This window comes from Pelodiscus sinensis, chromosome 32, assembly GCF_049634645.1.
Source record: "Pelodiscus sinensis isolate JC-2024 chromosome 32, ASM4963464v1, whole genome shotgun sequence".
Taxonomy (NCBI): Eukaryota; Metazoa; Chordata; order Testudines; family Trionychidae; genus Pelodiscus; species Pelodiscus sinensis.
Genome location: NC_134742.1, coordinates 7833478 through 7904167, shown reverse-complemented (window position 1 = coordinate 7904167; position 70690 = coordinate 7833478). Strand labels below are relative to the sequence as shown.

At 49.5% G+C, this 70690-nt stretch overlaps 1 protein-coding gene and 1 long non-coding RNA gene across 4 annotated transcripts in view; both read right to left on the bottom strand.

Moving 5' to 3' along the window:
• LOC142823273 (uncharacterized) overlaps positions 1-1130 on the bottom strand; it is a 4198-nt gene extending 3068 nt beyond the window's left edge. Inside the window, exon 1 of the long non-coding RNA XR_012898545.1 lies at positions 982-1130. This is a non-coding gene — a long non-coding RNA (uncharacterized LOC142823273). The remainder of the gene's footprint in view (positions 1-981) is intronic.
• Positions 1131-12433: 11303 nt separating this feature from the next.
• LOC102452171 (C-type lectin domain family 2 member D-like) lies at positions 12434-63670 on the bottom strand. 3 transcript variants are annotated; one of them, XM_075914106.1, is made up of 6 exons: positions 63305-63608; positions 20498-20690; positions 19088-19195; positions 14456-14634; positions 13427-13530; positions 12434-13222 (listed from the first exon to the last, which is right to left on the bottom strand). In XM_075914106.1, the coding sequence occupies exons 1-6, from the start codon at positions 63404-63406 to the stop codon at positions 13072-13074; spliced, it is 837 nt and encodes a 278-aa protein (XP_075770221.1). In that variant the 5' UTR covers positions 63407-63608; the 3' UTR covers positions 12434-13071. The 3 variants fall into 3 exon arrangements, with proteins under 3 accessions (XP_075770221.1, XP_075770223.1, XP_075770222.1); XM_075914107.1 differs by having other exon boundaries at positions 13169-13222; positions 13427-13508; positions 63305-63670; XM_075914108.1 differs by lacking the exons at positions 20498-20690; positions 63305-63608 and adding an exon at positions 24861-25294.
• Positions 63671-70690: the final 7020 nt, after the last annotated feature.

The window sequence follows — 70690 nt, the reverse complement described above, 5'->3', positions numbered from 1 at the left end:
TCACCTATATCTCAGATATTGAAGCCTTCAAATACTTTGAAGACCCCAAGATGCAAATAATCCTCCAGCTGTGATCTGTACCCCATGCTACAGAGGAAGGCGAAAAACCTCCAGGGCCTCTGCCAATCTACCCTGGAGGAAAATTCCTTCCCGACCCCAAATATGGCGATCAGCTAAACCCTGAGCATGTGGGCAAGACTCATCAGCCAGACACCCAGAAAGTTCTCTGTAGTAACTCCTATCATCCCTCCATTGACCTATTTCCCACTGATAATGAAACTCCTATTTAGCTTGTGGTCCACTCTGACCCCTAGATCCCTTTCTGCAGGACTCTTTCCTAGAGAGTCACTTCCCATTCTGTGTGTGTGACGTGGATTGTCCCTTCCGAAGTGGAGCACTTTGCATTTGTCTTTATTAAGCTTCATCCTATTTACCTCAGACCATTTTTCCAGTTTGTCCAGATCACTTTGAATCCTGACCCTTCCTCCAAAGCACTTGCCACCCCGCCCAGCTTCGTATCATCTGCAAACTTAATAAGCGCCCTCTCTATGCCAATATCTAAATCACTGATGGAGATTGAAGAGAACCGTCCCAGAACAGACCCCTGCAGAGCCCCACGTGTTAGGCCCTTCCAGCATGGCTGGGAGCCATTAATAATGACTCACTGAGAACAGTTTTAAAGAGAACAAAAGGCCGCGAGTCTCCCCTGTCAGTAACCACCCACTCGACCAATCCGCAGCGAGACTGGAAGCTCGGAGGCAGCGGGGGGAGGGGAGAGGGCTCAACAGATGTCCGAAAGGACGGGCCAGGTCACCTCCAGCTCCCAGCGCTCTGCCAGCTCAGCTCTGAGTGAGGCCTCCGACTGCCCCAACACCCACCCACCCTGCTTGGTGGAGCAGGGAAAGGGGGGAAGATGCAGAAGAAGGCGAGACAGAGGGAGGGGAGGGGGCAAAGGGGAACCAGACTGAGCAGGCTCCAAACCTCTCTGAGGCTCCGACCGTCTCTCCGGGTCCGACACTGCCGGCCGCAGGGAAGTAGAAAACGCCGACGAGGCTCCTCCTGCCCCCGCCCCTCGGTCCCAATTCTCCATCCTGGCCCCGCAGAGACCCTGGGAAGGGGCCACGCTGCTGCCAAACTGCGGGAATCTCTGAGCTTGCCCCGGCCTTGCACCTCTGTCCTGATTGGCTGTTGTCAGGGTCTCTCTGTGAGGTCATCACTGTCCCCCAATAGGCTGAGGTTCTGCCACAGGCCTTTGTGATGTCACTGCCACAGCCACTCCTCCCCTGCAAGGCTGGTGTCCTGGCCCTGGCCAGCCCCTCTGGATGTTTGAGGGGTTCCCCTGGGCCCCACTGAATGGCAGCTGGGTCTGGGGCCGAGCCAGCTGGGCAGTAACGCCCCCGGGGCTGCTCCCTCGGCCCCACCCAGCTTGTCCGTCCTTAGCAGAGTGTCAGGCCAGACAAGCCCATTCGTGGGTCAATAAAAGTTGCCCCTCCCCCAACACCTGAGACATTAGGCCACTGTAACATGTTGTGGGGGGGAGGGGAGGAAAGGATTGTTAATGGGACTGGTCTAAGCCCTGGCATGGACACTGTAAAGGACCCTTCTCCTCCTAGACTTTAATGTCGATCCTGAGCTGGAATCAGCTAGAAACTCTTTCACACAGGTGGGACCGACTCCCTGATACTTTTTTCCTTCCCCCACATTAACGTCAGTTGATACATTGGCAAAGCGCCTCTAGCTTGTCTCATCTGCAGCGCTCAACCTACTTTCCAGAGGAGAGAAGGTTCATTATCCTCATTGAGGAGATGGGGAAACTGAGGCATGGAAAGGGGCGGTGTCCTGCCCAAAGTCACCCCTCTTTAAAGTGGTAGACCCAGGCCTGTTGAGTCCCAATCCAGGATTGGACATGCACCCCTCAATCGGGAAGGGCCATATTAGTGACCCTCTGAGCATGGGTTCTTCAGGATCTAGAGGCTGGTGACTTAGATTAAAGGGCCCTGGAGGAAATGGAAAACATTCAGAGCCAGGGACCAGGGATGGCAAAGCCCAGGCAATGGGTCCATAGGAGGAACAACTAAGAGCATCAGGCTGCCCAGCTTAGGGACGAGGCAGCTACCAAGGGATCTGAGGGGCGTCCAGCAAAGAATGAAAGGTGCAGAAACACGTGGCTAGAGAAGTGGGATTGACCTGTTCCCACAATACAAACCAACAGCACAGAGGGAGCAGGGGTGTCAGCGGATGAAGCTAGTTATGCTTATAAGAAGCACACGGGATCTTTTTCAGGGGAGAAGGCAACACACTGTGTTAATTGAGAATACAGTAGAGAAGCAGTGAGCATCTACTTTATAAACACAGACACATACACTCTGGCCACATCTACACTACAAGTTTTCTCTGCAAAAAATATACTAATAAAGGACTCATTTGCATGAGCCACAATCTCATTTGCATATTTTTCTGCAGATCTTGGTGTTCCTCATAAAAAAATGTATTGATGTTTCTCCGTCTTAAAAACTTTCAGAAACACTGATTTAGACCTACGGCACAAATGTGTTCTTCAAAAGCGTGGGTCCATATGGCCAAAGGGTATCAAAACAACCATCTGATTTTTCAACAGAGAGCATCCACACTGATTGGACACTCTCTCAGGGTATGTCTACACTACAGCACTAATTCGAACTAACTTAATTCGAATTAGTTACCGTAATTCAAACTAAGCTAATTCGAACTAGTGCATCTAGACCTAAAAACTGGTTCAAATTAGCATTTTGCTAATTCGAACTAGCATGTCCACATTGAGTGGACTCTGAACCGAGGTTAAGGATGGCCGGAAGCAGTGCTGGTGTGGGAGAAAAATCAAATAACTCCAATTGTGTCTAAGGGGGGACTGTGCAGGAAATCAAAACTCTCTAAAAGAAAACTGCTGTAAGTGTTAAGTTTTCCAGGCCTCTCTCCCTGTAACAGAGAGAAATCAAATTAACTCTAATCAAGACCCTTACAATGCCTATCTCAAGTTCATGGATACTCCTAGTCTGTCACAATTTGTCATGTAAACCCTTATCTTTGCCACAGTTTGCCTTGTAGACTCCTCCACTCAAGTTTTCATATGGCTTTGTACTGTAAAACTTACTTCTAGCACTCCTGGTGTGAACAGAAACAACTCAGAGTACTTCTGCTGAGACTTTGATATGTTAAAGAAAACAATCAACAACTAAACTGTCTGAGCATACTGTATAAAGGATCCCTGAACCTGTCTCTCAATGCTGGCTGCTGCTGTTCACTCTGGGAGCTGTCAACCTGCATGCATGCATAATAAAGTTTTCCTTCTAGGTTTCTCTCCTGCCTCACTGCTTTGACCTCCCGCCTCCGACCCTTCTGGGGGCTCTGTACCCCAGGGGAGCGAGATTTCCCCCACAATTTGGTGTCAGGGGTGGGATGGCTTGGAACTCCAGTTGGAAAGGTTGATGATGGGGAATGGGAACGGACTACAGCGCGCATCTGGAGGGTAAGGGATCCATTTAAAATCCCCCAGTCCGCCTCCCTGTTCTCGTCACCAGCTGGACCGTCTGGCAGTAAGAGTCATCTTTTGCTCCAAAATTTTTGTTAAGAGGCTTGAGGGAGATTTAAAACAAAAACACTGGGTATAGCCAAACAGGGTTTGGATTTTGTTGTTGTTGTTGTTGTTGTTGTTGTTGCTGACTGATTGGTGGCGAGTCCAAGCACATGGTTTTGAGTGAGTGAAGTCCGGAATGGGACCGCAGCCATACCGGTGCTGTCAGTATCACTGAACAGCTGCTGAAAGCAAGGGCGGTTTCCCCCGGCACATAAGGAGTGTGAGTGAAGCTGACAGTTTGTGTGGACTCCCACACTATCCTTGGAGAGGGTAGTGTTGCTCGACGCCTATGCTATCCTTGGAGAGGGTAGTACTGTTGGGCTCCTGTGCTGTCCTTGGATAGGACAGTGCTAACATGGATGAGATTGTTCCCTCAAGTCTGTCTCCGACTGAGGGGAAAGGTTTCTCACAGCCTGGGACTCCCTTGTCTCAGATGATCAGTCAGCTAGGTATTGCCTGTAGGTTTGAAACTAAGGAGACTTAAGAAATTATTGAGCATTTGGAATGGCTATACTCAGGGGAATTCCCAGAATAAATGGCAACTAGAGCTTTGACTTACAAAAGCTTGCTTATCTTAGAGTTTTCCTCGAGGAAAAACATCCTAACCAGATGGAATATTGGTGCCTCTGGGAGGATGTGGCAGTAAGAAAAAAAAAAGAATCAGAGCATTATGGCTAGCCAAAAAGATTCTATTAAAAAGCTGCAGCAAGAATTGGCTACTCTAAAGAAACAGCTTGATTCCCCAGATGTGCCATCTGCACCTCCACCCTGCTTTGGACCCTTGTCAGCTGAACATTCTTTCCTGTTACCTCCCGTTCTCCTGTAAAGCTTATGGGACCTGACTTGTGTAAATTGGGTGCAAACCTTCTCTGTAGAGAGGAAGGAATATTTGTTGACCTTCCCCCCCATCAGACTCCAAATTTGATGGTGTTACTACTCTCAGAGGAATCTGATGAGACCTCAGGACATACACCCCTCCTGGACCTCTCAGATGTCCCAGAGACATTGTGGGCAGCCCATGTGAATGAAGTGGGGTTGCTAGCCTCTGCAACACCAGTGCAAATAACATACAGACACAACAAGCCTTTCCCAAGGGTAGCCCTATATCTATTGTCTAGGGAGGCACAAGAGGGCATTAAGCCTGTAATCTCTTCCCTCCTTGAACAAGGGATACTTGTTTATACAACTTCACCATGTAATACACGTATACTACCTGTGAAAAAGCAAATCTATAGATTTGTAGAAGACCTAAGAGCCATTAATAAGTTTGTAATCCCTAGATTTCCAGTAGTACCTAACCCTGTTACTATTCTTTCCTCTATTCCACCCACTTCTAACTGGTTTTCTGTAATAGATTTATGTTCTGCCTTCTTTTCTATTCCAGTGCATAAGAATTCCCAATTTCTCTTTTTGCCTTTTCCTTTCAGGGTCATCAATTAACCTGGACATGTTTTCCCCAAAGTTATTGTGAAAGCCCCACTCTGTTTTCTCAGTTTTTAAAAAAGATGACCTTGATTCTATCTCTTTTCCCTGCAGCTCTGTGTTGGTTCAGTATGTTGATAATGTGTTAATTGCTAGCAAAACTGAGAAAGGGTGTAAAACTGATACTTTGTATGTGTTAAAGTGTCATGCTGAAAAGGCTCACAAGGCCTCCAAAGCCAAATTGCAATTTGTAAAACAAAGAGTTCAGTACTTGGGACATTTACTTTCAGGAGATGGCCGCCAGTTAACACCTGAGTGAATCTCACAAGTTCTTTCCATTCCTCACCCTTTCACCAAAGTCAGGTACACAAATTTCTGGGTACTGCAGGATATTGCAGCTGAAGGGTATGCATGGAGAGGCATGCTGTGGCTCACCACCCTAGCAACAGCCTGGGGGAGGCCAAGAGGAGGGGGGGTGACTCGGCATGTGGAGTGGAGAGGTGCAGGCATGTGACAAACAAAGCCATATATGGAAAGGTTGAATCTGATTGGTTAAGAAGTTTGTGTTATGTAACCTGTAACCATGTGCTATAAAACAGCAAGGGGAGGGGCTCCTTGCTCGAGGGGCTCTGGCTGATTTTAGTACCAGGGGCTCTCCCTTTGTGCACATTGAATAAAGTATTGAATTGAATTGAATCGAATAGAATTGAATTGAATTGAAGACCCTTGATTCTGCCCAGCACCTGAGTCTCTGGGAACTGCAAAATCCCAACAGTTTCTTGGTGCAGCGAGCAGGGTGAGAAATATCCTTCAGGATCAAGATCTACAATCAAGTTAGAGGGTGATTTTGTTCATTTTTCATTTGGTTGTGTGTCCCTGACCTGACTGGTGACTCTCACACCTTTTGTAGTAAGTGAAACTGGGTGTTGGAGAATTTAAGGGGTTTGTTGCAGTTTTGTAACATTTTGGTTGCAGTCTTAAGACACTGTACTTAGTGTGGGGGCGGGTTAAGCTGTAAGTTCCTCTGACTAAGTGTTGTTGAAGTGGGAAATCAAAGAGGCCATAAGGACCAACAGTTAATGTAGGGGCAGGTATAGCCATAAGTACCTCTAGTTAATGTGTTGGCTGGCCCAGATCTCCTAATTGGAAATTGTTATTAGTTTGTAAACAGTATTGTATTTAAAGATTTTGAGATTGGAGGCTATTTAGGTTTAAAAAAAAGGGAAAGATGAAGGGATTTAGTGATCCACAATATGAAGAGTGTTTAATTAGTGCTTTTATCACTATTGTAGCAGTAAGTTTATTAGTTTTCTTGTTGAGATATCTTGGCTGTGTGACTGAAAGAAAGAAGGATGACCAACCCCCATTACAAGTGGGCAATACTGATTTTGTGCATAAACCACAATATTTATCAAAGGACAAATTGGCTGGCATGTGTTTAATTGTTGATTATGAACAGCTGGTTAGAAAGTGCAATATGCTAAAAGGAAGGATAGGAGAGTTAGAAGCAGAGGTAGAAAAACTGCAAACAGAAGCAAAAAACTATAAAGAAACAGCCTTGCAGGAGAGATCTTGTCCCTCAGCACCTTTGGACCCTACATGTGGAATGTGGGGATATCAGTCTGGTTTTATGGCTCCAGTGAGAGTGCACACTGTCCCTAATCCTAATCAAGGGGAAGGGGACCCTGCTACTGTGAGTCGCCTAGAGCACACTCCTATGAGTCCATCTGACTTGCGGAGCATGTTAAAAGAATTGCCATCTTTGCAGCTTAATAACCCAAACCTACCCTTCTGGGAAAAGGTGCAGGAGTGGATGGTCGTGGGAGGCCTGCATGCTTTTGATGTTTTCACCATGGTAAAAGCAAAATGTCCTGTGCACCCTGACAGTCAATTTTGGTTTGCATTTACTGTTAAAGGGAAGCAATATACTTTTACTTGCCTAAGCCAGGGTTTTCATAACTCACCTACTTTGTTTCATAGAGCATTAGCTGATGTGCTGGCAAAGCTGCCAGACATGGCTTCTTGTGTTGTACAGTATGTTGATGATCTTCTTATCTCCTCACCAGATCGCCAAACGCACATGAAAGACTTAGAAGTGATCCTGCAGCACTTGGCAGACAGTGGGGTAAAATGTAATGCTAGAAAGGCTCAGATTGCAAAGGAGCAAGTATCATATCTGGGGTACCTAATATCCAAAGGGTACAAGCGTTTAACTGTTGACCGCACTGAGGCTATTAATGCATGCCCACGACCAACTACGGTCAGGGAAGTTAGGAAAGTGTTGGGGCTATTCAATTTCTGCCGAACTCAAATCCCCAATTATTCAAGGATTGTCCAGCCTCTTAATAATCTCCTGAAGGGTGCTGGTGGACCACATGAGGCAATTGAATGGACACTTGACTGTGAACAGGCATTTACCACATTGAAACAAATGCTAAGTACTGCCCCAGGGTTGGGACTTCCTAATCCATTAATGCCTTTTACATTGTACACGCATGTCAGTGAGGGACATATGGCAGCAGTGTTAACGCAAAAACATGGGGATAAACAGCGCCCAGTAGCATACTACTCTTCTAAACTAGATGCTGTCGCTCAAGCAATGCCACCATGCCTTCAGGCAGTGGAAGGAGCTTCTATGGCCCTAAATCAGGCCACACCACTTATTGGTTCACAGGATGTAAATATTGTTGTACCTCACGCTGTCCTTGCTATTTTATCAGGGAAGAAATCCTCAGCAGTCCATGTGGCAAGATGGACTCGATGGGAAATGAGCTTGCTAATGCCTTCGGTACATCTGCAAAGAGCGTCATCGTTAAACCCTGCTACCCTCATGCCTACCCCAGATGAGGGACACCCACATCATTGTTGCCTTGAGGAAGAGCCCATGGACGTTCCATTGGTAAAATAAACTGAAATACCTGGTGCCCCTTGCCTATATGTGGATGGTTCTTCCTTCTATGTGGATGGCAAGCGACACACAGGATGGGCCGTGTGTACTCAAGATGGACAGCTGGTGGCACACGGCAGTTTGCCTGGGGCATCTGCACAAGTAGCAGAACTGCAGGCATTAGTTGCAGCATGTGAAGCTGCGAAAGGTCATACTGTAAACATATATACTGATTCTAGATATGCATTTGGGGTTGTACATGATTATGTTAACTTGTGGGTAAATCGGGGATTCCTGACAAGTACAGGATCCCCAATACAAAATGGGGGAATAGTGGAGAAACTTCATGAAGCCATGCAGAAACCTACTGAATTAGCAGTGATAAAAGTGAGGGCCCACACAAAAGGGACAGACCCTCATAGTAAGGGGAACCGAAGGGCAGACGAACTAGCTAAACGAGCAGCAGTGGAAGGTAAAGAGATGCAATTGATTGCTGCAACACAGCCTCTCATAAAAACCCCAAACTTTTTTGAATTACAGGACATCCAACACTCTGCACCAAGGGTAGAAAAGTGGTTATGGATGGATAATGGGGGAAAACTGTGTGATGATAACACTTGGAGAGGCCCAGGAAACACATTAGTGTTACCAAATGTGCTGATGGGAACTATGATACAAATATATCACATGTTGGGACATGATGGAGCACGGAGGGTGATCCACCGGATGTCGGACACCTGGTGGCATCCTCAGCTTAATGCAAATGTGCATGATTATGTGAGGAGGTGTGTAACATGTGCTCAATGTAATTCTGCTCCCACAGTAAAAATGAAAATGCAACATCAGCCAAGACCAACACAGCCCTTCACACAGTTACAAATAGATTTCATTGGACCTCTGTCAAGGTGCAGAGGGAAAGAATATGTTCTGGTGATCATGGATCACTTTACTAAGTGGGTAGAAGCTTTCCCAGTGGCCAAGGCCACTGCATCTGATGTAGCTAAAATATTGATGACCGAAATAATTCCCCGATGGGGATTTCCATGCTTCATTGATAGCGACCAAGGTATCCACTTTACAGGGAAGGTGATGAAAACAGTATGCATGTCACTGGGGATCAAACAGAAATTCCACTGTCCCTACCATCCCCAGAGTTCGGGATTAGTAGAAAGAGCTAACCGAACCATTAAAAACAAACTAACCAAACAGATGTTTTCTGCTACAGGGAAAGACTGGGTCACCAATTTACCAGTGGTTCTCATGTCTATGAGATCCAGTCCTACTAATCCACATTCCTTATCTCCTTTTGAAATGCTGACAGGGCGGGCGATGAGGATGCCAGGAAATCTGTGCATTGGAGCGGGGGAATTGTATGTCATGGGTGACCAGCTTGCTGAATATTGCAAATTGTTATCTCAGTGTGTCTCAAAGGACCCCCAAACTGAACCAGACCCAAAGGCTAGCGAAGAAGACACATGTGAGGTGCAGCCCGGTGATCAGGTACTGGTGAAAGCCTATAGAAAACGAACCTTTGAACCAGCCTGGATTGGACCTCACATGGTTTTCCTGGTAACTCCTTCAGCAGCCCGGGTCACTGGAATTCCAGTTTGGGTGCACCTGTCATGAGTAAAAGTATACAAGGGTGACACTCAACATAGGGCACAATAATCTCTGTTTACCCTATGGACGCCTTGAGGGCCATTCTCAGTATTGTTAAGTGTTTTATTGATGTAGTCACCTGGGGAGGAGCCACTGGATCAGTTGTAAATGCCATTACTCAAGCTATCAAATCTCATAATAGGGACTGGGTTGAAAACTTGTTAGTAGCAGGGATGACAGTTTATTGTGGTGAGAATAGGGCTCATGTCTAATTAATTAGATATCATCTTAACTCAGCAACATAGTTGGTTAGTTCCTCACTGTTGTACTCAGCCATCTATTAAAAACTACTAAAATGTCTGAGCAAGCATTGGTCTGGAATGGTGTTATCATACTGGCATGGTGTTAACATGAAAGTTGTAGCCCTGATAGGAGACTTGCTCATGTCACAGGTGCCCTGTTGAGTGAGAGCCGCAGTTCTCAAAGACTGAATGTCTTCACCTTGCATGATGGCAGGGGAGTGGTCTCTATTGATAATGGGCATTTTGGAATGATCATTCCATCTTTGGAGAGGTGTTAATTCCTGTGGGTTGGTCTCCTGGATTGGAGGCTCAGCCCTTCCACCCACTCCCATTCTCATGTCATAGACACCTGTGTAGCTGAGTATGTAATAATGGCTGGAGATAACTATATAGCTTTCCCATGGGACCAATGTTCCATCCTGGGAGGATGGGTTTTGTATATAAGAAACATGGAGTCAGGACAAGCCCTATCTCAAATGTTGGGACCTGACTTAATGGTGCATGTAATGTTTAATTTAATGGATGATATAACAGTGAAGAAAGACTCCACTACCTGGTGTGGATTTGGGTATTTAGCTTTGGAAAGTAAGCCTGGCTTGAACATCTCGTACTTCCTATTGTGGAAGATATTATGAAAGAAGTGGTAAGGCAATTACAGTGATTCCGTGGATAGAAGAGTTTGCTATTGTGGGAACAGAGATTCCCTGGGGATGGATTTCAGTTGTGTTTTCGCAATGGATATGGGGACTTACTTTTAGTGTACATACCATTATGTATTAAAGGTTGAATGTATTGTTTAATTCTGTTACCAAAACTGCAGTTAATTAAGTGTTGATAAGGTCAATTATAGCTCCTAATAAATACAAGGAAGTGGTGTTAGTGGGGTCTAAGAATTGTTCTTAGCCCCAAAACCAAATGGGGGAGCTGAAGGGTATGCATGGAGAGGCATGCTGTGGCTCACCACCCTAGCAACAGCCTGGGGGAGGCCAAGGGGAGGGGGGTGAGCTCGGCATGTGGACTGGAGAGGTGCAGGCATGTGACAAAGCCATATATGGAAAGGTTGAATCTGATTGGTTAAGAAGTTTGTGTTATGTAACCTGTAACCATGTGCTATAAAACAGCAAGGGGAGGGGCTCCTTGCTCGAGGGGCTCTGGCTGATTTTAGTACCAGGGGCTCTCCCTTTGTGCACATTGAATAAAGTATTGAATCGAATTGAATCGAATTGAATTGAAGACCCTTGATTCTGCCCAGCACCTGAGTCTCTGGGAACCACAAAATCCCAACACAAGGAATACTTCAATTTCTCTACTAAATTACGATCTCCTACATATTTTAAAGAGTTTGTTTGTGCAAAATAAAGTCATACTTCCCAATTACCTGCAGATACCAAATTTTGCATAAACAATCCTGCCAATTAAAAGGACTATTTTGTACACCGGAATATGCTGGGTGAAAGATATAAATCAGTGTTTCTCAAAGTGATCTGTGGACCACACTGAGAAAGGTGCTACCAGACTGTTCCGGTTTGTTTACTTAGGGTATGTCTACATTACAAAGTTAATTCGAACTAACGGACGTTAGTTCGAATTAACTTTGATAGTTGCTACAGTAGTGCTCCGCTAGTTCAAACTTAATTTGAACTAGCGGATTGTTTAGTTCGAACTTACTAGTTCGAATTAAGGGGTGTGTAGCCCCTTAATTCGAACTAGTGGGAGGCTAGCCCTTCCCAGCTTGCCCTGCTGGCCACTCTGGCCAACACCAGGCAAACTCTACTGCCCCCCTCCCAGCCCCGGAGCCCTTAAAGGGCCACGGGCTGGCTCCACTGTTTGTGCCAGTTGCAAGCCTGCCAGCACCCTGCCAGCAGACTCTGCACCTGACACCCCATGAGCCAGCCACCCGATGCCCCCCAGTCCTCCCCCTCTTCCCGGGACCAGCCTGACGGCTCCCAGGAGCCTGCCCAGGGCCGCAAGAGCCGGGCGCCCGCCTGGTCTAGTGCGGAGATCGTGGACCTCATCGAGGTTTGGGGGGAAGCCTCCAATGTCCACGATCTCCGCACTAGCCACAGGAACCTGGCCGCCAGAGGCCACCACCGCAGCAGAGAGCAGGTCCACTGCAAGATAAAGGACCTGCGGCAGTCCTACTCCCGGGCCTGCCTGCCAGGGGCCGACCCGGAGGCCTGCCCCCACTTTCTGGCTCTGGACTGCATCCTGGGGGCTCATGCCATCCCTGCCCCCAGGGTGGTGATTGACCCCGGGGCAGAGGGACCGCTCCCTCCTGACACGGAGAAGGAGGACGAGGACGCTGAGAGCCAGGAGCCTGCCGGCAGCCTGCCCAGGACTCAGGACCCCTGAGCTGATCGCCTGTGTTGTCCGAGGCCGGGGAGGCCTCCACATGTGAGTACCATCATGCTCCTGTCCTGCCTCAGTCTGTCCTGCTGAGCCGGGCCCTCTGGCCTCCTCTAGCACTGGCAAAGAAATGGGTCACATCCCTCAGCAGCATAATACAGATGCTGAGATCAGCTCTGCTCTTGGAAAGGCTCAGCCAGCGGGACTTTCCATAGCACCTTGGAAATGTGCAACATTAGTGGTTAAGAAGGGATGAAAAGGGCGTGCAGGATCACACACGGTTTTTAATAGCAGTAAACAAGTCTAGTCCATGGAACTAACAAGTGTTAAATGTTTATAACCAGGGCTCGACAAATACACTCGCCCACTCGGGTTTAAAGCAACTGGCTGATTAATGATTTGTGTCTCATTACCCAGTTGGGTTATAGCATGCATATTCTAAACTGTAAATTGCTCTTCCTGTGACATTCCCTTGATTTCTGGTAACACTGGGTTATCTACCCGGTTCACTTCCTCTTGTAACACACGATCTTTATGTTTTTTGAATCCTTCCTTCCCAAAATTGCCTACATGCCTGGCAGGCAGGAGGGCTGTGGTTGCAGCATGGCAGCTTAGCTTCTTGGATGCTGGGGAAGACTAGAGACACAGCATAGCAGCCTGGATTCCCTAGCCATCAGGGAGGGCTGGGGTCTCAGCATGGCGGTCCGGCTTCTTAGCCGCCAGGGAGGGCTGAAGCCCGGGCCACAGCACGGCAGCCCCAGCCCTCCAGGTGGCCAGGAAGGATCGGGCTGGGGGTGGGTGGGTTTTGGCTCCAGGGGTGGGACTGGGGTTTGCTTTCTCCAGCTGGGCCTTCATCTGCCACTGGGAGGTCATGGAGGAGACCGGAACAGATTCCTTTGGGCTCATGATTTCCCTCCCACGACACACTCCTCTCCCTGGGTAGGGGCATCAGGTTTGCTGCAGAGCCATTTCCTCGGCGTGCTGCAGCTGGAGCTGCTGACAATGAGGTCGTCATTCAGGTAGGCACAGTCGGCTGCAGATTGTATTTCAAACCTGCAAGCCAGAGGCAGTCGGAGCGAGAGTCAGTGTGTTAGGCACAGACCAGGGGAGACACCCCAGGAGAGGGAGGGGAGCTACCGCACTCACAGCCCCTCAGGATCCGCCCCCTCCCTGCACAGCCCCAGGCTGGAGGGGAGGTGAAAGCAGCCAGTGGGGCATTTCCATCAACTCCCACGCAATGCAGAGAAACAGACTCACCGATGGTCGAACTCGGTGCCATTGACCCATCTCCAGACCCCGCCTGCGTCCTTCCGGAGGCCGATCCAGTGGTCCAGTCTGCCTGGGTAGGGCAGCAGGGAGCGCTTAGAAACCCAACAAAACCAGCTGTTAGCCCAACTCTGCTGCTCCCCCCCTCTGGCAGCAAGGGATTTCCAGAGGCCTCTTTCACTGTTACTGGGTGAAGGGATCAGATCAGTATTAACCCTTCAGCCGACCAGGTCCTGGGGCTGTGGGACCTACTGGGTGAAGCAGGGATTGAGCAACAAGGTCACTGTCGGCCCAGTGGCCCCTTCTCAGGGCGCAGCAGGGCAGGGAGGAGAGGGAGCTGCAGGAGGGGGCAGACAGACCCCTGCCACCAGCAGTGGAGGGCAGCGAGCACAGGGCAGGGTGAATTGTCCCCACCCCAACCATGGGGAAACTCAGGGGCTTTGCAGAGCTGGGGAGCAAAGGTAAAAGTAACACATTTCATTCAAGCGACAGGGCCCAGGAGATTACCAGGCGTGAGGGGAGGACTGGGACTGGCAACAGGGGATGCTCCACCCCTGTATTCACTGCGGTGCTAGAAAACAGCATGACCTGGCTCCAGTCCACTGCGCTCCCCACAGCCCAGCTCCCAGGCATGTACCTCAGGGGAGTGGAGCGGTCTGGGATGGGGATGGCCCAGAACACGGGCGTTACAGGCTGCAATCAGGGCCCCAGGCTGAGGAGGCCCCGGGCTCCAGTCCCTAAAGCCCCTTTCTTCATCGGGCCTTACTGCTGGGCCTGCAGCCGGCTCAGTCCTGCACAGGGAGAGTCTCAAACTGGGGCGCTGAGCAGCTGGAGGGTGGGGAAGGCTGGAGCCCCAGGACCACCCAGGGTTTGGCTGGCAGAACCGCACTGACTCTGGCCCGCAGCATGGGAGGAACCCGGCTCCCCCCTGCCCTAGAGGCGCTGGGCCCAACCTGACTCCAGCCCAGCCTGCGGTGCCGGCGATTGCCAGGCTTGGCACAAAGCGTCCGTGTGGCTCACCAGCTGCTGCAGACTCTCAATCGCGGCCAGGGAGGCAGCATATGAAGAGCAGTTCTTCTGGCTGTTGGTCCAGTTCTCTTCGGCATTCGAAAAATAGTAGAATTTCCCCTGGATTCTGATCCAGTTCTCCGGGCACCCAGAAGTAGGGGGGCAGGGAGGAGGCTGTTTAGATCTTTCCACTTGGAAAATGAGAGAAAGAGAAAGAGAAAGAAAAAGAGAAAGAGAAAGAGAGAGTTCCCAAGAAAGAGAGAGAGATCATTCCCATCTCACAGTGGAGAACAAGCAGGCACAGGAGCACAGGGACTCTGAGAACAGATCAGACCCGTGGGTTACACGGCTGCTCTCTGAGAGCTGTCAGCACCTGCTGCTTCATAGCAAATGGCAACACACACACATCAGGATAGGCAGTGAGGGGACAGCCTGCCCCAGGGCACTCTGCCTCCCTCCATGTAGGCCTCAAAGCAGAAAGGTTCACACAGAGGGGTGACTGGGGCGGAGGCACATGAGCAGAGGGGGCACAGACCACGTGACCCTCACCCAGCCCAAGGAAGACCCAAATCCCCTGCACCTCAGACCCTGCCTCTCCCTCCACTTGCTCCGCCCTCTGCCCCCTCTTCCCCAACCTTTCCCCACTCCTTCCCTGCCCTTGCTCCGCCCTCTCCCTCTTCCCCTCAGCCGATGTGCCCAGGGGACTACCTGCCAAGGTTCTGGTGCCGGCAGTGGCGGTATGGCCTGTTCTGTTGCCAGAGTCGCATCACTCTGCATCCCGCCCGTGAGTGCAGGGGCTGTTCCACTCTGAGGGATGCCCCAGGAGAGCAGAGAGAGCTGGGGCTGTGTTGCTCCACTTCCCCTGCCACTGCTAGTGAGTGTGGTGTGTTGGGGGCTGATCCTTTTTGCTGTTCTCAGGTAGCCTCCCCCCGCTACCTCTCCCTGATGCCTAGGGACTTTGTCCCACCAGCTACTGGCTGGCCCCTTGTCCCTCCTGCCCATGGCATAGGGTTGCATTCATTCCAAATGCAACAGAAGATTAAGAGTGGTGCAGTAATGCAGTTCCACGGAGCGGCCACTAGGGGGAATCAGACCCCAACAAGCGGACGTGACCTGCTGGGCTTGCTGCTGCTGCTGGATTTGCTGCTGCTGGATTTGCTTCCTAAGACCATTTACACCTTAAATCAACTAGAATTCTTTGAGGGGGACAATAAGCGTCTGGACAAGGGGGACTGGACTCGTCTCTGGCTGAAGGGAGGCCAAGCTGCCTCACTAGGGGTGTGTCTACAAAAGTGGATTCTGTCGATAGACGGTGTTATTGCATCTACACTGTCGTTTGCGTCTACACTAGAACTGGCTGTAGTCTAGATGCTCTTTGTCGACAGAAGCTTTGTTGACAGTCTCTGTCAACAAAGCCTCTGTCGACAAAAGCCTGTAGTCTAGATGTACCCTAGATGACGGCCAGACCATTTCGGGGGCCTAGGGAACCCGGCTCCTGGGCTGGCCTACCCGTGGGTAAAGGCAGGGTCTCTGGCCTATAGCCCAGCTGAGCTGCAGTCCAAATGTCCAGATCCTAGGCCAAAGCAAACCCCAAAAGCAGTTCAGGGGCTCGGGCATGAAGTCAGGCTTTGAAAAGCCGCACCCTTAATCAGGGTGGAGCAACAAACAAATAGTTCCAACAGGCAGGCCTGTCTGCAGGCTGGGGGGGGGCAAGGTCGGGTCTCTTTGTTTGGAAGAAAGCCAACAAGCACAGGGGGATTATCCCGTCAGGGGAAATCTGCCCCCCAAAGGGAAGAGTGGCAGGGGGGATGTAGGCCCACCCGCTTCACTGCGTCCCAGCCCAGGGCCCTAACAGTGGCAGTACGGGATGCCACTGGTTCAGCGGGGATCCTGACCACAACACGCCGACCAGTTGACCTCCACTTCCTCAGCCGACCCAATGCTGGCTGTCCCTGGGCCACTTCCCACTTCCTCAGCCTCTGGTTCTCAGGATCCACCGGGGACAGTGGGGCTGGCTGTGTGTCTATGGGTTCCGGGTCAGGGTTCATCAGTGGTCCCGGCAGCGCAGGCCAATCTCCTGGGTCTGCCAGCGGTTGGGACCACCCAGGCCAGTCTTTGGGGCATGTCAGGAACTGGTGTGCCCCTTACCAGTCAGCAGCAGCCCAAGAGGCCCAACCCAGTCTCCTGGGCCCGACAGGGGACCTGACAGCTGCTGCCTGTCCTCCCTTCTCGGTTGAGGCAGCCGGGCCTTTCTTCTAGGGAGCTCGGCCAGATCATCTGGCTGGCTCACTCAACTGTTCCAACTGAGCTCATCCTTTTATACTCCCAGCCCTACCCTTCTGCTTCCTGTGGGTGGGGCTGGGTTGCTCTGGCCAAGACCAGTGGGGGGGTCTTAGAGAGAGTTTCCTTTTCAGGGTCAACAGGATCCCCACACAGACTCACTATAGGGATCCAGGGGATATAATGCATTTAGATCTCCAGAAAGCCTTTGACAAGGTCCCTCACCTTAAGCAAACTAAACTGTCATGTGGAAGGTCCTCTCGTGGACTGGTAAAAGTTAAAAGACAGGAAACAAAGAGTAGATATAAACGGTCAGTTTTCAGAATGGAGAGAGGTAACTAGTGAGGTCCCCCAAGGGTCTGTCCTGGAACCAGTCCTAGTCAACAGATTCATAAATTATCTGAAGAGAGAGGAAAACTGTGAGGTGGCAAAATTTGTAGAGTTTCTTTACTTTGCAAACCTTTACCTTTATTTTCAGGTAGTAACTGAACAAGAAATCCAGAATCTCTCCCCATTTTCTTGGTTTTGGCTACCCCTTGTATCAGTCATAACTTGGTTTATCAGAAGACTTTGAACCTGATAAAGCATTGAGATACCTTAAGGGGTTACATGTCGAATACCAAAAGACAAAGCAACACTAGTTACCTCTGTCTGGCAAAAAGCATCTTGTCACTTTTGCAACTTTGAATGAATTGGCTTTATTCAAAACCAAACCAAACCAAATCATCTGAAGCCTACAAAACAGAGTTTTACAAACCTACAAAACAGAAGTGTTTAAGGAGGTCTTAAAAATCTCACAGAGATGCATACACGCATGCATTCTCCTTTATTTAATCTCCTTTACACTATTTTAATTATTTTTACACAGCTGTGCATAGATCGTGCACATTTTATACATTTGGGTGGTCAAGTCTCAATAGAAACCCCTTCTGCTCTTTTAGCAAATTTAACTAACGTGTCCATAGTCAAATATTAAATCAGATTGTCTCATTGCCCGGATTATTTACAGAAGTTCCTTTGGAAAAGGGCCCATTTTTCAAAAGGCTGCAAAGAAACCAAGAATTCTTTTCCTATCACGCTTTTCTTTTTTTTAGCATTTTTACAACATTCTGCTGTTTCCATTCCCTCCAGGCTCTGCAGAGTTAACATCTCGCTCTTTTTCCTTAATATACTTGCTCATCTCCAAAAGGAAAAGTTCTTTCGTTCAGATGTTACCACTCCACATTTTATTCCAGGGATTTGAATTTCCAATGCCTGGATTTACTGCTTTCCTTTACTCCTGCCACTGTGCTCTCAGGACTCTGAACCTGTTTTCCAATCTCGCTTGCTTTCCTGCCTTCTTGTCTGGGCCTGATCCTGCTTTCTGTGCTGAACGGCCCCTTTCCACGGACACAGGCTTTGTCCCACTACCAATTTACAGGAGGGTGGGCTCCGCAGCTACCTCCCACGCCTCCTGGTCCTTTAATATTTTAAATGTCTAATGTTTATCAACTTCTCATCCTAGTTTAACCAATTAGTTGTTAAGACTTACTAATAGTTCTTAATCTTGCTAACAATATTTTCAGCACACAGTATGCAATACAAAAACTGCAAACCTGTACCATGGGCCAGGAAGAGGATCCTCAACCTGTCTTGATTCTTATCCTTGAAAGAATTTCACGGGATATCTTTCCAGGGCGAGAAGGCAAAACACCACATTTATTGCCATCGTAACATTATTCTGGTATATGCATATTCATACACACAGGCACACATATGCCCACACCCCATCTTGGCTGTTGCTTAAAGTTCCACTGCAAAACTTCTCTTAGTACAAACTTTTAATCCTTCATCATGTTTTCTTTATAGTAGAGTCTGTATTCTAATTACTCCTAAGAGCAGCAGCGTGATCACGCTGAATCACAAGGATCCTTCTAATCTGTTTCTATGTTAATGTCAGATACAGACACATGCAGTGTCCGCCTGATGCATCTTTAGCACAGGCCTAGAAGACTGTTTCTCCCTGCTAACCAGAGAAGAGTGGCCGGCAGAGTTAAAGCTGCTTAACATTTATTCTCACACTACCCATTAAGTACATCAGACAGTATAAAACTCTCTTGTCTACAAGAACCCAGGAACAGCTGGGGGAAGGCATAGCTCAGTGGTTTGAGCATTAGCCTGCTAAATCCAGAGTTGTGAGTTCAGCCCTTCAGAGGGCCATTTAGGGACCTACGGCAAAAATCTGTTAAAGGACAGTACTTAATCCTTCTGTGAAGGTAGGGGCCTGGACTAAATAACTTTTCAAGGTCCCTGCCAGCTCTAGGGGATAGGCATCACAAAGGTGGAAAGTCCCAGAGACTGACTCTTCAGGGGGTGGGAACTTACCTACCAGAGCTGCTGCTAAAGCAATTATGATGACCACCGCAGCCCCGATTACAGCTGCAGCTCCAAGGACACCTGGATGTTTCCATGGCACAGTTTGAGCCCCATTGTCTGGAAGATAAAACCAGAACAGTTACCATTGTGCTCTGATCTGACCCACACATTCTGATTTCTATAATTCTTCTGTCCCTTCATAGCCTGCTCCGGTGCCTCATGACCCTGGGGTAGGTGTGACGGGAGGGGGCAGCTGTCTCCTCTGGCACCTGGTGCCGCTGGTGCCCCTGGCTGTGCTGTGCAGTGCAATACCCACCTGTGGAATGGCCCAGACACTAGGCCCAGCCTGGGCAGATAACAAGGCTCTTCCAGGAAATACTCTTGCACCAAAGCACATGCCAGTGTAGATGCTCTCTTGCACAAATACTTTAACGCAAAAACTCTTGCGTTAAAACTATTTGTGTAAAATCCTGCCAATGTAGATGTATCCTGAGGTTTGTCTACACTGCCGACTTTTGCCAGCAGAGAGAATGCAAATGAAGTGCTGATTAGCATTTCGTCACATTTCATTTGCATAATCTATTCAAGCCATTTTTGCAGAAAAACAAGCAGTGTGGACATCCCGGAGGAGAAGAAGGATCTTGAGCAAAAAGGTTTTTTGCACAAAAAGGAAATGTCTACACTGCTTGTTTTTGCGCAAAAACAGCTCAAATAGATTACGCAAATGAAGCGTGGCAAAATGCTCATCAGTGCTTCATTTGCATGCTCTCTAACAGCAAAAGCCAGCAGTGTAGACGTAGCCTAACTGATCACATAAGGCAGGGTCAGGAGACTATACTGGGGGAAGGTATCTCAGCATTCTGTGAAGTTTAAATTAATGGGGGTTCTCATGTGGCAATGGTAGCTACCGGGCCAGACTGTTGGAGACAGGCAGAGCAGAGCTCAGGGCACATCAGTAAGAAGACAACGAAATCCCCACAGAATTGATGCAGACTTTAGATCCAGACATCAGAACACGGTACTTGAGGGTGAGTCAGGGTTATTGTGGGGGAAATAACAATGGTCCAAGAGGGACACCGGATTTGATCATGCTGGTGGGAGTGATTAGACATAGCTGCAGTTCCTCTCTAAGTAATGGAGGCATCAGTATAGGTTGGTCCACACAGTGCAGAAGAAACCAGGACTATATTGCACCTCCACGGGTTCAGGGGCATTCCAGATCTAGCACAGACCTTGGGTAGCAACAAACTCCAGATACTTATGACCAGCAAGAGTGCTGGGGCAACAGTGGGATCTCCCAGCTTGAGTTCAGGATCCAGGAGGGGGCAGAAAAGAGAGAACAAACTCCCACAATCCCCACAGACACACCAGGAAAATCTGGGATCAATACTGCAGGCTTATCATGACACAGTGACTCACGTAAGAGTGGCCATAATAAGTCCAGGAATTCTTTGGCCTTTTCCTGCATCAACATCCGGGTAGGCACTGACAAACTCATCCGATGTGTATTTTCCCATGGCCCCAAGCTGTTCTTTCTTCTCGCCAAGGGTGGCTGGCAGGACGGAGAAGACAGTGATCCTCTTCCTTGTGGGTCGGGTAGTTTACACTTCCACTGTGAGGAATGAAACCGTTTCCACCAGGAATCCATTATTCTGCCTGATAAACACTGGGGCTGACTTGAGTCACAAATAAAGCCGGGGCCATTCCAGGTGTGCGTCGGAGAGTGTTCCTGCCCTGAAAACTTTTTGAATGTCAATGGTTGGTTTAATACCCACGTTAAAGGAGGTTTTCCACAGCCTAGTTTTTTCTCCATGTTTTGCCATACTATATCTTTTTGTACTGCCACTTGTCTTGTGTAACACAGCTATCATCTCTTCTAAGGTTTGTACCTTTTCATCTGTTCCCTTTCCAGGCACTAGGCAGTTCCATTTGCAACCACCAACTTCCAGGAATGCACATTTGCATTGAATAGATATACCTGCCTGCTCTTCCTCTGTGGGATTTTAAGCTAGGAGCTGAAGGAAGCAAGATGAATTAAACCAGGTAGAACTACCACTTGCCTACAAGGAACATTGGGCATAGAAATGAACTGGATCTGGAAGTGCGGATCAGTACAGAACATGAGTAGACAGAGAAATGTATATTTAGTCATGATCACGTTATTTTTTTGTTGTTGTTTGGTTAAACTTCTCTGTGTGAAATCCATGTACTTCCCCCCATTCGCTATATATCTAAGTGGCACCCAGAGATACTATGTTTCTCTGTTTTAATTAGTTTTTCTCAGTTACTCTGTAACAACTAGAAACCATATATGCTTTATTAAGTATATATTTTTGTTTTGTTAATAAAATCACCTTTTTTAATTAGATGATTTGATTATTGTGTCCTGAAAAGTAGCAGGAGGTCTGTGTATACATGCCTAGACTAAGAGATCAGCTATCAAAGGCTACGTCTAGACTACAGGCTTTTGTCAACAGAAGTTTTGTCGACAGTATCTGTAGACAAAGCTTCTGTTGACAAAGAGTTCTGTCGACAAAGCAAGCTGCTAGCCAGCACAGAGTAGAGTGGAAGAATGACTTCTCAACTTTTCCAAAGATGATAGATAGCTAGAGGCTCAGATATCTCCTCTATCAGCTCCTTGAGTATTCTAGGATGAATTTCATCAGGCCCTGGTGACTTGCAGGCATCTAAGTTTTCCAGGTGATTTTCAATTTGTTCTTTTTTTATTTTATCTTCTAAACCTACCCCTTTCCCACTAGCATTCACTATGTTAGGCATTCCTTCAGACTTCTCGGTGAAGACTGAAACAAAGAAGTCATTAAGCATCTCTGCCATTTCCAAGTTTCCTGTTACTGTTTCTCCCTCCTCACTGACCAGTGGGCCTACCCTCTCCTTGGTCTTCCTCTTGCTTCTAATGTAATGTAATAAACAGTCTTCTTCTTTCCCTTTAGTCCTGTAGCTAGTTTGAACTCATTTTGTGCCTTTGCCTTTCTAATCTTGCCCCTGCATTCCTGTGTTGTTTGCCTATATTCATCCTTTGTAATTTGTCCTACTTTCCACTTTTTATAGGACTCCGTTTTTATTTTTAGATCATGCAAGATCTCATGGTTAAGCCAAGGCGGTCTTTTGCCATATTTTCTATCTTTCCGACACATCGGAATAGCTTGCTTTTGGGCCCTTAATAATGTCCCTTTTAAAAACTGCCAACTCTACTCAGCTGTTTTTCCCCTCAGTCTTGATTCCCATGGGACTGTCCCTATCGGCTCTCTGAGCTTACCAAAATCCTCCTTCCTGAAATCCATTGTCTTTATTTTGCTGTTCTCCTTTCTACCCTTCCTTAGAATTGTGAACTCTGTGATTTCATGATCACTTTCACCCAAGTTGCCTCCCACTTTCAAATTCTCAACCAGTTCCTCCCTATTTGTTAGGATCAAATCTAGAACCCCCCGGGTAGCTTTTTCAACCTTCTGAAATAAAAAGTTGTCTCCAATGCAGTCCAAGAACTTATTGGATTGTTTGTGCCCCGCTGTGTTATTTTCCCAACATGTATCTGGATAGTTGAAAATTGTGTCTGCTGCTGGTGCATATGTAGACAGCAGAGCAGTCCCATGAGAGGAGTAGAACAGGAAGGAGGCAGAATTGAGACCTTTCAAAGTTTGGCCCAAGCGAGCGGACATGGGGGCATCATTTGAGCTCCCCGCCTCAGGTGCCAAAATGTTGTGGGCTGGCCCTGGCTGCGCTCACTGGTCCCTCCACCACCACCCCCCCAAGGGTAAAGCTGCTGGGCCGAAGGCAGCAACCTGGCCGGGGCAATGGATCCACCCCAGCCCTCTACAGCTGCACGGGGAGGCACTATCGCTGCCTGCGAAATTCGAAGCATGTGGGCAGGGTGAAGGGCAGGGCTTCACGACAGCTAGGCTATGTCTGCACTGGCAGGTTCTTGTGCCAGAAATATGCAAATGAGGTTAAGCATAGAATATCGCCGAGCCTCATTTGCAAACCTACATGGGCCGCCATTTTTGCAGAAGAGGCTCTTGCACCAAAAGGAGCTGTCTACACTGCCCTTTCTTGCGCAAGAAAGATATTGCATGCTTAGTCTCATTTGCATATTTCTGGTGCAAGAACCCACCAGTGTAGACCTAGGCTAGGTCTACACTGGCGGGTTATTGCGCAAGTACAGCCGTTCTTGCACAAGAATCCGCAGAACGTCTACACTGACCACCCGCTCTTGTGCAAGTAAATTTACAGTACGGCGTGATAAGAGACAGCTCTTTGCGCAAGAGCTACGCTGTTTTCTATCAGGTGTAAGCTCTCTTGCGCAAGGGGGCAGTGTGGATGTTCGGCAAACATGTACTTGCGCGAGAATTGGCCTCCAGTCAAAAACACAGGTGGCCTCTCTGACACTCTGTATGGCAATCACCACTCGCTGGTTCCCCCTAGTTGCCCCCCCCTTTAAAGGCACAGGCATGCAGCACAGCTATTTGCCACGTGCGGCCGGGTAGCAGCCAGGGGGAGCAACGGCAGCTGCCCAGATTCAGCTCAGAGTCCACCGAGGAGCCACCCCAGAGCTCCCAGCAGGCCCACAGGGGCACCAAGTGGGGGGCTCCATGCTGGAGCATTGCTGAGGTGACTGCCCTCCTGGACCTCTGGGGAAAGGAGGCGGCCCTCCGGGACCCCAAGTCCAGAAGGAGGAATGCGGAGATCTTTGCCCAGATGGCCCAGGCGCTGGCCGCACAGGGACACCCGGCCTGGACCCTGGAACAGGTCAGGGCCAAGGTGAAGGACCTTCGCCTCACCTATGTGCAGGCCAGCGAGCATTGGGGCGGAGGAGCTACTGCCTGTCCTTAATACTGTTATCTGCTTAAACGAAGCACAGGAGATCTTTTATGGGGGAAAGGCAGTAGCCACATTTATTGAGAATACAACAGTTGCATATGGTTTTCACACACACACACACACACACAAAACATCATGCATACACAGTTCTGCCAGATGATATAGTTATCGGTCCAGAGTCTGTGGCCATCTAGTGGCCAGCTAGATCGAGAGGGTGGAGAGCGGGGGTGCAGGGTCTTGTCAGTGGATGGATCCAATACTCCTCTCTAGACAGTGTGGCAGAGGAACCCAAAGTTCCATAGCAAAGCACCCTGCTAGTTATAATCCTTCTGTTAAAATCCATGGATCTCGCTCTGTCCGCTTGTGACCGGAATGTTATCTTTTGATGTGAGTGTTCCCAGAACATCTCTCCAAGGTTCATCCTGTTGTCAATCGTCCTTCTGGAGTCCTTGCTCCGTTTCAAGGTTCAGTCTGCCAATCTGATCCATCTTTTACTGTGGGTGCCACTGACGTTTCTCTGCTCCTTGCAGTCTGTCTTTTACAGTTTGGCTTCACCCAAACTCTCCCCCTTCTCTGGTCATCTGGCTCTCACCTTTCTGGAAGTGGCAGAGTACTGCAGGGAGCGGCTCTGGCCCTGTTGTAGCGGACACACTGACACACAACGCGCCCCGACACCGCCCTCGCTACCCCTCGCTACCCCGCCAAACGGGGAGCAGCTGGGGCCGGGCGCCCCGAGACCCGCCCCCCAAAATACAACTCCAGCCCCGCTGCGTGTGGGTCCCGGCTCCCTCCCATCCTCCCACTCGTGAGGGCTGCCCCCAAGCGGGGCTCAGCTCCCGGCTGTTTGGTCCCAGCCCCAGGTAGAAGCGAATCCCGATCATCCTGGGGGCCGCGTGATCCCCCGCTTGTCCCTCCCAGCAAATCTCCCCCGCCGAGCTGCACTCACCGCTCAGTCCACAGAGGCCCCCGCGCCCCATCACAAAGCCGCGGGCAGCTGCCCTCCGCGCGGCGCGGTTGATGGATCAAAAACCCCTGCAGCTGCGCGGGGAGGCGCCATCGCTGCGCGCGAAATTCAAAGACGCTTCAGCTGCTTTTGGTGCCGCGCGGCGGCCGGGAGCTCCGGGCCCCCCCTGCCATGGCCGGGCCCTGGGGGGCGGCAACTGCTCCTCCCCTTACTCCCTCCCCCGTTGGCAGGGCTTGCCCACCCCCCGTGTGCTGAAATACCCCGGGGCTGGGCAGCCCCATCGCGCTGAACCCAGGCTCCCCATCCCGCTTGTCTCCCCGTGGGTGCTGGGCACGCGTGGGCAGGTCCGATCTCTGAAGCCCTTGGGGGAGAGAAGCCGACAGAGATTTGAACAGAACCGCTCCCTGCAAAACTCTGCCACTTAGGGAGAAGTGAGGGGCACGGAGCAGGCTCAGTAGCTCTGGGGAAGCTTCGCCCTTCTCTTGCCCATAGGACGTGTCAATTTCCGCTGCCTACATTTTGCAGCGGGGTTAAAAATAGAGAAAAGGGTCAGAGCAGAGGATGTGAAGTCTCAAAACATTTCCTACCTGTGTTTTCTTTGCTGCCCTGGTTCCCTGAGTTGCACTCCCCTCCTTGCAACGCAACCCCTTTGAATAATAGTTTTGCACCTTAGCAAAAATTATTTCTGTTGCTTGTATTACTCTGTACCAGGCCTGCTTGTGCAATGCTGTTAAAAATAATCAGCATAGCGGCATTGCACAAGAAAGGGCAGTGTAGACAGCTCCTTCTGGCGCAAGAGCCTCTTCTGCAAAATTGGTGGCTCATTAGGTATGCAAATGAGGCTCTGCAATATTCCACACTTAGCCTCATTTGCATATTTCTCGTGCTAGATACTGCAAGTGTAGACATAGCCGAAGAGAGCTGATAAATTAATTAGGAACCAACTGTGTTTTCTTGCATCCTTAGTCCCTAGATTAAAACACAAGTGAGAGGGTAACTCTTAGCTCCTCTCAACCTGTTTCTGATTCCAATAAAAACCAGGCCATTGAGAAGGGCGGCAGCAGCTACTATCCAGTGTAAGAGAGGGGACACCTGAGAGTGCTGGAATAAAACAAGTGCAGGCTTACCCAGCTCTGACAGACTCCTCTGCTGAAAGAGACTCATTCTCTGAGTGCCCAAACACCTGTCCACTTGTTGACCGGACAATCTGGGAAGCTATTGGATCTGGCAGTAGCGCCCCATGCTCAAGAACATTCTGTCTGGGTAAGACCCATCAGTATCCTTTAAAAGCGAAGAGGAGTCCTGTGGCACCTTATAGACTAATAGATGGATTGGAGCATAAGCTTTCATGGGCAAAGACCCACTTGGTCAGATTCAACCCTATTTGCCTGCCACTTCTTTTCTCCAAAATGATCAAAACCTTCCTGAGATCTGTTAGCTGCTTGTGAAGGGTACAAGGAACTTTTGCTTCCCATTGACTTAGAAACAGCAGCGGATATAGGGCAGGGCGAGCGGGGCGGCTGCCCCGGGTCCCACGCTTCAACAGGCCCCGCTGTGAAGTGTCCTTGAGCGCTTTGATGCGGCTTTTGTTCCTCTGGACGTCGACTCCAGTCACGGCTCACTCCTTGCTGTTCTTGGAGAAGTCCACGCTCCACCGGATGAACTTGGCAAAAGCCACCCACTGCCTTCTAGGTGGCGTCTTTTTTCTCTTTTTCTTTTGGCTGCCTGCAGTTTTCTCCGGTCGCCAGCACCACCCCACCCTTCTTCTTTAGAAGTCGGTTGGTTCTCCACTACTAGGCACTTTGAGCGGAGCCGCTCTCGCCCCTTCATGCCACCCACTGGAAGCCAGAGCTGCTGTAGGCTGCTACTATAGCATGGACCCTGGTGCAACCGAATCAACTTCCTGGCCTTCCTGTCTCGGCCTCTCTGGCTCTCCTCGAAAAGTGTGTGTCTGAAACCCCGAAAGCCCAAGAGACACCTGAGGCCTCCTGTTATTCCACACCAGCCAGGCATCTTGATTGGAGCCAGAGAGTGTTTCTTTCTCTAGCCTTGCTCCTAAGGAATGACCCATCGCTTGCTTGGGAGCAAGGAGAAGGGGGATCAAGGGGGACGGGGGACAACAACAGTAAAGCTTTGCACACACCCACAGTTCTGTGCTCAGACTGGACCAGTATTTGATTTGTTTTCTCTCGACGAATGTTAAATTTCCCCGCCTTGTCTCTAAACTGAAAGAGGAACAGGAATGAATAAACAAATCAATCGACTTATGAAGGAATTCAACAGATGATTTGGTGCGGGTGGGAAGGAATGGTTTTTAAACAAAGCGGGTGAATTTATCAGACAAGATTATCAAGGACCCAATCCCAGGTTCTAGAGGTCCCCAAACTCGGAATGCCAGATGCTGGGACTAGAGGACAAGCGATAGATCACCAGGCAAGAGCCTTGTTCCGTTCATGCCTTCTGAAAGATCGGGCACCGGCCACTTCAGCTGTTTGTGTTGACAGTCGAGGTGAACAGAGCGAAGGAAAGAAAAGAGGCTTTCTCATTGGTTTATTTAGGATCCTCATTCTCATTGAGTCAGCGGAGTGTACTCCTACTAGCCAGTCAGGATAGAGGAATTGCTCAGCTCTCGGGTTATGGTAAAAACGCTTACATATTCTATGTTGTTGAGACAAAAAAGGGATATTGAGGGTAGTTTATGGCTGCTTAGGAGGAAAGGAAATTGCAGAGGTAAAGTCTTGTTCATTTTGGGTGGAGCTATACATTTTCTGTGGTCAGGGTATATAAGCTGCTACCTGAGGGGTTGCAGAAACTTTGCCTGTTAATTTGGTTTGTTTGTACTGGAATATCTGAGGACTAAGAACATTATATGGGGAGAGGAGTCCTGGGGAGCCTAAGAAGAGCCAAAGCAAAATGCAGAACAATGTAGCACTTTAAAGACTAACAAGATGGTTTATTAAATGATGAGCTTTCGTGGGCCAGACCCACTTCCTCAGATCAAATAGTGGAAGAAAATAGTCACACCCATATATACCAAAGGATACAATTTAAAAAAATGAACAAATATGAAAAGGACAAATCACATTTCAGAACAGGAGGAGGATGCGGGGGGAGGGAGGGGAAAGGAAGGAAGGTAAGTGTCTGTGAATTGATATTATTAGAGGTGGGGAGAGTGGGATGTCTGTGAGCTAATGGTATTAGAGGTGATAATTGGGGAAGCTATCTTGGTAATGGGTAAGATAGTTTAAGTGTTTGTTCATTCCTTCCTGGAGAGTGTCGAATTTTAACATGAATGACACGTGCTTGCTGTGACATTTGTTTGTGAAGAAGGATTTTTAAACTTTTTGGAAAATTACCTGTGTAAAGAAATGGACTTTAAAGACATAATTGAAGAATGTGCTGCCAAAAGAGCTAGACAGCTATAATAGACTTAAATACAAATGAAATTTTTTAATTATTAATGCAGAATTTTGTTTACAAATGAATTACAATATAATTAAAATAAACTTATCCAACTAAATTAAGTTTCTATCAAATTTACCCAATTCGCGTTTAATATGAAAATAGCCTTCAATTTGCACATTTGATGCCTTTTTTCTATTTTTTTCTCCAAAGGGGAGGACCCCATGAAATTGTGCTGTCCTGGGCCCCGCAAATCTCTCATTAGCCCGGGTATGTCTACACTACCCCCCTAGTTCGAACGAGGGCGGGTAATGTAGTCATACGAAGTTGCAAATGAAGCCCGGGATTTGAAGTTCCCGGGCTTCATTTGCATAAAGCCGGCCGGCGCCATTTTTAAATGCCGGCTAGTTCGCACCCCGTGCCGCGCGGATTAGGAAGCCTAATCCGAACTAGCTAGTCCGTGCCGCATGTAGCCGCGCGGCATGGGATCCAAACTAGCCGGCATTTAAAAATGGTGCCGGCCGGCTTTATGCAAATGAAGCCCGGGAAATTCAAATCCCGGGCTTCATTTGCAACTCCGTATGACTACATTACCCCCCCCCCCAGTTCAAACTAGGGGGGTAGTGTAGACATACCCCCCCTGCTTAGCAATCATAAATTCAAAGCAGTGTCTGTAAGCCTGAGAGAGTATAACATTTGGAATAGTCTCTATGGGTATGTCTACACTACCACCCTAGTTCGAACTAGGGTGGTTAATGTAGGCAACCGATGTTGCAAATGAAGCCCGGGATTTGAATTTCCCGGGCTTCTTTTGCATTTTGTCGGGCGGCGCCATTTTTAAATCCCCGCTAGTTCGGAGTCCGTGCCCGCGGCTACATGCGACACAGAATAGGTAGTTCGGAATAGGCTTCCTATTCCGAACTACCAGTACACCTCGTTCCACTCAGTTTACATACAAGTCAAAGTGAGTTCCCCTCGGTTTACATACAAGTTGTAAACAGGATCCTCAGAGCACGAGAGGGAGAAGATGGGAGACAAGGAAAATCCACCTTTCAGGAGCCAGAGGGGAGAAGAAACAGCATAGTCCATGTCACCACAGACATCATGTTGCTTCTTTACTGTTTGAATTAGCTTTGCTGAGAGGGGTGATCTTCAGGGGATTGCATCTCAAAGGAGCATTGGACTACAGAAGTGAGGGACAAAAGCACCCCAAACTTTCCCTCCCTCTCTACCTCTCTCTTTTCACCCATGACAAGAGAAAAAAGCCATTGGACTTTGGGAGCTGATCTGGCCTGAGTCTTTGGGCAGAACCGTTACTGAGACCCTGCATTGAGGGACTTCACCACGAACCAAGTTTACTTTAAATTGTGAAACCTCTAATCTGTATTGTTCTTGTGGATGTTCCTCGCTTTATGCCCCTTTTCTTGAACACACGTAGGGGACATGAAGGGGGACCAGATCCAGGCTGTGTCATATTTGGTCTCCAATTGCATTGAGTTCACAAGTGCCCTCCCCCAACACGCACCCCTCGCTATAGAGGGGTATTGGGTTTGCTGCAGAGCCATCTTCTAAGCCTGCTGCAGCTGGAGCTGCTGACGTTGAGGTCTCTATCCAGGTAGGCGCAGTCGGCTCCTCCTTGTATTTCAAACCTGCAAGCCAGAGGCAGTCGGAGCCAGAGTCAGCGCGCGGCAACAGAGACCGGGGGAGACAGTCCAGGAGAGGGAGATTTGCTGCTGCACTCACAACCATGGGCAGTGAGTTATACGGGCTCGTGGTGCCCATGCTCCAGCAATATTCAGAGCCGGGGGCCCTGCTCCACCAATGTTTGGAGATGGGTCTCTTCCCCCGCCCCCAACCACGCCTGGAGCGGGCCCCATCCTCCACCTGGCAGCCCCTGCCCCCATGCATCCCCCCCCCCCCCCCCGGACCGGCCCTGCTATGAGCAGGTTTCATTCCGGCTCCCCCTTGCCGGTGCGCACTGCTGCCTGCTGCTGCCATGAGCAGCGTTTACAGGTGAGCAGGGAGATGCCCGGGTGTGACATGATGTCACAGCTTGGGACTTTAAAACTGCTCGGCACGGCATTGCGCCACGTGGCCTAGCTCTAGGTTCAGAGTGAGGGGACTTCTGAGGCCCGAGCGCAGACTCCGGCCCCCCAAAGTGGAAGGTAGAAGGTAGGCGAAGGGGGAAAACTAGGGGAGAGGGGTGGGAGAGAAAGGGGCTTGTGGAGAGGAGGAGGGGAAGAGGTTTGTGTGGAGGAGGAGGGAAAGGGGGAGGGGGAAGAAAGGGGAAGGCACCAAGGGACAAGATGGAGGAGAGACAAATGCCAGGGAGTCAAGTGCAGACAATGAGGAAAAGGGCAGGAAGGGAGGTGTCAGAGGGAGGGGGGACAAAGTGATGCTGGGAGAGGGGAAGGGCATTGGAGACTACAGGGGAAGGGGGAGGTGCTGGGAGAAGGCTTGAAAGAAGGGGTGGGCATGAGAAAGGTGGGGATGTAGCAAGTCATGTGTGAGGGCACAGGGGGGCATGAGGGAAGTGGAGGTAGAGAGTGGTGAGCGGGTGGGCATCAGGGAAAAAGAGGGCAAAGGGGGCAGAAACAGTGAGGGAAGGGGGAGGCACCAGGAGGGTGCAGGGCTAAGGGAAGGTGCAGGTACCAGGGGATTCTGGGGGTGAAGCAGAAGGGCAGATACCTGCAGGGGAGGGACCTGCACTATAGGAGAGAGGAAGGGCAGGTGCGTAGAGGGAGGAGTTAGGAGAGGGGATGAGGAGGGGTAGCTCACATGATCAGAGTGGGACTACTGGAGGATTGGGCACAGGGGGGAGAGAAGCGCTGGTGGAGGGGGGGGCAGGTCTCAGGAGGGCTGAGGGCAGTGAGAAAGGCAGGAGTCAGGACAGCAGAGGAGGGTGAGGGGTTGGGGGCCAGCAGGCACCAGGGGAGATGATGGAGTAAGGGGAGGAGAGAGAAAAGGTAAAGGTTTCTAAAATATTTATTAATAATTGGGCGCCAACACTGCTGCACAACACAATTCATTTTGCTCATGCGAGGAAACTCTTAGGCTATGTCTACACTGGTGGCTTCTTGCGCAAGAACATCTTGCACAAAGGTTCTTGTGCAAGAAGTCTTGTGTAAGAAAACGTCCACACTGCCATGTGTGAGCTGTGCTTTTCCATAAGAGCATCCATGGCCGTGTGGATGCTATCTTGTGTAAGAAATCCCATTTTAGCCATTGGGGCTTCTTGTGCAAGAAATCCCTGCCGAGCATCCACACTGCCCTCTTGCGCAAGAGAGCTGCTTACACCTATTAGAAAAGAGCGTAGCTCTTTCGCAAGAAGCCCTCTCTTACCACGCCATACTGTAAATTTCCTTGCGCAGGAGCAGGCGGGCTGTGTGGATGCTCTGTGGGTTCTTGCGCAAGAACAGCTCTACTTGCTCAGGAAGCCGCGAGTGTAGACATAGCCTTAGAGGGAACACTTCCCCCAGCTCTCTACTCCTGAGTTAATGGCACACACATTGGGTTAATGCACTTGCAGGATAGTTGCATGAGGGGGGTTTGGTGGGGGCCAAACTAATCCCTGTTGGTAGGAGAATGGTGGGAAAAGCCCTTCGAGACGGGTGACATGACACCTTTTACTTCTGGTCACGTGTCCATCTTCCCCCGAGCGTGTAACCTCCAGAGGCCTGGTTAATGGGGGTCAGAGGCCTGTTAATGGGGGTTAGGGGTGAGGTTAATGGAGCTAAGAGGGTGTGGCTAATGGGGGTTGGGACATGGTTAACGGAGGTCGGGGTGTGGCTAATGGGGCACCACCAAAAATTATACAAACCTGCTGCCCCTGCTCAAAACCCGTCAGGATCCCCCACTCCCTGCATCAGTCCCAGACCCCACTCCAGGCAGGAGGGGAGGTGAAAGCAGCCAGTGGGGCATTTCCATCAACTCCCACCCAACGCAGAGAAACAGACTCACCGATGGTCGAACTCGGTGCCATTGACCCATCTCCAGACCCCGCCTGCGTCCTTCCGGAGGCCGATCCAGTGGTCCAGTCTGCCTGGGTAGGGCACCAGGGAAGCCTTTGAAATACAATGAAAGCCATCAGCTGTGATAGACCCTGGCTCTGGGCTGTCCCACACCTCAGGGAGTGCTGGCTGGGGGGAATTTCTAGAGACATCAGCCTTTGTGATTGGGTGAAGGGATCAGATCAGTGTTAACCCTTCTCTCTCCCTGCTCCTGGGGATGTGGCACCTACTGGGTGAAGCAGGAATTGAGCAGCAAGCTCTGTGTCTGCCCAGCAGCCCCTTCTCAGGGCGCAGCAGGGCCACGGGGGAAAAGGAGCTGAGAAGGGGGCAGACAGACCCCTGCCATCAGGGCAGAGCAGTGGAGGGCAGGGAGCACAGGACTGAATTGTCCCCACCCTAGCCATGAGGGAACCCTGGGGCTTTGCGGAGCTGCGGAGCAAGGGTAAAAGTAACACATTACATTCAAGCGCTGTCTCTGTGCAACCTCCACTTTGGGGAGGGGGGTTAGGGCAGGAAGTCGGGGAGGGGGCTAGGATAGGCCCCTACCTAGCGCCTGCCCTAGGAAGATGCAGGACCATGGACAATTCCCCACCAGCACTCCAGGCTCCATCTGACCCCACCTCTTCCCACCCCTACTCTATCCCTTTTCCAAGTCCCTTTTCCTCAAGGGGCAGGGCCCAGGAGATTACCGGGGTGAGGGGAGCTGGGACCGGCAACAGGGGATGCTCCACCCCTGTATTCACTGCGGTGCTAGGAAACAATGTGATTTGGCCCCAGCCCAGCTCCCAGGCATGTACCTCAGGAGAGTGGAGCGGTCTGGGATGGGGATGGCCCAGAACACGAGTGTTACAGGCTGCAGCCAGGGCCCCAGGCTGAGGAGGCCTCAGGCTCCAGTCCCTAAAGCCCCTTTCTTCTTCGGGCCTTACTGCTGGGCCTGCAGCCAGCTCTGCCCCGCACAGGGAGAGTCTCAAACTGCGGCGCTGAGCAGCTGGAGGGTGGGGAAGGCTGGAGCCCCAGGCAGAACCGCACCGACTCTGGCCCGCAGCCCGGGAGGTACCCGACTCCCCTCTGCCCTTCAGGGGCTGGGCCCAGCCTGACTCCAGCCCAGCCTGAGGTGCCGGCGATTGCCGGGCTTGGCACAAAGCGTCCGTGCAGCTCACCAGCTGCTGCAGACTCTCAATCGTGGCCAAGGAGGCAGCGTGTGAGGAGCAGTTCTTCTGGCTGTCGGTCCAGTTCCCTTCGGCCTTCGAAAAATAATAGAATTTCCCCTGGATTCTGATCCAGTTCTCCGGGCACCCAGGAGAAGTAGGGGAGTAGGGAGGAGGCTGTTTAGATCTTTCCACTAGGAAAAAGAGAAAAAGAGGAAGAGAAAGAGAAGGGGAGAGAGAACAAGAGAGAAAGAGAGCCCAAGAAAGAGAGAGAGATCATTCCCATCTCTCAGTGGAGAACAACCAGGCACAGGAGCACAGGGACTCTGAGAACAGATCAGACCTGTGGGTTACACGGCTGCTCTCTGAGAGCCACCAGCACCTGCTGCTTCATAGCAAATGGCAACAAATACCCCGGCAGGCAGTGAGGGGACAGCCTGCCCCAGGGCACTCTGCCCCCTGCCCTCCTCCATGCAGGCCTCAAAGCAGAAAGGTTCACACACAGGGGTGACTGGCGCGGAGGCACATGAGGGGAGGGGGCACAGACCACATGACCCTCACCCAGCCCAAGTAAAAGCCAAATCCCCTGAACCTGAAACCCTGCCTCTCCCTCTACTTGCTCTGCCATCTGCCCCCCCAACCTTGCTCCACCCCTTCCCTCCTCTTGCTCCGACCCCCCCCCCTCCATTGTCCCAGCCGATGTGCCCAGGGGACTACTGGCCAGGGTTCTGGTGCCGGTAGTGGCGGTATGGCCTGTTCTGTTCCCAGAGTCCCATCACTCTGCTTCCCGCCAGTGAGTGCAGGGGCTGTTCCGCCCTGAGGGATGCCCCGTGTAGCCAGACAGGAACCCCCCTTGTAACATCCATTTTTGCTTGCCTGGAGCATACAGTGCACACAGAACAGAAGGCCCAAGCTGCTGTGACCGTGAATGGCTGTAAACAGAGATATGCCAATTGCTGACCAAGAGGCTGCTGAAGAGTGCCCTTGACTCAAACCCATATTGATACGAACACACAGCCGTCCACGGGGGGAGGAATCTCTCGCCCAGTAAAAAAATGTCTAGTGCTCACAATTTAGTTATCTCTCTTACAAGTGTAAATTAACTTGAAACTTGCTTGTAAGAACTGGCACCACAAAACAGACCAGTAGAATTTGGCATCTTAGATAAGAAAGAGGATACGGGCCCCCAGGGGTATAAAGATGGGTCCAACAGCACATTTTCTCTTAGGCTGTGTCCAGACTCAGGGGTTTTTTCGAAAAAAGTAGCCTTTTTTCGAAAAAACCTCACCTGCGTCTAGACTGCAGCCGCGTTCTTTCGAAATTAAATCGAAAGAACGCGGCTTTTCTTTCGATGGCGGTAAACCTCATTTCACGAGGAAGAACGCCTTCTTTCAAAAGTTCCTCTTTCGAAAGAAGGCGTTCTTCAATGTAAATAGGGCTTCTTCGAAAGAGAGCATCCAGACTCACTGGATGCTTTCTTTCGAAAAAGCAAGCCGCTTTTTCGAAAGTTCAACGTGCAGTCTAGACGCTCTCTTTCGAAAGAGGATCTTTCGAAAGTATCTTTCGAAAGAGCCTCTTTCAAAAGAGGTTTGCAGTCTAGACATAGCCTTAGTGTCAATTTACCATCTATCTGCTGGTCGGGTTAGGTGTTTGATCTCCCGAAGTTCCAGAGGGGACGCCCACCTCGTATTTGTCTTTCCCAGGAATTGAGGGCCTGACACGCTGGAGTCGAGAGGCACAGAAAGGGGTAAAAATTGTACCAGGATGTGGTACTTTGCTTAAGTATATATATATATATATATATATATATATATATAGTGTTAGAGCTCTTTAAAGATTAAGCTGTCATTTGGTACCATTATTTCTATTTTCTATCTTTACCTTTTTCCTGTAACCACTTTTTAAGATCTATATATATATTTGTTAACAGTTAAGAAAAAGAGCAATAGCCATTGTAATCATATGCTTTTATAAGTCTTTTAATAAACCTGTAACTGTTTAAGCTTTAACCTGACTCCTTCAGTTGCTGTAATAGAACCAAGCACAATTTAAAAGAACTTCAGCCGGTCATAAAGGGACAGGCATAGGAAGAGCTTGGGCGTTTGGATTTGTATCACTCCCAGGTGACAAGATCCATTGGGGCACCTTTCAGCCTTTCCTAGGCTGCCCGCTGCGAAGGAACCCCTGTGTTCTAGCAGCTAAAATCTAAGGTGTAATAAGCTCTTCCTATATAACAGGGCGTCTGTTGACCTGCTGGCCACCCTCTGCGACGGGACCCCGGTCCTAGCAGTAAAGACACGGACGTTAAACCTTTTCTTGGAAACATACACACACACACTGCCCTGACCGTCAGCTGACACCCCGGGAGAGCAGAGAGAGCTGGGGCTGTGTTTCTCCACTTCCCCTGTCACTGCTGGTGAGTGTGGTGTGTTGGGGGCTGATCCTTTTTGCTGGTGTCACATAGCCTCCTCTCCTCCCCCCGCTACCTCTCCCAGATGCCTAGGGACTTTGTCCCACCAGCTACTGGCTGGCCCCTTGTCCTTCCCACCCATGGCATAGGGTTGCATTCACTCCGAATGCAACAGAAGATTAAGAGTGGTGCAGTAATTCAGCCAGTTCCACGGAGCAGCCACTAGGGGGAATCAGACCCCAACAAGTGGACGTGACCTGCTGGGCTTGCTGCTGCTGCTGGATTCGCTTCCTAAGACCATTTACACCTTAAATCAACTAGAATTCTTTGAGGGGGGCAACAAGCGTCTGGACAAGGGGGCTGGACTCGTCTCTGGCTGGAGGGAGGCCAAGCTGCCTCGCTAGGGGTGTGTCCAGACTACAGGGTTTTGTCAACAAAGGTGGACTCTGTGGACAGAAGGCGTTATTGCATCTACACTGTCCTTTGCGTCTACACTGTCATGTCAACAAAGAGGCTTGCTTTGTGACAGAACTGGCTGTAGTCTAGACGCTCTTTGTCGACAGAAGCTTTGTTGACAGTCTCTGTCAACAAAGCCTCTGTCAACAAAAGCCTGTAGTCTAGATGTACCCTAGATGACGGCCAGACCAGTTCGGGGGCCTAGGGAACCCGGCTCCAGGGCTGGCCTACCAGTGGGTAAAGGCAGGGTCTCTGGCCTATAGCCCAGCTGAGCCACAGTCCAAATGTCCAGATCCTAGGCTGAAGTAAAACTCAAAAGCAGTTCAGGGGCTCGGGCCTGGAGTCAGGCTGAGCCTCAGCTTAGAAAAGCCGCACCCTTAGTCAGGGCGGGGCAACAAAGAGATAGTTCCAACGCCCAGGCCTGTCTGCATACTGGGGGGGAGGGGTTGGGTCTCTTTGTTTGGAAGAAATGCGACAAGCACAGGGGGATTATCCCCTCAGAGGAAATCTGCCCCCCCCCAGGGGAGGAGTGCCAGGGGGAGGACGCAGGCCCACCCACTTCACTGCGTCCCAGCCTAGGGCCCTAACAGTAGCAGCGCGGGTTGCCACTGGGTCAGCAGGGATCCTGACCACAACACGCTGATCAGTTGACCTCCATTTCCTCAGCCGACCCAATGCTGGCTGTCCCTGGGCCGCTTCCCACTTCCACCATCTAACTGCCTCAGCCTCTGGTCCTCGGGGTCTGCCGGGGACACTGGGGCTGGCCGTGTGTCCACGGGCTCCGGGTCGGGGTTGATGAGTGATCCCCGCAGCGCAGGCCAATCTCCGGGGTCTGCCTGCGGCTGGGACCACCCAGGCCAGTCTTCGGGGCATGTCAGCAACTGACGTGCCCCTTACCAGTCATGGGGCTTGGCAGCAGCCCAAGAGGCCCAACCTAGTCTCCTGGGCCCAGCAGGGGACCTGACGGCTCCTGCCTGTCCTCCCTTCTCGGGTGAGGCAGCCGGGCCTTTCTTCTAGGGAGCTCAGCCGGAGCATCTGGCTGTCTCGGCCGTTGGGTTCCAACTGAACGTTGACCAACACCTTTCATACTCCCAGACCCACCTTTCTTCTTCTTGTGGGTGGGACTGGGTTGCTCTGGCCAAGCCCACTAAGGGGTATTAGGGAGATTTTCCTTTTCAAGGTCAATGGGAGCCCCACACTGACTCACTACAGGGATCCAGCGAATATAATGCATTTAGATCTCCAGAAAGCCTTTGACAAGGTCCCTCACCTTAAGCAAACTAAACTGTCATGTGGAAGGTCCTCGCGTGGATTGGTAAAAGTTAAGAGACAAGAAACAAAGAGTAGATATAAACGGTCAGTTTTCAGAATGGAGAGAGGTAACTAGTGGTGTCCCCCAAGGGTCTGTCCTGGAACCAATTCTAGTCAATAGATTCATAAATTATCTGGAGAGGGGTAAACAGTGATGTAGCAAAATTTGTAGAGTTTCTTTATTTTCAGGTAGTAACTGAATAAGAAATCTAGAATCTCTCCCCATTTTCTTTGTTTATAAGAAGATATTGAACATGATAAAGCATTGAGATACCTTAAGGGTTACATGTCGAATACCAAAAGCCAATCAACACTAGTTACCTGTGCCTGGCAACAAGTGTCTAGTCACTTTTGCAACTTTGAATGAATTGGCTTTATTCAAAACCAAACCAAACCAAACCAAGTCATTTGAAGCCTACAAAACAGAGTTTTACAGACCTACAAAACAGGAGTGTTTGAGGAGGTCCTAAAAATATCACAGAGATGCATAAATGCATGCATTCTCCTTTATTTAATCTCCTTTACACTACTTTAATTATTTTTACACAGCTGTGCATCGATCGCACAAATTTTATACATTTGGGCAGTGAAGTCTCAATAGAAACCCCTTCTGCTCTTTTAGTAAATTTAACTAACGTGTCCACAGTCAAATATTAATCAGATTGTCTCTTTGCCCATTTTTCCTTCAGAAAGGCTGCAAAGAAACCAAGAATTCTTTTCCTATTACGCTTTTCTTTTTTTTAGCATTTTTACAACATTCTGATGTCTCCATTCCCTCCAGGCTCTGCAGAGTTAATATCTCGCTCTTTTTCCTTAATATACTTGCTCATCTCCAAAAGGAAAAGTTCTTTCGTTCAGATGTTACCACTCCACATTTTATGTCAGGGATTTGAATTTCCAATGCCTGGACTTACCGCTTTCCTTTACTCCTGCCACTGCACCCTCAGGACTCTGAACCTGTTTTCCAATCTCGCTTGCTTTCAAGCCTGCTTATCTGGGCCTGATCTTGCTTTCCGTGCTGATCGGCCTCTTTCCACGGACACAGGATTTGTCCCACTACCAATTTACAGGAGGGTGGGCTCCTCAGCTACCCCCCACACCTCTTGGTCCTTTAACATTTTAAAGGTCTAACGTTTATTAACTTCTCATCCTAGTTTAACCAATTGTTGGGACTTACTAATAGTTCTTAACCTCGCTAACAATATTTTCAGCACACAGTATGCAATACAAAAACTGCAAACCTGTACCACGGGCCAGGAAGAGGAACCTCAACCTGTCTTGATTCTTATCCTTGAAAGAATTTCACGGGATATCTTTCCGGGGCGAGAAGACAAAACACCACATTTATTGCCATCGTAACATTATTCTGGTATATGCATATTCACACACACAGGCACACATATGCCCACACCCCATCTCGCTATTGCTTAAAGTTCCACTACAAGGCTTCTGTTAGTACAAACTTTTAATCCGTCATCATATTTTCTTTATAGTAGAGTATAGTGAGACAAGAACAGTTGCCATTAGGCTCTGATCTGACCCACACATTCTGATTTCTATAATTCTTCTGTCCCTGCTCTCTACACAGCTATTAACACCCCACCTAGACTGCAAAAGAGACTCTCACTTACCTGTGATTGGTTCATTGGCTCAGTGAAGGCCAAGCAGTATGGAAAGGACAATGAAGGAGCTAGAAAAACTCTGACAAGAGGCTGGGGAGGGGAGTGAGATGGGGCAGGACAAACAGTCTGTGTAATAACACATGGGACAGAAAAGGCAGCTGGAACTGTTTGCTGGTGAAGGTTTGGGCAGCCCTGATCATGGCCTGGTGTGGCGCTCTGGATGCATCTCTCCTTAACTGCCTCTTGCTGTTACCAGATTTGCCTGTTACTTTTGGGCATGCTCATTTATTAGGGTTATCCTTGGTGTTATAATTCTATTAACTTGCTGCTTGTGTTATTTGTGTTCCCACAGGGGCTATATTTCTCCCTTCTGCCAATTCCCTCCCAATGGGGCTCTCCTGCAGGTTCTAGGTTCCCCAGGGCTGGGCTCTTCCTGCACTAGAATGAGAGGAACACACAGACACACCTACTACCACAGCAGTCTGAGAGGCGGGTTAATCAGCACTCAGCAGCTGAGTCCTTATCTGTCCCTGGACTCAGCAGGCTGGTTGCACAGCAATGCCAAGCTGTGACCCTCTTGTGCCTCTGGACTCCATGGGCTGGTTTAACAGCACTTTAAGCTGCCACCCTGATAAGCCCCCAGGTTCAGCACCTCCCTATCCCCACTCCCACACCACAACTACACTGCAGATAACCCCCTTGGTGAGCAAACCACACAAGATTTTTGGACACCATGGGGGCTGTAGCTTAGATGCAAGGAGCATTGTTGCAGAGTGAATGGGGAACCCAACAACAGCCCTGAGAAGGGGAAAGAGAAAAAGAGGAAAGCAACCAGCTTAGCAATGAAAGTTGTTTCTAGGTAGTAACCGTACAAGGGGAGAGAAACACACGCACCAGTTACAATATTAAATCTAACTTAAAATTGACTTTACAAACTCTGAGGCTGTGTCTACATTGGCATGATTTTGGCAAAAGCGGCCGCTTTTCCGCGAAAACATGCTGCCTGTCTACACTGGCGGGGAGTTCTTGCGCAAGAACACTGACATTCTAATGCATGAAATCAGTGCTTCTTGCGCAAGAACTATGATGCTCCCGCTCAGAAATTAGCCCTCTTCCGCAACTGTTCTTGCGCAAGAGGCCAGTGTAGACAGGCAACATGAATTTCTTGCGCAAGAAAGCCCGATGGCTAAAATGGCCATCAGAGCTTTCTTGCCCAAGAGAGTATCTACACTGGCATGGATGCTTTTGCACAAAAGCACATTTCTTGCACTAAAGCAAATGCCAGTGTAGACGCTCTCTTGCGCAAATACTTTAACGCAAAAACTCTGGCGTTAAAACTATTTGCGTAAAATCGTGCCAATGTAGATGTACCCTGAGGCTTTGTCTACACTGCCGACTTTTGCCAGAAGAGAGAATGCAAATGAAGCGCTGATTAGCATTTTGCCATGCTTCATTTGCATAATCTACTCAAGCCATTTTTGCAGAAAAACAAGCAGTGTGGACATCCCAGAGAAGGAGAAGGATCTTGAGCAAAAAGGTTTCTTGCACAAAAAGGAAATGTCTACACTGCTTGTTTTTGCACAAAAACGGCTCAAATAGATTATGCAAATGAAGCGTGGCAAAATGCTAATTAGCGCTTCATTTGCATGCTCTCTAACAGCAAAAGCCAGCAGTGTAGACATAGCCTAACTGATCACATAAGGCAGGGTCAGGAGACTATACTGGGGGGAAGGTATCTCACCATTCTGTGAAGTTTAAACTGACGGGGGGTTCCCATGTGGCAATGGCAGCAATGGGTCCAGACAGGCAGAGCAGAGCTCCCAGCAGATCAGTGAGAAGACGACAAAATCCCCATAGAATTGATGCAGACCTTAGATCCAGATATCAGAACACGGAACTTGAGGGTGAGTCACTGTTATTGTGGCAGAAATAAAAAAGGTCCAAGAGGGACACCGGATTTGATCATGCTGGTGGGAGTGATTACACATAGCTGCAGTTCCTCTCTAAGTAATGGAGGAGTCAGTATTGGTCGGTCCCCACAGTGCAGAAGAAACCAGGACTATCTTGCACCTCCATGCGTTCAGGGGGATTCCAGATCTAGCACAGACCTTGGACAGCATCAGACTCCAGATACTTATGACCAGCAAGAGTAGACAGAGAAGTGTATATTTAGTCATGATCAGGTTATTTTTTTGTTGTTGTTTGGTTAAACTTCTCTGTGTGAAATCCATGTACTTCCTCGCATTCACTATATAGCTAAGCGGCACCCAGAGATACTATGTTTCTCTGTTTTAATGTTTTTTTCTCAGTTACTCTGTTACACCTAGAAACCATATAAGCTTTATTAAGTATATACTTTTGTTAATAAAATCACCTTTTTTAATGAGATGATTTGATTCTTGTGTATTGAAAATTAGCAGGAGGTCTGTGTATACATGCCTAGACTAAGAAATCAGCTATTAAAGGGTACGTCTAGACTACAGGCTTTTGTCGACAGAAGTTTTGTCGACAGTATCTGTCGACAAAGCTTCTGCTGACAAAGAGAGTCTAGACTACATCCAGTTCTTTCGACAAAGCAAGATGCTTTGTCGACATGACAGTGTAGACACAAAGGACAGTGTAGATGCAATAACACCCTCTGTCGACAGAACTCTGCTGACAGAAGGCGTTATTCCTTGTAGAATGAGGCTTACCGCCGTCGACAAAACGTTATGTTGACAGAACTCAGTGGTAGTGTAGACGCAGGTATAGTTTTGTCGACAAAAGTCCACTTTTGTCCAAAAAACCCTGTAGTCTAGACACACCCAAAGACTGCAGTTTGTTTTCTGTTTATTTCTTTTTCAAGCTCTCTTGTGGTAAAAGAGCTTAAGGTATCCCTCTGGAAGAAGTTCAAGTGCTTCTTCCTGGGTTTAAGAAAAAGGGGGTTATTGTTACACTTGATGGTGCCAGCTGACTCCCAAGGGAGGGAATCTGTGACCTTGGGAAGTTTTTGTAAGCAGAAGGCTGCAGAGGAATCGTATTTAAGGTTATTGGTGGGCCCCTACCTTCTGCACTTGGAGTGCCAGAGTGGGGAACAGCCTCAACACCTGTAAACCCCCCTCGTGCAACACAATAAATAAAGTTACAGTTATTGTTATTTAGGGAACACAAGAAAGAAGGATCAGAAAAAGAAATCAGGGCAGGAACTGGGGGAAGAGAAGGGGAAGCAATGTATTGCAGTCCCCATGTTCAGTAATGAAATGAAAGGTGATGTCTATTTCCTACAACTGGAAGGGACCTTAGAAAGGTCATGGAGTCCAGGCCTCAGCCTTCACAGCAGGAGCAAGCATCATCCCTGACAGATTTTGCCCCGGATCTCTAAATGGCCTCCTCAAAGACTGAACTCACAATCCTGGGTTTAGCAGACCAATGATCAAACCACTGAGCTATCCCTCCCCCTATGCAATAATCACACATGCATGTGAGATTGACAGACAGCCTCTTGTGCTGGGGCACATCACAGAGAGATTAATGTGAGGCTCCCCTTAAAATCAATCCTAACCCCTTTAGGGCCCCTGGGAGAGGAGGCTATGCAACTTAGCGAGAAGGGAATATGGCTTAGCATGGGATGGAAGCAGTACCTGTGAATCTGGCTGTCATATGAGTCTGCCATGCATGTTATCAGCATCACCATGGCTGTCAAGACTTTCTTCTGTTCTTCATGTTACGTTCCCTGCTTGCTTTTCCATTCCCACGTTCCACTCGTATCTCCTGCAGCACTTAAATAGCTCCCTATCTTATTCAGGAGTGCTGACCAGCACCTGGTGACTAATTCTGTCTCTACCCAGGTATCTGGTCAGCCAATAACAATGCAGGTTGGAATTTCAAAGTGGGGTAAAGGAGTCTTTATTTTTCCCTCCTTTGAAAAGCAGAACAGTTTCTTCAAGACTAAAGGATATGGGAGATACTTCTGTCTCCAAGGACGCACTTCTGACAAGTATCAGAGGGGTAGCCGTGTTAGTCTGAATCTGCAAAAGCGGCGAGGAGTCCTGTGGCACCTTATAGATTAACTGAAGTGTAAGAGCATAAGCTTTCATGGGCAAAGACGAAGTGGGTCTTTGCCCACGAAAGCTTATGCACCTACACTTCAGTTAGTCTATAAGGTGCCACAGGACTCCTCGCCACTTCTGAGAAGGTGTAAGTAGGAAAAAGTTTAGCTAGTCTATCAGGATTGGTTGTTTTCCTGGTTTGGGTACTTGGAAATAATGTCTGAGCTGGTTAAGAGTTTGGTCTTTCTTTGTAACTAAGTTTTAACCCAGGGATTCCCAATGAGTATATCAACTGGTGGCTCTTCCCATTTGGCCACTTTACTCTGCTTGCAACTGTAGTTTTGTTTTGATAATAAAAGTTTGTTTCTTTTTCTAATTAACTGGTACTGGCCGAATATTGTGTCCTTTGACTCAGTGCCTAATTCTAAGGGCAGAGTCCATTGTTGTCTGTAAATCCCCTCTGTTTTTCCCAAGTCCAAGTAAAAAGGAGGTTGGGGCAGGGGGAGAGTTTTACCTGAGGGAAGAGATCACTGTATTTCGCTGGACATTACTTGGGTAGTGGCAGCGGATTTCTCCAAAGTCCAGGTATTAGGATTTTGAGGGGAAGCTTTTGTACCTGTAGAGACCAGGTCTTGCGGTGCTTTTGCAGGCCCCCACTTTGGCATTTGTCGTGCCAGAGTGGAGAACAGCCTTGACACTCCCTGTCCAAGTGACAACTCTGTCCGGATAGGGGGACTTATTTCTGCGCCTCCTGATTTCACCTGTCCGAGCCCCCCTCTTCTGGTGTGGTCGATGGCAGCTCTGGCCAAGGCCAGGACGAAGTGGACAAGGGAGTCTCACGACTTTGTATGGACCGCAGATGGGGGAAGGGGACCCTGAAATAAGCGGGGGCGGGGAAAAGTGCAGCCCGTATCTCAGGAAGAGGTTCTGGAGGAGCCACAAAAGGGGCGGCCGCCTGGGCTCCAGGTTCTCCCCCATGCACAGAGGGCCGGAGGCGGCTGCAGCCAGAGGGGCGGGCAGGGACCTGAGATCCGTGCACCCGCCTGTCAGCACCAGAACGCAGCTGGGCGGGCCACAGCGGCCTCTAGCGGGCCCGGGCGGAACTGCAGCCCCGCCCCTGCAAGGTGCGTTTGTGCCAACGGGAAATTCTGCCCCCCACTCCCGCGCCGTGCAGGGAGCAGGAAACTGCCCCGCGGAGGCGGGGGGGGGGGCGAAACGGCGGCCCTGCGGCAGCCGACATGACACCTCGCCCCGCCCGGCCCCCGCCCTCGCTACCCACCGGCCATTGCGCGGCACCAAAAGCCGCTGAAGAGTCTTTGAATATCGCGCGCGGCTGCTGCTGCTGCTGCCCGGGGCTGTGCCAGCTGGGGGAGGGGCAAGCGAGGGAAGCGCCCGGCCGTGACGTCAGCATCTGGGTCCCGTGACGTGATCCCCTACGCTCGCGCGCGCAGCCTCGCCCTGCCCTGAGCGAAGCGGGGATGCGCAGCTCTGGTCCGGCTTCGCCTGCCGGGGCAGGGACTCCCCCGCCTGGCCCCTCCCCCAGCGTAGGGGCGGGGTCTGAACGGGGGGGGGGGATGGCGAGGGGCCAGGACTAGGCTGGGTTTGGCCGGGGGCGGGGGGCTGGTGGGAGTCAAAGAGCCGCCACGTGCAAGGGGGCTTTGCTCCTATGGGCCTGTCCTGCAGGGGGGGCGGCCAAAATATTTTGTGCTTGGGGTGGCAAAAAACCTAAAGCCGGCCCTGTCCTCAAAACACCCCTGACTCCCAACGGGTCCGCATCCCACCCCCAGCTAATGAACGACTCCAGCCCCACCAGACGCCTTCGCGTGGTCCCAGTGCGATCCCTAAATAATTGCCAGCCAATTCTCCACAGAAAAACTTCAATCCAACTTCAGTGTCGCCATCATTCATTTACTGGCGTTAGCCCCTCCCCCCCAAATAAATTAAACCTGGACCTTCCAGATCCTTCCGTTTCTGTACGTCACGCTGCATGTCACGCTCACAGACATTTCCAGCCATACGCTATAGCGCCGCCGAATGCAGGTCTCTGTCACAGAGCCCCCCCCTTTTCTAAACCCCACGTCCCCGACAAACTGCCAGTGTGTCCCCCACAGACAGACACTTCCCCACAGAATCATGGAACACTAGAACTGGAGGGGACCTCAAGAGCTCATTGAGTCCAGTCCCCTGCCCTCACAGCAGGAGCCTGCACTGACTCTCTAGACCAGGGGTGTCCAAACTTTTTTCAAAGAGGGCCAGATTTGATGAAGTGAACATGCGTGAGGGCTGACCATTTTGCCTGACATTCTTTGAACCATTAAAATGAAATGCAAATTAACTATTTTATGCAAAGTTTATTGCAAATGGCATACTTTTCATTTCGTCACATGGATGACAAATCTAAACAGGTGTTAAACCACTCTGCCTTTCATATCTGAAGGCCAGATGAAAAAAAAATCCAGGAAGCTGAAATATATGTCAGGAACATTGTAAAGTACATTACATATTATTGGTAATAAAGGTTGTCTGTCAACTTTTAAGTTCAAAAAATATGAACAGGAACATAACACCAAGTATACATGTTGTGTCCAAATATATTTATAACTGATTTAGACCAACTGACATTAACTGAGATTTTACAATGTATTCATCTCAATACATATGGATTCGTTGGGGGCCATAAAAGATAGATATTGCCAAATTACCTGGGGGGCCGTATTAAACTGGAACACGGGCCGCAATTGGCCCCCGGGCCGGACTTTGGACATGCCTGCTCTAGACCATGCCTGACAGGTGTCTAGGTGTCTAGAGGTTGTGAAGATGAGGACTATAACAGGGTTCAAAATAGAGCTAGATAAATTCATGGAGGGTAGGTCCGTTAAGGGCTATTAGCTAGGATGGGTAAGGAATGGTGCCCCTAGCCCTCTGGGACACCTGGTATTGGCCACTGTCAGCAGACAGGATCCTGTACTGGATGGACCTTTGGTCTGACCCAGTGTGGCCGCCCTTACGTTCTTTACACATTCCAATCTGCGTTGGGAGGGGAACATGCCAACAGGATTTGGCTTGGACCCTCCATGCTGCTCCCGTCTGGCCAAATGCAGAATCTGCCACATGGGAAGTGGGAGATTGCAGCCCGCAAGGCGAGTGGGGCCCGGTGCTTTAGGGTGACCATGAATCGCACCGATGTGAGTGGCCGAGGCCAGAGAATTGCTTGCCCTCCATACGGGGGCAGCGCGCTGTGTGCATCCTGTGTGCTGAGCCTGGCGGCATGACGGTGGTGCTGTGCAGGTCCCGGGTGGCCTTGTGTTGCGAGCAGCTGCTGCAGCGTAGCTAGAGTGGGAGCCGGTCTCTAGAGCGCCAAGGAAGTTCCCTGGCTTTGCTTGTGTTGTGAAGCAGAGAGACGGGACATGTAGGGGGGGCTCAGGGCAGGGGGTTCTGGAGTCAGGAGGGAGGTTCGGGACAGGGGGTTGGTGTTTGGAGGAGCACGGGGGGAGTTAAGGAGCCAGGCAGGGGGTTGGGATCGGGGGTAGGCTCAGGGCTGTGAGTGAGGGTGCAGGAGTCAGGGATGGCGGTGGGTAGTGAAGGGTTCATGGAAGGAGCTGGCCAGTGGTGAGTGTGACGCAGCTCTTGCAGCTGATCCTCACAGAGACAAGGGACTCCAGGAGCTGGCCCCGGTTTCCATTTACTCCCCTCCAACGAGTGGGGAGGCTGAACTCTAGGGGTCAGCCCTCACCTGCAACTGCCCCTGCAGCTCGTGAGAGTTTGGTAGCTCCGGGGTCTGCCCAGCCTGCAGCTGCACCCCAGCCTCCAGCTGGACCAGGAGAGGGCGGAAGTTGGAGTCAGTGCTGCAGGGGATATTCACAGGCAGCTAAATTGGCACCCACCCCAGCATGGCACCCCTCTTCTCCCCGCCTCCCCCCTTGCTACACCTCTGGCTGTGGGGGAAAGTTCCCTTTCTCCCCGGCTGCCACAGGACCTGGAAGTACTGGGACGCCCAACGTTAGTTTCCTTATTGTTGCCTGATTTAAGGAGGGTGAATATTATTTATTTGTAGTGGTTGGCTTGCCATTTGAACGGAGCAGAAGATAATAAGATTCTCGTCCCAGAATCAGGCTGCACAGAATGTACAGAAGATCCTTGGGGGTATGACAGGATGTTCACACAGATAAAACAGTTGAAAAATTTATTTAAATATATGGACTAGATCAAATAGCAACGTGAGTTATACAATCAGGGTTACAAATGCAGTATCAGCAGTCTAAGATACATACGGGATTATAGCTATAAGCGGTGGTTTAATATACTCACACTTGTTCTCGATAACATGGTGATATGAAACGACAGCCAAGAGTTGCCTCCAGTATGTCAAAATAGGTCTGGTCTGAGTTTTTCAGTTCTTGAGTGTGAGGTGCAGAAGCTTATGCTGTAAGGTATTGAAGTTAGCTTAGTTTACTTAACTGACTGATTTAAACCTAGATTAATCTCAGGGCATGTCTACACTACATTCCTCTTTTGAAAGAGGAACGTAAAGGAAGCCGATCGAAAATTCAAATGAAGCGCAGATTTACAAATCTCGTGCTTCATTTGCATAATCACATGAGAGCGCTGTTTCGTAAAAGAGTTTTTCAAAAAAGAAACTGCAGTCTAGATGGGGTTCTCTTGAAAAGAAAACAAAACAAAAACAAAACCTTTTTCAAAAGAACGTACTCCTGAAAAAAAAATTAGGTGTACAGGTTCTTTCAAAAAAGGTTTGTTTGTTTTCCAAAAGAACCCCGTCTAAACTGCGGGTTTTTTTGTGAAAAACTCTTTCAAAAAAAGCGCTCTCACACAATTATGCAAATGAAGCGTGAGATTTGTAAATCTGCGCTTCATATGAATTTTCAATCGGCCTCATTTGCATTCCTCTTTCGAAAGAGAAATGTAGTGTAGACTTAGCCTAAGAGACCATTGGAAAGACAAAGTTTAAAGACAAAGTTTAGAGACTAATCTTAACTCCCAAATCCTCCTGCTCTTTTTCCTCCTCTTCTTCCCTAACTTCTTGAACTAATCAAAATCCTGAATATCTACTATCTGGGAGAAATGTCCCAGAGAAAAATGCTAATTTTGCCTTAGCTTATCATACAGGATATGGCCTGTAGGTCCCTTGCGTTACAGCCAAATTACTTTCATATAAGCAAATAATACTACTATAATAAAGCAAGCGATTACAGAGTACATGGGCCCCTTTGACAGAGAGATTTGTAAAATGATCCCTTTCACACAGGTATGGATGTAAATGGTCAGGGATTTGTGGGGACAATTTCAATGTCATTGTCCACTGCTTGGGGTGGAGGTGTATCAGACAGCAGACACTTTAGATATTCTAGTGCCTTTCTGGGATGTGCACCATATCTATGAATTTGCTGTCATCTATGTTAGGTACCTGTCTAGATCTTTGCTTGCACCTGGTGGAGTGACATTCTGTATATCCCAAAATAATGAAAATAATTCCAACAGCAAATGCTTGGCCTATCACTCATCCTTTTAATCCCACATCCACCACAGGAGTGGCTGAAGACCCATCACCCTCATTCATTAAATTAATGGAGATTGCTTATCTCCTAGAACTGGAAGGGACCTTGAAAGGTCATCAAGTCCAGTCCCCTGCCTTCACAAAGCAGGACCAAGTACCATCCCTGACAAATTTTTGCCCCAAGTCCTCTCTGCAAGAATTGAGCTCACAATCCTGGAGTTGGTAGGCTTATGCGCAAGCCACCGAGCTATCCCTCCCCCCAATAAGGTGATTGTTTGGCTTCACCCTTATCATTAGTAATTTCTATGAGATGGGTCTCATTACCAGCTAACAATGCCTTTAACTCCAATCCTAGTGGGGAAATACTGACCAGAATTACAGGAATCGCACTGGAACCTCTTTTGATTGGTTGCCACACAAAATTGGCCATTCCAGAGTAGGTCATCCTCTCCATCTTACTTTCCCGTTTGGTCAGCCTCACCAGTGACACATTCTCTGACGATGTCAGCTTTGGGGTTGTTAATGGAACAGACAGCCGCCAACTGTCTGTACATCTCGTTGTCTGAGTCACACACTGGTACTGAGATAGTGAATGAGACATACAAGGAGCAACACATGTGGATCACTTCTTTTCTGACTTTTGAAAACATCTGGGACAATACCAACTCCGCAAATTGTTCATCTTTGATTAGGTGGGATTATAATGCTTTCGTTATTGTGTTGACTACACATTCCACAAATAAAGAGCAGAACATTTTTTTTCCTCAATATTGATCCTTGTACTGAACAGGCTACGTCTAGACTGACATGATTTTCCACAAATGCTTTTAACGGAAAAGTTTTCCGGTAAAAACATTTGCGGATAGAGCGTCTAGATTGGCACAGATATTTTTCCACAAAAGCACTTTTTGCAGAAAAGCATCCGTGCCAATCTAGATGCTCTTTTCCGCAAAAAAGCCTCAATCGCCATTTTCGCGATTGGGGCTTTTTTGCGCAAAACAAATCTGAGCTGTCTACACTGGCCCTTTTGCACAAAAGCTTTGCGCAAAAGGACTTTTGCCTGAACAGGAGCAGCTTAGTATTTCCGCAAGAAGCACTGATTTCAGACAGTAGGAAGTCAGTGTTCTTGCAGAAATTCAAGCGGCCAGTGTAGACAGCTGGCATGTTTTTCCGCAAAACCAGCTGCTTTTGCGGAAAAACTTGCCAGTCTAGACACAGCCAATATTTTTAAAATCCAACCAGTTCTGAGGCCACACTCAACTGGCCAAAGAGCTGCACTGGCCAAGCCAACTAGCCACACTCTGCTTGCCAAATACCTGCATGTGGCTAATGGCTAGCATGTTGGACACCACAACAGGCTGATTAATTTAATGTTGTGTCTCATTAACCAGTTGGGTTATAGCATGCACATTCTAAACTGTAAATTGCTCTTCCTGTGACCGTCCCTTGATTCCTGGTAGCACTGGGTTAACTACCCGGTTCACTTCCTCTCGTAACACATGATCTTTATGTTTTTTGAATCTTTCCTTCCCAAAACTGCCTACATGCCTGGCAGGCAGGAGGGCTGTGGTTGTGACATGGCAGCTTAGCTCCTTGGATGCTAGGGAAGGGTGGAGACACAGCATAGCAGCCTGGCTTCCTAGCCTTCAGGGAGGGCTGGGGCTGCAGCACTACAGTCGGGCTTCTTGGCTGCCAGGGAGGGCTGGAGCCCGGGCCACAGCATGGCAACCCCAACACTCCCGGTGGCCAGGAAGGATCGGGCTGGGGGTGGGTGGGTTTTGGCTCCAGGGGTGGGACTGGGGTTTGCTTTCTCCAGCTGGGCCTTAACCCTCCACTCGGAGGTCATGAAGGGAACCGGAACGGATTCCTTTGGGCTCATGATTTCCCTCCCACGACACGCTCCTCTCCCTGGGTAGGGGCATCAGGTTTGCTACAGAGCCATTTCCTCGGCGTGCTGCAGCTGGAGCTGCTAACGTTGAGGTCGTCATCCAGGTAGGCACAGTCGGCTCCTCCTTGTATTTCAAACCTGCAAGCCAGAGGCAGTAGGAGCGAGAGTCAGTGTGTGCCAGGCACAGACCGGGGGAGACACCCCAGGAGAGGGAGGGGAGCTACCGCACTCACAGCCCCTCAGGATCTCCCCCTCTCTGCACTGCCCCAGACAGGAGGGGAGGTGAAAGCAGCCAGTGGGGTATTTCCATCAACTCCCACCCAATGCAAAGAAACAGACTCACCGATGGTCGAACTCGGTGCCATTGACCCATCTCCAGACCCCGACTGCGTCCTTCCGGAGGCCGATCCAGTGGTCCAGTCTGCCTGGGTAGGGCAGCAGGGAGCGCTTAGAAACCCAACAAAACCAGCTGTTAGCCCAACTCTGCTGCTCCCCCCCTCTGGCAGCAGGGGATTTCCAGAGGCCTCTTTCACTGTTACTGGGTGAAGGAATCAGATCAGTATTAACCCTTCAGCCGACCAGGTCCTGGGGCTGTGGCACATACTGGGTGAAGCAAGGTCACAATCTGCCAAGTGGCCCCTTCTTGGGGTGCAGCAGGTCCAGAAGGGAGAAGGAGTTGCGGGAGGAGGTGTCATGGCTCCTTCCCCACTCTGGCATGATAAATGCAGAAGTTGGGGCCAGCAAGTGTACCCCAAAGCCTTATCTACCAGGCTTTGGTATAAAACTTCCCCCAAAATCTTAAAACCCTAGATTTTGGGAATAAAACTTCCACTGCCACCACCCAAATATTAGGGGAAGATCATTTGGGAAATCTCACCCCTATTATAAAAATCAGGCACACAATTAACCAATGCCAGGTTAATAAAAATAAAAGAAAATCTTTTATTATTACAACAATATTCCTGTTGCAGCATAAGGATCAGATGGGAAGGTAACAAAATATATTCATGGAGGAATTACACCATGGGCTAGAACTTAGTTAAAAAGAAAAACCAAACATCTCTTAAGCAGTGCCATTTTTCAGATCCCATAACCAACCCTTAAAACAATAAAGCCTAACGAAAGTACCTAAACTTTACCCTACTTACAGAAAAAGAAGAATTGTTTCTTGGAGAGAGAGAGAGACATGTCTGTCCCCCACTGTAGCTGCAGAGGACTCCCCAGAGACAAAAAAGGAGAAAGGAAAAAACCCAAATTCATTTGTCCCAGTTTGAAAGTCCCACCTACATTCCTACAGGTCACTCCACCTGGCTAGGTGTAGTTAACTCCTTAATCCCCAGGGGTACGTCTAGACTACAGAGTTTTGTCGACAAAAGTGGACTTTTGTCGACAAAACTATACCTGCATCTACACTACCGCTGAGTTCTGTCGATGTAATGTCGACAGAACTCAGCAGTTTTGTCAACGCTGGTAAACCTCATTTTACGAGGCATAACGCCTTCTGTCGACAGAAGGTGTTATTGCATGTAGGGTTGTGTCTAGACTACAGGGTTTTGTCGACAAAGCAGCTTGCTTTGTCGACAGAACTGAATGTGTCTAGACGCTCTTCGTCGACAGAAGTTTTGTCGACAGATACTGTCGACAAAACCCTGTAGTCTAGAGGTACCCCAGGATGCTGGCTAACCCTCATAATCCTGACAGGAGGGCAGACAGACCCCTGCCACCAGGGCAGGGCAGTGGAGGGCAGGGAGCACAGGGCAGGGTGAACTGTCCCCACCCCAACCATGGGGGAACTCTGGGGCTTTGCGGAGCTGGGGAGCAAGGGTAAAAGTAACACATTTCATTCAAGCGCTGTCTCTGTGCAACCTCCACTTTGGGGAGGGGGTCAGGGCAAGAAGTTGGGGAGGGGGCTAAGATAGGACCCTACCTAGTGCCTGCCCTAGGAAGATGCAGGACCAAGGACAACCCCCGCTCTCTCCTGCCACCCCAGGCTCCATCTGACTCCACCTCTTCCCACCCCTGCTCCATCCCCTCTTCCAAGACCCTTTTCCTCAAGTGACAGGGCCCGGGAGATTACCAGGGTTTAGGGGAGGACTGGGACTGGCAACAGGGGATGCTCCACCCCTGCATTCACTGCGGTGCTACGAAATAGCGTGACCTGGCCCCAGCCCAATGCGCTCCCTCCAGCCCAGCTCCCAGGCACGTCCCTCAGGGGAGTGGAGCAGTCTGGGATGGGGATGGCCCAGAACACGGGCATTGCAGGCTGCAGCCAGGGCCCCAAGCTGAAGGGGCCCCAGGCACCAGTCCCTAAAGCCCATTTCTTCATCGGGCCTTACTGCTGGGCCTGCAGCTGGCTCTGCCCTGCACAGGGGGAGTCTCAAACTGGGGCTCTGAGCACGTTCAGAGTCAGGGAGCCTGGAGCCCCAGGACCACCCAAGGTTTGACTGCCAAAACCTCACCAACTCTGGCCCGCCCAACTCCCCTTTGTCCTTCAGGGGCTGGGCCCAGCCTGACTCCAGCCCAGCCTACGGTGCCGGCGATCGCCAGGCTTTGCACAAAGCGTCCGTGCGGCTCACCAGCTGCTGCAGACTCTCAATCGCGGCCAGGGAGGCAGCGTGTGAGGAGCAGTTCTTCTGGCTGTCGGTCCAGTTCCCTTCGGCATTCGAAAAATAGTAGAATTTCCCCTGGATTCTGATCCAGTTCTCTGGGCACCCAGGAGAAGTAGGGGGGCAGGGAGGAGGATGTTTAGATCTTTCCACTAGGAGAAAAAGAGAGAGAGAACGAGAGAGAGAGAGAGAGAGAGATCATTCCCATCTCTCAGTGGAGAACAAGCAGGCACGGGAGCACAGGGACTCTGAGAACAGATCAGACCCGTGGGTTACACGGCTGCTCTCTGAGAGCTGCCAGCACCTGCTGCTTCATAGCAAATGGCAACACACACAACCTGGTAGGTGGTGAGGGGACAGCCTGCCCCAGGGCACTCTGCCCCCTTCCCTCCACCATGCAGGCCTCAATGCAGAAAGGTTCACACAGAGGGGTGACTGGCGTGAACGCACATGAGGGGAGGGGGGACAGACCATGTGACCCTCACCCAGCCCAAGGAAGAGACAAATCCCCTGCCCCCCAGACCCTGCCATTCCCTTCATCTGCTCCGCCCTCTGCTGCTCCCAACCTTGCCCCACCCCTTCCCTCCCTTTGCTCCGTCTTCTCCCTCTTCCCACCAGCCGATGTGCCCAGGGGACTACTGGCCAGGGTTCTGGTGCCGGCAGTGGTGGTGTGGCCTGTTCTGTTCCCTCAGTTGTGTCACTCTGCTTCCCGCCGGTGAGCACATGGGCTATCCTGACCTGCCCCTCTGTAGGGTTGCCAGATGGTGGAAACAAAAATACTAGCGCCCCCTCCCTCCCCCCCCCCCAAAAAAAACTAGGAGAAAATTCTGTTGAAGGGAAAAAAAAGGGGGAGGGGGGAGACCAAAGTCATTGGTTGGCAGACATTTTGTGCCGGCAACCTTGAGGACCTGGGTAAGCATAGGGACTGGGGTTGGAGGGCTGGGGGTGTTGGGAGCCGGGGGAGGAGGTGGAGGGAGGCCGGGCACTGAGTGTTTGTAGGGTTGCCAGGTGCCCAGCATTTTTGCCTCCTGGCTGGGGAAAAAAATCTGAAAATATTGAACATTTTAGGTGTCTGGTATTCTCTGAATTCTTTTACCGGACAGGAGGTGAAAGTACTGGACTGTCTGGGTGAATACAGGACACCTGACAACCCAGTAATGCCCCGGGATAGCAGAGAGAGCTGGGGCTGGGTTGCTCCATTTCCTCTGTCACTGCTGGTGAGTGTGGTGTGTTGGGGGCTGATCCTTGTTGCTGGTGTCATCCTCCCTTCCCCACTAACTCCCCCATGCCCAGGGGCTTTGGCCCCACCTGCTGCTGGTGGGCCCCTTGTTCCTCCCACCCATGGTGTTGGGTTGCATTTCCTCTGAATACAACAGAAGATTAAGAGTGGTGCAGTAATTCAGCCAGTTCCATGGAGTGGCCACTAGGGGGAATCAGACCCCAACAAGTGGACGTGACCTGCTGGGCTTGCTGCTGCTACTGGATTTGCTGCTGCTGGGCTTGCTCCCAAAGACCATTTACACCTTAAATCAACTAGAATTCTTTGAGGGGGTCAACAAGCATTCAGACGAAGGGGACTGGACGCGTCTCTGGCTGGAGGGAGGCCATGCTGCCTCACCAGACAGTGGTCGGACCAGTTTGGGGGCCTAGGGAACCCTGCTCCAGGACTGGCCTACCAGTGGGTAAAAGCGGGGTCTCTGGCCTATAGCCCAGCTGAGCCGTAGTCTGAATGTCCAGATCCGAGCCCGAAGCAAACCCCAAAAGCAGTTCAGGGGCTCAGGCCTGGAGTCAGGCTGAGCCTCAGCTTAGAAAAGCCGCACCCTTAGTCAGGTCTCGGGGGGAAACCTGCCCCCCAAGGAAAGAGGTGGGGGGGACGCAGGCCCACCCACTCCACTGCGTCCCAGCCCATGGCCCTAACAGTGGCAGTGCGGGGTGCCACTGGGACAGTGGGGATCCTGACCGCAACACACAGACCAGTTGACGTCCATTTCCTCAACCGACCCAATGTTGGCTGTCCTTGGGCTGCTTCCCACTTCTCCCACCTACCTGCCTCAGCCTCTGGTTCTCAGGATCCGCCAGGGACAGTGGGGCTGGCCGTGTGTCCATGGGCTCCAGGTCGGGGTTGATCAGTGGTCCCCACAGCACAGGCCAATCTCCTGGGTCTGCCAGCAGTTGGGGCCACCCAGGCCAGTCTTCAGGGCATGTCAGCAACTGACATGCCCCTTACCAGTCATGGGGGCTTGGCAGCAGCCTAGGACGCCCAATCCAGTCTCCTGGGCCCGGCAGGGGACCTGACGGTACCTGCCTGTCCTCCCTTCTTGGGTGAGGCAGCCGGACCTTTCTTCTAGGGCGCTCGGCTGGAGCATCTGGCTGGCTTGGCCGTTGGGTTCCAACTGAGCGCTGAGCTCCTTTTATACTCCCAGCCCCACCTTTCTGCTTCCTGTGGGTGAGGCTGGGTTGCTCTGGCCAAGCCCACTTAGGGAGAATTTCCTTTTCAGGGTCAGCGGGAGCCCCACGCTGACTCACTACAGGGATCCAGGGGATATAATGCATTTAGATTTCCAGAAAGCCTTTAACAAGGTCCCCCCCTTAAGCAAACTAAACTGTCATGGGATAAGGGGAAAGGTCCTTTCGTGGACTGGTAAATGTTAAGAGACAGGAAACAAAGAGAAGATATACATGATGGCTGCGTCTAGACTGGCAAGACTTTGCGCAAAAGCGGCCGCTTTTGTGCAAAATCTTGCCGCCTGTTTACACTGGCTGCGAGTATTTGCGCAAGAACACTGACTTTGTACTCTACAAAATCAGTGGTTCTTGCGCAGATACTCTGACTCTTCCACTCAGGGATAAGCCCTCTTACGCAAGCATTCTTGTGCAAGAGGGCCAATGTAGACAGACAAGTCAATTTCTTGCGCAAGAAAGCCCGATGGCTAAAAAGGCCATCAGAGCTTTCTTGCGCAAGAGAGCACCTACACTGGCATGGATGCTTTTGCGCAAAAGTATTTGCGCAAAATCTTGCCAGTCTAGATGCAGCCAATCAGTTTTCAGAATAGAGAGAGGTAACTAGTGGTGTCCTCCAGGGGTCTGACTTTGGACCAATCCTAGGCAACATATTCATAAATTATCTGAAGAGAGGGGTAAACCGTGCAGTGGCAAAATTTGTGAGTTTCTCTACTTTGCAAACCTTTACCTTTATTTTCAGGTAGTAACTGAACAAGAAATTCAGAATCTCTCCCCATTTTCTTGGTTTTGGCTACCCCTTGTATCAGTCATATCTTGGTTTATAAGAAGATATTGAACCTCATAAAGCATTGAGATACCTTAAGGGTTACATGTTGAATACCAAAAGCCAAGCAACACTAGTTTCCTTTGTCTGGCAAAAAGTGCCTTGTCACTTTTACAACTTTGAATGAATTGGCTTTATTAAAAACCAAACCAAACCAAATCATCTGAAGCCTACAAAACAGAGTTTTACAAACCTACAAAACAGAAGTGTTTAAGGAGGTCTTAAAAATCTCACAGAGATGCATACACGCATGCATTCTCCTTTATTTAATCTCCTTTACACTACTTTAATTATTTTTACACAGCTGTGCATAGATCGTGCACATTTTATACATTTGGGTGGTCAAGTCTCAATAGAAACCCTTTCTGCTCTTTTAGCAAATTTAACTAACGTGTCCATAGTCAAATATTAAATCAGATTGTCTCTATGCCTGGTTTATTTACAGACATTTCTTTGGAAAAGTGTCCACTTTTCCTTTAGAAAGGCTGCAAAGAAACCAAGAATTCTTTTCCTATCACGCTTTTCTTCTTTTTAGCATTTTTTACAACATTCTGATGTCTCCATTCCCTCCAGGCTCTGCAGAGTTAACATCTCGCCCTTTTTCCTTAAAATACTTGCTCATCTCCAAAAGGAATAATTCTTTCATTCAGATGTTACCACTCCACATTTTATTCCAGGGATTTGAATTTCCAATGCCTGGACTTACTGCTTTCCTTTACTCCTGCCACTGTGCTCTCAGGACTCTGAACCTGTTTTCCAATCTCGCTAGCTTCCTGCCTGCTTGTCTGGGCCTGATCCTGATCCTGCTTTCTGTGCTGATCAGCCCCTTTCCACGGACACTGGCTTTGTCCCACTATCAATTTACAGGAGGGTGGGCTCCACAGCTACCCCCCACGCCTCCGGGTCCTTTAACATTTTAAATGTCTAATGTTTATCAACTTCTCATCCTAGTTTAACCAATTAGTTGTTGGGACTTACTAATAGTCAGTGCTCGCTGAGCCATGGTGAGCCCTGCTCACCAGCATGCGGAGATCACCCGAACTCGGCTCTTCTGGGTTGTAATCCCGGGGCGAGTAGATTACATAGATTGTCGAGACCTGCTAATAGTTCTTAACCTCACTAACAATATTTTCAGCACACAGTATACAATACAAAAACCGCAAACCTGTACCACAGGCCAGGAAGGGGACCCTCAACCTGTCTCAATTTTTATCCTTGAAAGAATTTCATGGGATATCTTTCCAGGGTGAGAAGGCAAAACACCACATTTATTGCCATCATAACATTATTCTGGTATATGCATATTCACACACACAGGCACACATATGCCCACATCCTATCTTGCTGTTGCTTAAAGTTCCACTACAAAGCTTCTGTTAATACAAACTTTTAATTCGTCATATTTTCTTTATAATAGAATCTGTATTCTAATTACTCCTAAGAGCAGCGGTGTGATCATTCTGAATCACAAGGATCCATCTAATCTGTGTCTATGTTAATGTCAGATACAGACACATGCAGTGTCCACCTGATGCATCTTTAGCACGGGCCTAGAAGACTGTTTCTCCCTGCTAACCAGAGAAGGGTGGCCAGCAAAGTTAACGCTGCTTAACATTTATTCTCACACTACCCATTACGTACATCAGACATTATAAAACTCTCTTGTCTACAAGAACCCAGGAGTAGGCACTGCAAGGGAGGGATAGCTTAGTGGTTTAAGCATTCACCTGCTAAACCTAGAGTTGTGAGTTCAATCCTTAAGGAGGCCATTTAGAGGTCTGTGGTTAAAAATCTGTAAAGGATGGTAGTTAGTCCAGCAACTGGACTCAATGACCTTTCAAGGTCCCTACTACAGATAGGAGATAGTCATCACCAAGGCAGAAAGCACCATGCTCCAAGACTGAATCTTCAAGGGGTAGGAACTTACCTCCCAGAGCTACTGCTAAAGCAATAATGACAACCACTGCGGCCCCAATTACACCTGCGAGGACACCTGGATGTTTCCATAGCACAGGTTGAGCCCCATTATCTGGAAGATAAAACCCATCAGTGAGACCAGAACTGTTGCCATGGGGCTCTGATCTGACCCACCCCATTCTTGATTTCTATAATGGTTCTGTCCCTGCTCTCTACACACTCAGGCTGCAAAGGAGACTCTCACTTACTCCTGCGTGGCTCAGTGAGGGGGGCAGGACAAACAGTCTGGCTGTGTCTACACTGGCCAGCTATTTTGGAAAATCAGCAACTCTTCCGAATAACTTGCCAGCTGTCTACATTGGCCCCTTGAATATCCAGAAAAGCAGTGACGATCTAATATAAAATCGTCAGTGTTTTTCCGGAAAAACTATGCTGCTCCCATTCAAGCAAAAGTCCTTTTCCAGAAAACTGTTTCAGAAAAGGGCCAGTGTAGACAGCAGATATTTCTTTTCCGCAAAAAAGCCCCGATCGCGAAAATGATGATCAGGGCTTTTTTGCGGAAAAGCGCGTCTAGATTGGCCACGGACGCTTTTCCGGAAAAGCATCCTGCCAATGTAGATGCACTTTTTCCAAAAATGCTTATAATGGAAAAGTTTCCATTTTAAGCATTTCCGGAAAAGGGTGCCAGTGTAGATGTAGCCTCTGTGTAATAACATATGGGACAGAAAAGGCAGCTGGGACTGTTGGCTTGCATGGCCCGTGTTCGCCCCCTGGCGTGGCACTCTGGATGCACCTCTTTTCGATTCCCTCTTGCTGTAATAGCTGTTACCAGATTTGCCCGTTACTTTTGGGCATGCTTCTTTATTAGGGTTATTCTTCAGGGGGGCAGGGGTGTTATAATTCTATTAATGTGCTGCTTGTGTTATTTGTGTTCCCACGGGGGCTGTACTTCTCCCTTCTGCCAATTCCCTCCCAATGGGGCTCTCCTGCAGGTTCTAGGTTCCCCAGGGCTGGGCTCTTCCTGCACTAAAATGAGAGGAACACACAGACACACCTACTACCACAGCAGTCTGAGAGGTGGGTTAATCAGCACTCAGCAGCTGAGTCCTTATCTGTCCCTGGACTCAGCAGGCTGGTTGCACAGCAATGCCAAGTTGTGACCCTCCTGCGCCTTTGGACTCCATGGGCTAGTTCAGGGGTCTCCAAACTACGGCCCAGGGGCCGGATGCGGCCCGCGAGGCCCTCTCATCCAGCCCGTGGAGACCTTTTTGGATTCAAAGGCAGAAGAAGTGAGATTGTTTCAAAACCCATTTGAAGCAGATGTGGCCAGTTGCCCAGATGAACTGCAGCTGGAAGTCATTGAGTTGCAAGCAAATGACCTCCTTAGGGACAAGTTCAAAATAGGACTGGTGGGTTTTTACCAGTTTTTGCCCAAGGAAGACTTTCCTAATGTCAAAACTTTTGCATCAAGGTACCTTTCAATCTTTGGAACAACATACCTGTGTGAACAAACATTTTCAAGAATGAAATACGTGAAGAACAATTTGAGAACAAACTTGTCCGATGATAATCTCAGGTCACTGTTGATGTTAGGGACAACAAATCTAAAGCCAGAAATGTCTGCTATTTTGGCATCCAGGAAACAATTTCACCATTCACACTAATACAGGTGTTCATGTGTAGTGTATGAATGTGTTATTAAATAATAACTGAATAAAATAATATTAAATAAATAATTAAAAACAACATCCATGTTTTGATTGTTTTTTATTTGGACCTCAAGTGTGTAGTCGGCCCCCGAACTGCTGTTTGATAGTTAATGCGGCCCTCGGGCTGAAAAGTTTGGAGACCCCTGGGCTAGTTTAACAGCACTTTAAGTTGCCACCCTCATAAGCCCCCAGGTTCAGCACCTCCCTATCCCATTCCCACACCACAACCACTCTGCAGATAACCCCCTTGGTGAGCAAACCCCACAGGATTTTTGGGTACCATGGGGGCTGTAGCTTAGATGCAAGGAACATTGTTGCAGCGTGAATGGGGAACCCAACAACAGCCCTGGGGAGGGGAAAGTGAAAAGCAACCAGCTTAGCAATGAAAGTTGTTCCTAGGTAGTAACCGTACAAGGGGAGAGAAACACACGCACCAGTTACAATATTAAATCTAACTTAAATCTGACTTTACAAACTCTAAGGCTGAAAAGTAATAGGTGTAACGGCATCGCGCAAGAGGGGGCAGTGTAGACTCTTCTTCTTGTGCAAGAGCCTCTTCTGAAAAAAATGGTGGCTCATTAAGTATGCAAATGAGGCTTGGCAATATTCCACGCTTAGCCTTATTTGCATTTTACTCGTGCAAGAAGCCTCGAGTGTAGACATAGCCTTGGAGTGCCAAAGTGGGGAACAGCCTCAACACCTGTAAACCCCCCTCATGCAACACAAAAGTTACAGTTGTTGGGAAATCATGCATTGTTATTTAGGGAACATAAGAAAGAAGGGTCAGAAAAAGAAATCAGGGCGGGAACAGAGAAGGGACAGCAGTGTATTGCAAGCCCCCTGTTCAGTAATCACGCATGCATGTGAGACTGACAAACAGCCTCTTGTGCTGGGGCACATCCCTGAGAGAGGAATGTGAGGCTCCCCTTAAAATCAACCCTAACCCCTCTAGGGTCCCTGGGAGAGGAGGCTATGGAACTTAGCGAGAAGGGAATGTGGGCTAGCATGCGATGGAAGCGGTACCTGTGAATCTGGCTGTCATATGAGTCTGCCATGCATGTTATCAGCTCCACCATGGCCGTCAAGACTTTCTTCTGTTCTTCATGTCACGTTCCCTGCTTGCTTTTCCCTGGTTACTCCCGGGCGCTTTTTTTTTTCCCCCTTCAACAAATTTTTATCAAGTTTTTGTCTGGTATTTTTTTAGAAACCATCTGGCAACCCTAGCTGCTGCTGTCCCTGCAGCACTGGGCCTGGGCAATTATCCCCCTTACCTCACCCATCAGCGAGGACACGTTTTCCTACAAGTCTGAGTCAGTCTCAGCCCAGAGCCCCACAGAGATGGCACTGCTGCGCAGCCAACAGCTACAGCCGGGGCTGAGGCACTCCTTGCTCCGTGGCTCCAGCACAACCCGCCCAGCAGTGGGCAATTCCCCACGGGCTGCATGGCCAGGGTGGGGTGTTCCCAGCTGGCAGGGCGCTGGGTGGCGCAGCCAGGCACTGAGTAGTTCATTGCTGTTTCAGAGCAGGTCCTTTTGACCACAGCCTCACGCGCACAGTGCCCATTCTGCCACACAAAGGCCCCTCACAGAAAATGTAGGCCGCCCACACACTCTGAGAAAGCATAACTTGCAAGTGCACAATGCAGCTTTCAGTGAATGGAAGTGATGCCTTGTAGGCATCAAAGAACAGGGAGGTGAGCATGAGAAGAGAGCACAGCTGCAGAGATAGATAAGACTCTGTTGGCCGGTCCTTGAAGTAGACATAAGGAGATAAGACAACTGTCACACACACTGACCATGCCCACATCAGGCACTGTCCATGGGGCCACCAGGCGGGCATCATGAAAAATCCAATAGGGCAATATTGCACATTACCAGCCTATCCGGCCCTGCCCAAGAACAGACCCTAATATGGTACCGGACATCAGGTTATGGTATAAAAACCCTCAACCCCTTTGTTCCGAGTGTTGAGGGCATGTGTCTTTTTTGTTTGCCTGGCTGAAGGATTGATCACCCTGAGGCTGTCTCCCCACTCCTCCAAGTTAAACACAGGGGTGCACGAGTCCTGAGCATGCTCCGAGTTCTTGTGTGTTTTTATGCTGTTACCGTTGCTGGATTTGGAAGTATCACTTAAATATATTAGTTACTGGTTTGGTTAATAGTTGAATCGTGATAATCTCACTGGCTACGTCTACATTGGCCCCTTTTCCGGAAGGGGCGTGGTAATTTTTGAAATCGCAATAGGGAAATGCGCGGGGGATTTAAATATCCCCCGCGGCATTTAAATAAAAATGTCCGCCGCTTTTTTCCGGCTTTTAGAAAAGCCGGAAAAGAGCGTCTACACTGGCCCCGATCCTCCGGAAAAAAAGCCCTTTTCCGGAGGATCTTATTCCCTTTTCCGGAGGATCTTTGAAGTAGGAATAAGATGTTCTCAGGACTTTGTGGGGAGCAGGATGGGGGAAAGGGAGAGAGAAATAAGTGGGATGGGGGAAGTGCAGCCGGCATCTCAGGAAGAGGTTCTGGACGAGCCAGAAAAGGGGCGGCCGCCTGGGGCTCCAGGTTCTCCCCCATGCACAGAGGGCTGGAGGCGGCTGCAGCCAGAGGGGCGCGCAGGGACCTGAGATCCGTGCACCTGCCTGTCAGCACCAGAACGCAGCTGGGCGGGTCCCGGCACCACAGCGACCTCTAGCGGGCCCGGGCGGAACTGCAGCCCCGCCCCTGCAAGGTGCGTTTGTGACAACGGGAAATTCTGCCTTCCCCCAGAGGCGCAGTGAAAGCGCAGCCCCGTCGTAGCAGACCCAAAAAACCACGCACCGACCCCGCCCTCGCTACCCAGCCAAAGAGGGGAGCAGCTGGGGCCGGGCGCCCCGAGATCCGCCGCTCCCCAATACAGCCCCCCCCTCTGTGTGGGTCTCGCCTCCCTCCCTGCTGGTGGGGCAGCCCCCCAGGCCACGCCCGCCCCAAACGGGGCTCAGCCCCCGGTAGCTCGGTCCCAGCCCCAAAAACAAACAAATCCCCCCCCCCATTATTCTGGGGCTCCCGCGATCCCCCCCCCCCCCCGTGAGCCCCCTCCCAGTAAATCTCTCCTCCCCCACCCCGGGGCTGTGTCGCGCTGCGCTCACCGCTCCCTCCATGGGCGCCGCCGCGCCCCAGCGCAAAGCCGCGGGGCCGAGGGCAGCAGCCCCCGAAGCGGCCCGGCCGGAGCGATGGATCCGCTCCGGCATCGCTGCCCGCGAAATACAAAGAAGCTTCAGCTGCTTATAGTGTTGCGCGGCGGCCGGGAGCTACGGGCCCCCCTGCGATAGCCAGGCCCTGGGGGAGGGAAGAGGGGGAGGAACAGGTCCGATCGCTGAAGCCCTTGGGGCAGAGGAGCCGATGGGATCTCAGAGATTTGCACAGGACCCTGCCAGGACAATTTAGGGGCACGGAGCACGCTAGTAGCTCTGCGGAAACCCCGCCCGTCGCCCTGCCCACAGGACGCGTCAATTTCCGCTGCCTACATTTTACAGCTGTGTTAAAAAGGGAGAAAAGGGACAGAGCAGAGGACGCGAAGTCTCACAACATGTCCCACTGTGTGTTCTTTTTGCTGCCCTGGTTCCCTGAGTTGCACTCCCCTGCTTGCAATGATAGTTTTGCTCCTTGGCAAATAGTATCAGAGGGGAAGTAGCCCTAACAAAAGACAGGATTATGCAGCACTTTAAAGACTAACAAGATGGCTGTGTCTAGGCTAGCAAGTTTTTCCACAAAATCATCTGCTTTTGCGGAAAAAACTTGCCAGCTGTCTACACTGGCCGCTTGAATATCCACAAAAGCATTGACGATCTCATGTAAGATTGTCACTGCTTTTGCGGAAATACTATGCTGCTCCCGGCAAAAGTCTTTTTCAAAAAAATTTTTGCGCAAACGGGCCAGTGTAGACAGCAGAGATTTGTTTTCTGCAAAAAAGACCCGATCGTGAAAATGGTGATTGGGGCTTTTTTGCGGAAAAGCGCATCTAGATTGGCCACAGACACTTTTCCACAAAAAATGCTTTTGTGGAAAAGCGTCCTGCCAATCTAGATGCTCTTCCAAAAATGCTTTTAACAGAAAACTTTTCCATTAAAAGCATTTCTGGAAAATCATGCCAGTGTAGACTAGCCGCTGGTTTATTAGGTGATGAGCTTTCCTGGGCCAGACCCACTTTCTCAGATGAAACTGTGGAAGAAAATTGGCATGAGCATATATACCAAAGGGATACAATAAAAAAAAATGAACACATATAAAAAGGACAAATCAAATTTCAGAACAGAGGGGAGATGGGGGGGGGGTGAGGAGGAGGTTAATGTCTGTGAGCTAATGATATTAGAGGTGATAATTGGGGAAGCTATCTTTGTAATAGGTAAGGTAATTAGCATCTTTGTTGAGACCCTCGGTGGTAAAGTGTCAAATTTAAGCATGAATGACAGTTCTGAGCCTTCCCTTTGTAGTCTTGTGTTGAAGAGTCTTTGATGCACGTGGTGAGGTCGTTGAGACAATGCCCAGTCTGGTTGAAATGGCAAGAAACTGTTTTTTCTTTGTGACACTGTCTGATAGCTGTTTTGTGGGCATTGATTCTCTGGCGAAGTGTCTGAGACGTTTGTCCAATGTACATAGCAGACGGACACTGTCAGCACATCATGGCATAAATTATATTTCTGGATGAGCAGGAATATGTGTTCTTGACCTTATGAGGGTATGTCTACACTACCCCGCTAGTAATGTAGGCATACCGCACTTGCAAATGAAGCCCGGGATTTGAATTTCCCGGGCTTCATTTGCATAAGCGGGGAGCCGCCATTTTTAAATCCCCGCTGGTTCGAACCCCGTGTAGCGCGGCTACACGGGGCTCGAACTAGGTAGTTCGGACTAGGGTGCCTAGACCGAACTACCGGTACACCTCATTTCACGAGGAGTAACGGTAGTTCGGAATAGGAACCTAGTTCGAACCAGCGGGGATTTAAAAATGGCGGCTCCCCGCTTATGCAAATGAAGCCCGGGAAATTCAAGTCCCGGGCTTCATTTGCAAGTGCGGTATGGCTACATTACCCTCCTAGTTCGAACTAGGAGGGTAGTGTAGACATACCCTAACTGAATAGCCCTGTTAGTCTGGATTAGCAAAAGCCAGAGGAGTCCTGTGGCACCTTATAGACCAATAGATTTCTTGGAGCATAAGCTTTCCTGGGCAAAGACCCACTTGGTCAGACACATGTAAGCTTGGCAAATGTTATTTCTGTTGCTCGTATTACTCTGTACAGGTTCTGCTGCTGGGCTGTGTTTTTATTTTGATAGCTACTGCTCAACAGCCTTTAAGTACATAGTAGTCACTGATTTTCACAATTCTTTCTGGCTACATCTACCCTACATCTACCCAGAACACGTGTTCTGGCGCAAAAACGTGCGGAGCGTCTACACGGCACGCACGTTCTTGCCCAAGTAAATTTACAGTAAAGCGTTGGAACAGAGGCTAAAATGGCCATCAGATCTTTCTTGCGCAAGAGAGCGTCCACATTGCCATGGATGCTCCTGCACAAAAGCACATGGCAGTGTGGACGCGCTCTTGCACAAAACAGTTCTTGCACAACAATCCCCCCCAAGAAAGACACTGGTCCATCCAGTAAAAAAATTCAGAAAATACCATGTGAAATGTATTTTCTGTTTTTCCTGGCTTGGGTATTTGCCAGAACATGTGCCTGGAGTATGGACACTTTTTTTTTTACACAGGTCCTGGGAATTAAAGGGGCCGCAATTGTTTTTAGGCCCCAGTCAGTTTCCTTTTTTTAGCTCAACAAGGGGTTTTTTTTGGGGGGGGAGGGTTTCTCAAAAATCAAAAGGGGAGCGTGATGCGACTAGTTTAATGGTTAACTGACAAACATCAGCTTTTCAGTTCCTGTTATGGAAACACAGCTGGAAGCCAGAAAGCAGCTGGGGCTCTGTAGTCTAAAGCTTATACTGCAGTCTCTGCACCAAATCCAGCATTAGGAGCAGGACCAAGAGCTAGGAGCCAGCATGCACTTATACACCAGACAGTATTATATAGTGATTTTGTGAAACGTTTTCTTCAAATAAAACTTCTAAGTACCTAATACTTATTTCCTGTATCAAGCCCCAGATAGTGAGGAGGCTCCCGGCTTCTCTCTTCCCAGCTGCCCTGGGACCTTCCTGAACCCCAAAGCAACCCCCCCGGCAGTTGGGAGCGGTGTCAACACAGCTTCAGCTTTCTGGAGGCTGTGCCTTGTTTTGCCTTACAAACCAGATGCCCCATGCAGGGGAGCAAAGAGAATTGGGGGCCAGTCTGCTAGGCTTTCCCGCTGCTGCTGGTTGGTATGTGTGGGGATGAGGCAGGGCCAGTCCAAAGCAGGAGAAAGAAGGATCCGGGGTGGGGGTTGTCCTGAGCCTCACCCGGCGCGCTGGGTCCTCCCTAACCAGTTGCCTCTGCTTGGAGAGTACCCTGATCTAGGCTGTGCATAGGGTTACCAAGTGTCCAGTTTGGAACCGGACGGTCCAGTATTTGAGCTTTCTGTTCGGGAAACACATTGAGACAATAGAAATGAGAATATAGAAATGTCGGGTATTTTCTAACTCAGATGGAATGTCGATTGTGATGTCATGGCAAGTGCGTCTGGTATTTTTGTTGAAACCATCTGGCAACCCTAGCTGTGAATGATAGGACACTGGGAGGAGTTTGCAAGCGCTTTGGCCCACAAGCTAAAGAAGAGTCAACAGTGTAAAACTGCTGCCCAAAAAAAAAAGTCAGTAAGAGATCTGATCAATTAATTAGGACTCAAATGTGTTTTTCTTGCATCGTTAGCCCCTAGATTAGGACACAAGTGAGAGGGTAACTCTTAGCTCATCTCAACCTGTTTCCAATTCCAATTAAAACCAGGCCATTGAGAAGGGCGGCAGCAACTGTATAGTGTAAGAGAGGGGACTCCTGAGAGTGCAGGAATAAAAAAAGTGTAGGCTTACCCAGCTCCAACTGTTCAAAGAGCCTATGATGGAGACACCTCTGCTGAAAGAGCCTCGTTCCCTGAGTGTCCAAAACTTATCCACATATTGACTGGACAATCTGGGAAGCTATTCAATCAGACAGTAGTGCCCCATGCTAAAGAACACTTCTGTCTGGGTACGACCCGTCAGTATCCTTTAAAAATGACAAGAAGTCCCGTGGCACCTTATAGACTAACAGATTTATTAGAGCATAAGGTTTCATGGGCAAAGACTTACTACGTCAGATGCATGACAAACTGGGTCTTCGCCCACGAAAGCTTATGCTCCAATATATCTGTTAGTCTCTAAGGTGCCACAGGACTCCTTGTCGCTTTTGCAGATCCAGACTGACACAGCGACCCCTCTGATACCAGTATCCTTTAAGTAGCTGTAATTTCTTTGCTGTTGCCTCCTTAGTACAGTCACATGGCTCCACTACTGCACATGCTAGAATATCCGCTCTGCTTTGCATTATACTTTTATTCCTTTTACTCATTTTGGAAACCAGTAGCATTCATTTAAAATATTAGACAAATACTAAAATACAAACTTCATTTGTTTAGGCTATGTAAAAGGGAAATGGCCAGGGATAAGTTGAATATCTTCTGTTGCAAAATTCGAACTTGTATCGATAACTAGATTGTGGGTAGCAAAGGCAGCTGCATTTTCCTAAGACACTTCCTGTGCAAAGCAAAAAGAACAAACATTGCTGGTTTCCTTTACTGGGTCTGTTTGAAATCGCAACTATCTTGAGGCTTAGTTTTGGAACCATAATGAACAGCAACCCCAGAGTTTGTGACGGTGATTGGTTAATACAAACATGAAGGTCACAATATTAATACTTGGATTTCCTCTATGGGTGTTACCCTCATTTTCTAATGCCTCCCACTTACAAGTTCACATAGAGAGAATGGGGTCACTGGTAAACAAGAGTTTGCTTTCCCTTCTATGCGAATACTAGCTGCAGCCCAATGAATCAAAAGGATTAGATGTAACTTTTCTAAAGAGCTGGTTTTTAACTTTAATATTATTCTGATAAAAACCAATCCCTTTGCCCACCACTTATTTTCTCCAAAATGCTCAAATGTATTTCCCCTAGAGGTTTTAGTTAGTGAGCTTACTGTGAGCTGCTAGTCAACGATACGGGAACCTTTGGCTTCCTGTTGACCTAGAAATGATAACTAAAAAGCAGTGTCTGTCAGTCTGATAGAGTACAACATTTGGAAGAGCATCTGTATGGTTGAGGTGGGTAGAGGATAAGCCTTTCCTATCTTTTGGTAAGAAACCTTCCCTCCTCCCCTTTCAAATAGTTTGTTTAACCATTTGTATGCAGTCTAATTTCCTGGATTGTTAACTCCCTGCTCTTGGTAGAAGAGTAGCTTATACAGCAGCTCTTAGGCAGCTTCCAGTTCTTCTCTTTCCCCCAATAAGCTGTAGCTGTTTGTGATACCAGGTAAGTACCAACACCAGGTAAGTACCAACAGTACTTTTGTACCATTCTCTGGTCTTCTGTACTTTCCCTGACTAATGTCTTACCCCTGACATTAAACACAGGATCTTGTGAGCACTGCCTGGCTGTTCTTTATTCGTGCTTGTTCTACTCACCAGGATTCCCTCTAAGCGTCACCTCTGCGTGGCCATGCACAACAAATTTGAGGCCTGTGCACTGCACCTGCAGTGACGCCCAGCAGCACTGCCCACCACTCATGTTCCTACTGCACCAGAAGCTGAAAGGTGCCGGTGATGGTCTAGCGGGGCCAAGTGATGACCGGCGAGTTGCCCTACCCGTTTGCTCCGGCTAGAGCCGGGGTGCAGTGGGGCTGTCCCTCCTGTGGCAGCTTGGGCTCCAGCTATGGCAGGCAGGACACTGTGCCCTGGCTGACGGAGCCGTGGGGCTGGGAGTGGTTATTTGGGGTTCCGGGGCCGGAGTCATGTGGTGGGGGGCAGCTGTTCGGGTGCCTCAAACGGGGCTCAAGCCACTGTACGGTGCATCGTGGCGGCCGCTCTGTCTAGGTGGGAGGCTGCCAGCCACAGCCCTTGCCTCCTTACCCTAAGAATGGGCTGGGAGCGCTGGGCAGTGCAGCCCCTGCTCCCCGCTTGTCTGTGGATCAATGGAGCCCCATCCCTTCCTCCCATAAACAGCTGCCGGCTGGCCAGGGGTCGGGCAGTGCTCAGCTCCGCTTCCCCCCCCCCCCTCCAGCAAGCAGCTTCCTGGGGGGCCGAGAAGCCTAGTCCTGCAAGGAACTGCTGGAGGAATGGTCAGCCACCTCCCCAACCTCTCAGCCCCCAACCTGAGATCCTCCTTGCCCTGAATCCTGCACCCCCTGGCCTGAATCCCTTCCCCCGTTACCTGATTCCTGTACCACAGGGTCATGCACCTTGTTAATGATCCCTTGGTTTACTATTTTTTCTTGTATAAGAAGTTACATTTTTTAAGGTGTGTGTGTGTGTGTGTGTGTGTGTTTCTGGTGGGTGCCACGGTGGCACACATCCAAACAAGCGCACATGATGTCAATGTGGGTGCACAAGACCAAACTCATTCCGCTCACCGATGGGAAATCTTTGAGGGACCACTGGTACTCACCGTGCTGAACGCCTTTCACCTCCAATTTCAAATGAGCTCAATGAATAGGTTACCAGCTAGTCTCATTTGTGTTATATACACACATGTACAAAACCCAAACATTCATAGTGTGATAGATTCTCCACACCCCCTCATGAAATTGTCCTATGGATATAACAACACAGAACTCAAAGATGCTTTGGACAAAATACATCATATAACCTATCAATTTTCATGCGGCAATCTGCTGGATCCATATATCTCATTTTGGTGCATGTATCACTCTTGTATTTAAAATGAGAGATATGGGATAGAGAATGGTTTATGAATTTAAATACATAAATGAAAGCCACCAAAGGTGTTTCCAGTGCTCAGACCCCTCAGTGTCTGGGTGATCACCTGTAAACAGCTTCCTTTGTCCTTTAAGTCTATGCAGTGGTTGGTTGTAGGAATACATGACCTTCTGAACTGGTAGGGTCTAATCAAGTAATATTCCATGCAGGGGGGAGAATGTAGAATCAATGAATTCCAGCCAAAAGGAAGTCTATTTAAGATGCAGTTTGCAGGCTCTGGCTGTGTCTAGACTGGCCGCTTGAATTTCCGCAAAAGCACTGATGATCTCATGTAAGATTGTCAGTGCTTTTGCGGAAATACTGTGCTGTTCCCATTCGGGAAAAAGTCTTTTTCTGAAAAACTTTTGCGCAAAAGGGCCAGTGTAGACAGCTGAGATTTGTTTTCCACAAAAAAGCCCCGATCACGAAAATGGCGATCAGGGCTTTTTTGTGGAAAAGTGCGTCTAGATTGGCCACAGACGCTTTTCCACAAAAAGTGTTTTTGCGGAATAGCGTCCTGCCAATCTAGACACTCTTTTCAGAAAATGCTTTTAACGGAAAACTTTTCTGTTAAAAGAATTTCCAGAAAACTCTTCCATTAAAAGCAT

What these genes read in the sequence shown, in the direction of transcription:
- LOC102452171 (XM_075914106.1), bottom strand. Translation starts at nt 63,406, where the DNA reads ATGCCGGAGCGGATCCATCGCTCCGGCCGGGCCGCTTCGGGGGCTGCT. An exon ending in TTGAGAGTCTGCAGCAGCTG is followed by an intron (nt 13,531 to 14,455) that starts GTGAGCCACACG and finishes TGGGTTTCTAAG; the next exon opens with CGCTCCCTGCTGCCCTACCC. An exon ending in GGCACCGAGTTCGACCATCG is followed by an intron (nt 13,223 to 13,426) that starts GTGAGTCTGTTT and finishes TCTGGCTTGCAG; the next exon opens with GTTTGAAATACAATCTGCAG.